The sequence below is a fragment of the Lupinus angustifolius genome, chromosome LG01 (assembly GCF_001865875.1).
Source record: "Lupinus angustifolius cultivar Tanjil chromosome LG01, LupAngTanjil_v1.0, whole genome shotgun sequence".
Taxonomy (NCBI): Eukaryota; Viridiplantae; Streptophyta; class Magnoliopsida; order Fabales; family Fabaceae; genus Lupinus; species Lupinus angustifolius.
The window spans coordinates 32,857,890-32,929,978 of NC_032009.1; the positions used below are offsets into that span (position 1 = coordinate 32,857,890).

General features: G+C 31.3%; 5 protein-coding genes across 8 annotated transcripts; all 5 read left to right on the top strand.

Moving 5' to 3' along the window:
- LOC109361113 (eukaryotic translation initiation factor 4B2-like) lies at positions 2,364-8,742 on the top strand. 2 transcript variants are annotated; one of them, XM_019606442.1, is made up of 4 exons: positions 2,364-3,195; positions 3,286-3,841; positions 7,603-8,028; positions 8,368-8,742. In XM_019606442.1, the coding sequence occupies exons 1-4, from the start codon at positions 2,571-2,573 to the stop codon at positions 8,390-8,392; spliced, it is 1,632 nt and encodes a 543-aa protein (XP_019461987.1). In that variant the 5' UTR covers positions 2,364-2,570; the 3' UTR covers positions 8,393-8,742. The 2 variants fall into 2 exon arrangements, with proteins under 2 accessions (XP_019461987.1, XP_019461980.1); XM_019606435.1 differs by having other exon boundaries at positions 2,364-3,841.
- Positions 10,416-13,391, top strand: LOC109361126 (GDSL esterase/lipase At3g26430). Its single transcript, XM_019606453.1, has 5 exons — positions 10,416-10,802; positions 11,177-11,386; positions 11,789-11,958; positions 12,569-12,839; positions 13,106-13,391. The coding sequence occupies exons 1-5, from the start codon at positions 10,526-10,528 to the stop codon at positions 13,378-13,380; spliced, it is 1,203 nt and encodes a 400-aa protein (XP_019461998.1). The 5' UTR covers positions 10,416-10,525; the 3' UTR covers positions 13,381-13,391.
- On the top strand, positions 16,182-21,250 carry LOC109361134. The gene is made up of 15 exons (XM_019606464.1): positions 16,182-16,486; positions 17,601-17,706; positions 17,824-17,932; positions 18,053-18,190; positions 18,608-18,712; positions 19,062-19,145; positions 19,225-19,340; positions 19,459-19,560; positions 19,653-19,766; positions 19,860-19,916; positions 19,992-20,058; positions 20,169-20,222; positions 20,326-20,400; positions 20,814-20,849; positions 21,007-21,250. Exons 2-15 carry the CDS (start codon positions 17,684-17,686, stop codon positions 21,121-21,123), a joined length of 1,197 nt encoding a protein of 398 aa, XP_019462009.1. The 5' UTR covers positions 16,182-16,486; positions 17,601-17,683; the 3' UTR covers positions 21,124-21,250.
- LOC109361143 lies at positions 25,284-30,662 on the top strand. 3 transcript variants are annotated; one of them, XM_019606477.1, is made up of 15 exons: positions 25,284-25,457; positions 25,586-25,680; positions 25,801-25,912; positions 25,985-26,083; positions 26,688-26,792; positions 27,094-27,177; positions 27,258-27,373; positions 27,483-27,584; positions 27,663-27,776; positions 27,874-27,930; positions 28,010-28,076; positions 28,182-28,235; positions 28,495-28,569; positions 30,148-30,195; positions 30,475-30,662. In XM_019606477.1, the coding sequence occupies exons 2-15, from the start codon at positions 25,661-25,663 to the stop codon at positions 30,589-30,591; spliced, it is 1,170 nt and encodes a 389-aa protein (XP_019462022.1). In that variant the 5' UTR covers positions 25,284-25,457; positions 25,586-25,660; the 3' UTR covers positions 30,592-30,662. The 3 variants fall into 3 exon arrangements, with proteins under 3 accessions (XP_019462022.1, XP_019462039.1, XP_019462030.1); XM_019606494.1 differs by having other exon boundaries at positions 25,589-25,680; XM_019606485.1 differs by having other exon boundaries at positions 25,439-25,477; positions 25,589-25,680.
- Positions 50,920-53,605, top strand: LOC109361160 (homeobox-leucine zipper protein ATHB-6-like). Its single transcript, XM_019606506.1, has 3 exons — positions 50,920-51,475; positions 51,799-52,178; positions 52,896-53,605. Exons 1-3 carry the CDS (start codon positions 51,415-51,417, stop codon positions 53,412-53,414), a joined length of 960 nt encoding a protein of 319 aa, XP_019462051.1. The 5' UTR covers positions 50,920-51,414; the 3' UTR covers positions 53,415-53,605.

A 72,089-nucleotide genomic window follows, 5' to 3' on the forward strand; every position in this document is an offset into this window, starting at 1 on the left:
TGTTGAAGATGTCTACATGTTCCAGCCTTTTCAAGTTCTTGTCATTATGTAGTTTATAATTTCACTTTTATGGTTATATTGTATTTGATATGCTCAGATTATAATTATGCAATAGTTTTGTAATTGGTGAAGATTGATACTAAACTGTTATGAAGGTTACACAAAAGTATATTCTAGACTATTATGCAATAGATTGATGTTAAATTGTTATGCAATAGATTGATGCTAAACTGTTAAGAACACTAGTCATACCAAGACCTAAAAGTATTGCTAGATTGGAGTATTAGATTAGGTGAATTAGTTTAATTAATGTCACGAAACACCAGTACTCTCAAAAGCAATGCTTTTTAAGCTATGAAATTGTTTGTTTCCATTTCATATAGTTAGTGGTGGTCACGTTAACTTGTGCACCAAAACCTTTTTGTTGGAGACTTGGAGTTAAATATCACAAGTTTTTGTTCCTTTTCTCACCTATTATTCCTTATAAAATGTACACCATGATATTCACCCTAAGCCACTGGAATAAAGCTATCAGTTGCAGCTAAAGTACTTATAAGAAATCCATTAATCTCAAAAACATTAATGCCACAACTTTAGGAGGACAAATTGGAATGCTACTAGTTGTGTCTGGTCTGGTCTCATGCTACTAATGGTCCAATATATTTGTTCTGCATCTAAAATTGTAGACAAAGTATGTTCTATTTATATAGTACATTTGATTTTGGTGCATATTTGACAATAAGTAATGATTGCAGCCATTGATTAAGAAATAAGTGTTTGATGTTTTATGTATTACATAATTTAAATCCTACAAATAACATGTATACATCTATTCTGGACATGTGCACAAAAGATATTATATTTTTAGATCAAATGAAATGCTTTTTATGCCACCCAAAAAAGTTCCCTGTAAAAAAAATGAATCATAGAGCATCCTATGTCGTATTTACACTTGATATATAGTTGAGAAGTTTAGAGAATAAAATGGAGGAAAAGTGAAGCAAAATCCTAACTCATTCCATCTTGTTCTTAATCCACTGACAACCCAAAAATGTTAAAATCAATCTCTTCAATGCTCCAATTCTTCGTATCAATTTCATTCTCAATTGAAACAGACATGACCTTGCTGTGTCTTCGCATCCACTAAGTCCAGATATATTGAAGTCCAGATATATAATAAGTTCTGCAAATAATTATAAGCAAATGAAATATAAACATGAAATTTGGATTATGTTTTGAGAAGAATTAAGAAAAAGTTGATGAGAGGAGGATAATTGGGGAAATAAGTAAGGAAAATGAATAATGATGAAAAAAGGAAACCTTCAAAAGCTTGACGAAAGAGGAAAGGTGAGATTGATGAGGACTGCTTGAATGAATGAGAAAAATGAATGAATGAGAAACTTCAAAACCTTCAAAATGAATAAGTGAAATGTTTGAATGAATGAGAAAATTTTCTTCTTTGAAGTTCAGAACTTCAGAACGTGAGTGACAGGGAATGGTGAAAATGAAGAGGTGACATGGAAATCCTTGTGTTTCTGGCGAGAGAAAATAATGATTTTTCATAAAAATAAAATATTAAAAAATATGAAATAAAATAAATAATATTAAAATAGTGTGACACGTGTAATCGTGCAATTGGTATGAGGAGGGGAGTTATCTCCTCATACCAGGAGAAATATTATTCTCTTATTATAATTAGGTTGATATAGAGACATAAAAACTTTTAGTATAGATGATTTATATTTTTTTAACACATCTAATTTCCACATTTTCAATTAAATAAATATGATGACCATGTCCTATAATAATTGTTGGAATGGCAACTAGTTGGGTAGGCACATATAATTAAATGAGTTTAATTTTAATTATATATATTATAATAATTAATATATAAAAATGATTATAAAAAAATAAATACATTAATAACTTTATGTTTATAATTTAAACACTAATATTTATTATAAAATAATGGTAATGTATGTAATATATACTTTTATAATAATATAAACAATATAAAATATTTAATTAAAAAATAAAATTATAAATAAGTAGATAGTTATGAGACTTATTGTGTGTTACTATGAATATTTTTATAGATACCTATAAGACATATTTTATGTCATTCCTAATCTCATCATATCAAAGTAATCCTCACATTCCTTGATTCATCATAAAAACTAATAAAATCTCTTCAATCCTCTAAATCATTAATGTGAGAGAAAATTACTTTGTTAGGAAGGATTAATGAGAGGATGAGAAGATATAACAATTACTATGTTTCTCTATTCCCGAGGGCCAAGAAAGTCACGCGCGCGTGACGCTAATTCCCCTCCAAAAACAGCTTCACCCATTCACACCCTGACGAGTGGATCAATGTTCCTCTTTTTTCCCACAAACTGAAAAAAACAACACAATCTCTCACCTCTCTATCTTCTTCTCACGCTCTCGGAGCTCCGGCTCCATTACCCGATCCAAAACTTCACATCTTTCAAAACAATTAAACAAATAAATAATAAACTCTCGTTTTCGTTTTATTACTAGATCGTGTGAGAAACTGAAAGAATAAGAAAATGTCGAAACCATGGGGTAATATCGGAGCCTGGGCCGCAGACTCGGAACGTGCCGAAGCTGAAGAACGTGAAGCCGAAGCTGTAGTGGAAACCGCCGCATCAAAAAACTTCCCGAGCCTGAAGGAAGCTGTGAACGCTAAACAACCTAAAAAGAAGAAGATGACGTTATCTGAGTTCAGCAATTTCGCTGCCGGTGGTGGTGGTGGTTCGTCGGAGTACCGTGGCTTGACGACGGATGAGATGCTCCGCCTTCCAACTGGTCCTAAGGAGCGTTCTGCGGAGGAAATGCAGTTCAGCCGCGGTGGATTTTCGTCTTACGGTCGCTCCGGTGGACCTTCGAGAGATAGAGATGATAATCGCGATGGTTCTTGGGGCGGAGGGAGAAGATCTTATGGTGGATTTGATGAGGAGCCACGCAGAGGGAATAGTTCTAGGGTTTCGGAATTGGATCAGCCTTCGAGAGCTGACGAGGTTGATAATTGGGCGTCTGTGAAGAAATCTCTGCCGTCGTTCGATTCCGGGAGGCAAAATCGGTATGGTTCGCTCGGTGGTGGTGGCGGTGACCGCGATGGCGGTTTTGGTGGTGGTTCTAGAGGTGATGGCGGTTTTGGTGGTGGCTCTAGAGGTGATGGCGGTTTTGGCGGTGGCTCTAGAGGAGATGGCGGTTTTGGCGGTGGCTCTAGAGGAGATGACGGCTTTGGTGGTGGCTCTAGAGGTGATGGCGGTTTTGGCGGTGGTTCTAGAGGTGATGGCGGTTTTGGCGGTGGTTTTAGGGCTGATGGTGTGGATAACTGGGCGGCTGGGAAGAAGCCGGTTCCTGCTAGATCTTCCAACTCCGGATCTTCCAACTTTGGTTCTGGTTTTCGTGATTCCGGCATGGAGCCTGATCGCTGGGCGAGGGGTACACCACTGCCGCAGCGTGAGGAGCGGGAGCGCCCGAGGTTGGTATTAGATCCACGTAAAAGTGGCGTTGGTTCTGTGAATGAAGCTCCGGTGAAGACGAACAAGTCAAATCCATTTGGTGCGGCGAGGCCCAGGGAGGAGGTCTTGGCTGAGAAGGGATTGGATTGGAAGAAGCTGGATTCAGAGCTTGAGGCGAAGAAGCCGACGAGTCGCCCCACGAGTTCACACTCCAGCAGGCCTTCTAGTGCTCAATCTAGTCGTTCCGAGGGTCCAGGATTTCAGGGTGCAGAGGGTGTGGTGAAATCCAGACCCAAGGTCAATCCTTTTGGGGATGCCAAACCTAGGGAGGTTTTGCTCCGTGTTGAGAGGTTTGTGCTGCATTTTAATTTTTATGTGTTGGTTGGTGATTTTGATTGCTGTGATTTTCTGGTATTGTTTTTGCACTTTAGATTCTCATGTTCACAATCTCTAATTGATAATGGGCTATAAGTTCCTTATTAGGACAGCTTGAGTCGATAATGTTCATAATATAGTACAGCTTCAGTAGTTGGAAGTAAATTACCGTAAGTCCCTCTTATCCTCATTGTACAAACAAGAAACTTATATGTTCCTTTCATGTGGTATTATTGTAGTGTGGTGAGGTGATTCTGTGGCGACATTCATAGCTTAGGCAAATTGTTTGGTGTGGTAGATAGTTATGATTTATAGAAGAGTCTATATGGGTGCTAATTTTGGGGATTGGGTTACATCTTGATGTGACGGTGATATCTTATTTGGAATTGAAAATACTTTTGGTATAATTTTGGGGACTGACATATTTCCATTTTATAGTATAGTTTTTTGTTTATTATTGAACACCATAGCATTGTTTGATCCATGAATTTAATCCCACCTAGTTTGAAAAGGCTTTGTTGTTATAGTAGTAATATAGTTTTCCTTTCGTTGTTTCTCCCCCACTCCCTAGTCTCAAGCAAGTTGTTATGTGGTGGAATTGAACAAGTGGTAATGGGAGTTCACATTTAACTGATAAGGTGTAGCTTTTTAAAGACATTAATGTTCTAAGATTTTAATGTGAATAAGAGATGAGCATGAATTCGTTGTTGCCACTAGGGATGTTTCATTTTCTATTGGGGAATGTATCTTGGAAGATAATCTCTCTACGCCTTTAATTAGCGAAGTAAATAGCTTTTATATATTCTATCCCAGATTCCCAGGATCAAAAGCTAATCATGGATGTGATCATTGATGAAAAATAAGGAATATTTTAGTGAAATAGATTACTACAACAATGAAGGTTCTAATTGTGGGGCTATTAGCACTAGTTGCTTATTCCTAGTTAGTATATAGGTTATATAGTGAGGTCAAACATACTATAATTATATATTCACAGTACCATGTGTGTGTACTTGGGTTGTCTGTACATGACACTATAAAAGATGATAATTTTATATACAAAGTTGGAATAAAAATGGTTTTTGTGTTTATCTTGTCTTTTGAAAGTGTTGGAGCCAATTATTTTTTGAACCGAATAATGGAATAGCCAGGAATCGTCAGTGTGTTTTATTTAACCCACGGGGAGTATTTTCATTTTGTGTAAATTCATCAGCACAATCTACACAGCGATAGCTTCCAGTTTAGGGGTAATGCAAACTTCAGAATTTTCTAAGGTATTGCGTTGATAGATGTACACCCAAGTGGTAATGACTTAAAATATCTCTTGTTTTGGACAAAAGAAATTTTTTAATTCGAAATGTCTTTTAGTTTTTTATTCACAGGTCAAACTCCAATTGGGAAAAGAAGAGGTAAAACCATGTAGTAAATAGTGAAACTAACTGTGAAGATAAAGACATGTAACTCTATAGTTAAGATTTAACGTCTTAGAAGTTCAGCCTGTCTTGTTAAGTGAGGTGGATCCAAATATTAAGATTTACCAGATTAGAAGTTCAGTCTTTCTTGTTCAGATTACAATGATGTTTAAAAAACTAGTAATTCATTTATGACATGTTAAAAGTTTTAACAAATTCCAGTCCATAATGATCTATTTAATAAAAAAATGACCCAACCGATCCATTTCTCATTTGTTATGGATGGGTATCCGACTCATTCATTTAAAAGTATATTTTATTTTAAAAACATATTTCTAGAGATGTTATTGATTATTGACTTGTTATAGGTAATTTTAAGTTATTTATAATTGAATATCCTTGTTAGGATACTAAATGGACAGGGGAGGTATTAGAGGATTGCTTACTTTCTAGGGAAGTTTTATTTTTACTTTGAAAGGAATACTATGTGTAAAACGAGATAAACTTTTACATGTGAATACTTTTCCAAGCATTTTCTTTGTTTGCTAGTGATGATTGAGTGAAGAAAGAGGATGCTTTCCATATTGCACGATCCACTACCTGGTGGTACAAGGTGGATTGAGGGTTTTAGGTTAGGGTGCAGATTGGAGTTTTCCCCCAATACCTTGAAACCATGGAGGTAGAAGACAGTCAATTGAAAATGATGAGGTAGAAGGAATGTAAAATTTCCTCTCGAACTGAATTAACATCTTCAATAGTAGCTAACAGAACTGTTATTGGTTGATCTACAAGAGACTATCCAACAAGTAGAAGATTATAAGGATAAGGAATTGTTCATACTTTAGCAGATTTTACCTATGAAAATTTTCAGCCAGAAAATGTAGACCCTGTTTGGCTCTGTTTTTCTTTGAAGTTATTTTTAAGTCACTTTTATAAAATATTCAGAAACAGATTCGGGGCACAATTTTTTTACAGAAAAAGCTCTCTGCTACTGGGCATAGGGCTGCATGCATCTTCCCTCCCCAGACTCCTTACCATGTGAGAGTATCGTGCACTAGGTCTTCCCTTTTATATTTTGTTCTTAAAACAGTTTAACCCTAAAATGTCCCCTGATTACAAAAATGCAATTAACTGAATGAGAAAATGATGATTTATTTGGATGAAGTAGATGTTTTTTTAAATCAGTAAGACATGAGATCCAATAACAAACATAAGAATAGTACAAAGGGATAGGAGGATAAGAGGTCCTTCTAGAATAAAAGAAAAAAAAATCAAGCATCAGAGAACACACAAGGTTAACCAATCCGTCAACATTTATTTATCTGAAACCCTTTAACCAATCCATCAGCATATCTCCTTTCTTATCCCCTAAACCTATAATTCCGGTATGGTATTAGAGCTGTATCATCCACCTTTAGTGGAATCTAATGTTTTGTTGAGTTCTATGGAAATCTGTTCTATAATCTTTCTTCTGTTGGTCTGTATTTTTAAACTCAGATGGCTAGTTGTGACCATCGTCATGTTCAAATTTGTCTTGTTTTATTCAGATTTGTCTTGTTTCCCCTTCTTTCATCGGTTTTGCCTCAGTATGTCACTCTGATGTGTTGGAATTGTTTGGTTGTTTATCTCCCTCTGTTTGGCCTTGGCATTTGCTGCTTGTGCTTCTTTTTTGTCTGTTATGCTGTTCTGCCTTCACCTTCCCTGTTTGACTTTGGACTGCTATGTTGTTTGAGGCTCTGGAATAGTTTTGCTGTGTGTATTAGCTGTTGCTGTCATGGATTGTGGACGCTAGGAAATTTGTGTTTTTAACAGAGCTGCTGAGTATAAAATTAGAGTACTTGTAGGAGATATCTATCTAGGACATATTGCCATGGTTTTGATGTTTGTCTTGTGGTTTGCTATTTGCAAGTTTGTAACTAATTTAAGTCTTAGTAAGCAGTAAGCTTAAGGTGGATTGCTAGAGTATTAGGTTGTATCAAGTATCAGCACTTGATTATTAGTGTAAATAGTAGAATTGAATTATTATGTTATTGTATTACTTCTATCTTTCAATACTCACTATATTGTCAGTTCTCTTTTTTCTTCTTCCTTATATAAACCGTATAATTTCAACAGGTGGATTGCTAAAGTTCTTGCCAATAGTTTGGCATTAATCAAGACTTGTTGCCATAAATATAATCTGTCCTTGTTTATTTTATCCGCCTTGCTTTATGTGCAAAATTGCTGCGCAATTTGGTCTAATTGATTACATAATGCTATATTTGTGACTTGCTGATATTTCAAATATACACATCATCTTGTTGACTTCAGAAGGAATATTTCAGGCCTGAGACTGAGGAGGAAAAATTGTTACATGAAGAAATTGATCAATTGAAGAAGGAACTTGAGAAAGAGTATACAACAAATTCAAATAAGGAATCTGTGGGTGGGGCTGGTGTAGACCACACTAGTGCAATCTTACTAAAGAAAGAAAGGGAGCTGGAACTTCTTATCCATGACTTGGATGACAAAGTTCGCTTTGGTCAGAAAGCCGTTGATAGGCCAGATTCCTCAGCAGGAAAGAGTGCTGGTTTTCCTGATAGGCCGCCTTCTCAATCTGGCTTGTTTGAGGATACTAGAAGTGTGGAGTTTAATGACAGACCTCGATCCCGTGGCACAGGAGATACGTCGATGCGACCTAGTGATGATAGAAGACCATATCAAGGTAGCAGGGAAAGAGGATGGTTTTCGGGTAGCAGAGACTTGAACAGGTAAGAATATACGATCGCATCGTTTTCCTTCTTTTTTTTTCTTTTTCCATTTCCTTTTCCTTCTTTGTCTTGCCACTCCTAGTTAAAATTTGCGAATTCTATCTGCGTGGGATGTTACTCAATCATGTTTTGTGGTAGTTGGCTAATTACCCCCTTAACATTCAAAATACAACTACTGCTTGATTACTTCTTAAATCTTACGGCATCGAATTGACGTGGCTTTGAATCCAATTTTGTTTCATTTACCTTTCTATTATTTATTCATATGTACACTTCTAACATAACATTTTTGGGTCTGAAAAGTGTTTGAGAATGCTGATATTTATTTACTGTTTACAGTTCAAGGTCAAGAGACAGATGGTGAACACTGAGTAACAGTTTTGTGTGGATTACGAGTTATCTTTAACATTAGATGACCAGAACATAATATTATTTTGATCCCCTATTCGTCTTTTCTAATCTTTTTGTTCAGTTTTACTCCAGGAATTGGAGAAACAAACATTGAGTACTTGGCACTAAAACTTTTGCCTTATCTATTGTTACATCTTGAAACATTGTAAAGTTGTTTTCCCCTTCTGGTAATTTTTTGGGTGTCTGGTTGAAATGCCAAGAGCCTGTAATTTTATTAGGAGTAAAATTTACTTGAAGATTATGGAACTTGCTAGTTAATGTGAAATTGTGTTTGATACTATACTATATTTTCCCCTTTGTGCATCCTACTACTGCACTGTATCTGCATGTTTGATGTTTTGACATTAGTAGCACTAAGCTGCTTAGAGTGAAGGGTGTGCGATATTTTAGATATCACATGAACATTGATGTTCTCAGCATAATCTGAATTAAAATTCATATTGAACTTTGACTACATACATGGCCTGATCTGAGTTAAACCATTAAGGATTAAAAAAAGTCCATAGGTTTTTCTATTTTGATATTTGAGAAACAATTTCCCATTCTTATAATAGCAGAAGCCAACTAGTAACATTTGGAAATCAAATTTTATTCTTCACAAGGTAGTTGTGATTGATCCAAATATGTCATGACTAGTCCAGTCTTAGCGGTTTAATCCTTGTCATGATTGTTATTTTTTAGTGACAGATAATAAAATAATTCAAAAAATGGTGGAGTTGATATTAATTTGAATAAATTACATAAACTGTTAGATTAGGTGACATAATTGGAACAATATTGTGCTTATCACACATTCACATGTAATATAATGACAAAATTACCCTCTGTTCGTTATACATTTTAATTTAAAATGATTAATTATCAAATGCAAATCATCTTCCCTCATCCTTTCTTATTTGGATTCTCTCTCCATAGATATGCATCTAGCCTCACGTATGTAGTTACCTCAGCCTCGTTTCAGCAAATATAAAACTCCCATTAAAATGCTTTATAATTATTGATTCATATATTAGAGGTAATCTCAGTAGCACCAAAGCTTTGATATCTTTCATTTTTATGAAAATGTTGTGTTGTGCTTTTTAAGGTGTTTGATATTACAACTACTCCAAAAAACTTTATCAAATCACTAAATACTCCCTTGTTACCATTCCCACTTTCACTTTCATATGTTGCACCATGTAGTTCTCATCACTGATGACCACTTCATAAATTACAATGCTATGTTTCTCAATCATGTAGTTCATTCTATCTACTGTCTACACATTGAAAAACATAAGAGCAAACTAAAATATAAAATAGTGTTTATATTTGTTATAGTGGAATGAAATATAATAACCCTGATAAACAACTTTACAATGGTCAAACATGACAGCTTTTAAAAACAACACAAATCTAAAATAGGGAAAGCATGGAATATATGCTCCCTAAACCCTGTACACAATAACCGAGTGGCCCCCTAAACTCTGTGCATGAAAACCATAAATCAATTTTAGTGGTCCCTAAACAAATATGAAAAGAAGACCTAAAACAAATAAAATTTTTAAGATGGGGACTCTTGAATAATTATCTAATATGTTTATGATCTTTTATATTTCAAAAACCAAATTATTTTACTGGCTATCTCAAAGTTGAGTGAATTTTTATTTTCTTAAAATGTGAGTTTTGTTTGAAGAATATTATTTCAAATATATTTTGAGATAGAAATATTATTTTAAAATATTTATAATATTGAAAATCCGTATAAGCAGAGTGTAATAATATATTTTTATGAGTGTTTATTTTTTCTACATAAACTTATGTAGAAAGTCAACAAACTTGAAAAAGATACCATTTCAATAAAAAAATACCTCAAAACTGATTACCAAAAGTATGAGCCTATTATACCAACTTTTCATTATTTTACTTAATGATGAGATATGCATATTAATTTTTTTAATTGATTACAAGTATTATACCTTATCTAACACCTACTCCTAAATTTATGTAAGAAAACTAAAGATTAAATGTAGAAAGTCAACTCATGGCACAAAGAGACTAGTTCATATTGAACTTCACATGTCTCACTCCATCATAATTCATACAAGCTATGAAGACAACAACACAAATATGGAGACAACTTGTGTCATGGGTTGTGATATCAACAACACTATTTCTTGTTTTTGTGATGCCAACAAGTTCTATTAAGATGCATGCAAGTGCAAAAGAGTGTAGTTTTCAAGCCATATTCAACTTTGGTGACTCTAATTCTGACACTGGTGGTCTCTCTGCAGTTTTTGGACAAGCTCCTTACCCTAATGGAATCACTTTTTTCCATGCTCCTGCTGGTAGATACAGTGATGGTAGACTCATCATTGATTTCATAGGTACCCATTTTGCATAGATCAAGTATAAGATCAATTAGATATGTTTTGATTTCTTGTTTTCAAGAAAGTGGAGAATATTAGAAGGCATTTCTAGATTGTTTTCATGTTCCAACTAGTGGTCCTAATTGAATATGTTTTTCTGTTTTGTTTTTGTATATACAACTATAAAATATAGGAGAATATACCAAATGAGTTTAATATAATTATTATATCCATATTTTTTTTTATACTATCGGTATATTATTATCACCATTTATGTGTATTAGTAATAATAATAATATGTATATATATATAACTGTTAATAAATAATAATTAATACATGATGATGAGTGTCCTCTTCATAAAGTTGATGATTTGAAATTTTATTTTAACAGCTAATAGCTTGGGATTGCCATATCTGAGTGCTTACTTGGACTCAATGGGGTCAAATTTCAGTCATGGAGCCAATTTTGCAACAGCTGGATCAACTATTAGACCTCCAAATAGAACCAAGTCTGAGAGTGGTTATAGTCCTATCTCCCTCGATGTTCAATCTGTCGAATTCTCTGATTTCAAAATTAGATCCGAACTCATCAGAAAAAGAGGTACACATTTTCATATCCTATGTACATTTATTTATCATTTTTAAAGGAAGACTCCTAGGTAAAACTTGGTAAATGAAAACTCGGTAAATGACTCAGTCAACATATATAAATGAGCTTATGCAACATAATATAAGCCCAAATAAATTTGGTATCATTTTGACATGGTTTGATCAAAAAACTTGATTGACCTATAAGTTGATTCGTCTGAATCATAAGATCCTTTCAATTATGAATAATAGATAATTAACATTTGGCTTTTCTCTTTATACTATGTATCATGTATCCCAAAGGCTTAAGCTCTTATATGAAAATATATAAATGTTTTTTATTTTCTTTATTGAATTATTGATTTGGAATAAATTAAGAAATGCTAAATGATTGGTTAATTCAAATATGCCACAGGAGGGGTGTTTGAGGGCTTGTTTCCCAAGAATATATACTTTTCTGAGGCTCTATACACTTATGACATTGGTCAAAATGATCTCACTTACGGCTACAAATTAAACACGACAACAGAACAAGTCAAGGCTTATATACCCGATGTAGTGAGCCAATTCTCCAATGCCATAAGGGTGAGTTATCTTATGTCTTAAAGATTAATTTGAATCTGAGTTTGTCTCTAAAACATTAACTAAAAGTCTATCCACAATTAATTTGATAAAGTGTATCAAGATGGTAATTCACTAAATGATCTAAAGATTAATAACTCTCATTTACTTTAGGTCTGTACGTAAATTGAATTATGATTCTGAAGCATTCATTTTCTCTTTTTTACCCTTCAAAACTCAACTCGCAAACATATTCTTAGGGTTAGTTTGAGAGTTGAATTTTAGAGGGGAATGAATGGCTGAAAAGCTTGGGGCCATGAAATACATTTATGAGATGACTCTCAAGCCTTTAATTTCCCTTCAAAATCCAACTCCCAAACAAACCCTTAGAGTTTGTTTACGAGTTGAGTTTTGAAGGGAAATGGAAGACTTCATAATTATCTCACAAATGTATTTTATGGCTTCGAATCCTTCCATTTTTCTTCATTTTCCTCCAAAATCTAACTCGCAAACATATACTCTAATATAATAGGATAAAATCAGACCTATTACCTTAACTCCTTACTTTGCAACACTCTTTTACTTGTACATATGTATATGAAATGATGATAACTATAGTATTAGGATGAAGCAGAATGTGTATAGGGAAGGTGGAAGGTCATTTTGGATTCACAACACAGGTCCATTGGGATGTCTACCATATGTGCTTGATGGCTTTCCTGAGCTTGCAGCTCAAGCAGACAAGTTTGGTTGTTCAATACCATTAAATGAGGTGTCACAATATTACAACCTTAAATTGAAAGAAACAATTGTCCATTTAAGGAAAGAGATGCCAGAGGCCACAATCACCTATGTTGATATCTACACAGTGAAGTATACCCTAATCACCCATGCCCATGAATATGGTAAGCAATAAGAATCATCCACCAGTAATGCTATATTCTTTTACTAGTTTTTTTTATAAGTTATCATACCCACAAAAGAGTGACATATGTCACTTGTAAACCAATCATTAATAAATAAAATATTATTTTGTGATATATGTCACCTTTTGTAGCTAGAAAGATTAGTACAAGAACGTATCATTTTTTTCATTTACTATTGTTACTTTTGTAATCTGAAAAAAATACTTGAAAATCTCTAATGAACTAAAAGTATTTCTGGATTGAAGGTTTTGAAGAAGGGGTGATAGCATGTTGTGGTCATGGTGGGAAATACAATTTCGATAATGTAGCAAGATGTGGTGCAACAAAGTTGATAAATGGTAAAAAGGTTATAATTGCAAATTCATGCAAAGATCCAAGGGTGAGGATTATTTGGGATGGTATCCATTACACTGAAGCTGCTAATCATTGGATTTTCCAACAAATAGTTAATGGTTCCTATTCAGATCCCCCTATCCCTTTAAATATGGCTTGTAATTCTCATAATACCAGCCATGACTAGTAATTATTTTTCCTCTATTGAAAATAGGAGACTCAAATTCATTTTTGAGTTAAAGGTGCTATTAATTAGGTGAATTTTAAACTTGTTTATTAAAATGTTTCATGAATTAAGTTGAAGAGACATATTTATGATTAATATGTATGTCAGTTTTTCTAGATGAGAAATTGTTGGCTATTTCTATATATGAACTAATAGAAATAGGAGCACAAGTTCATTATGTTACAATAAACATCCTTCATTTTTTGTTTGCACAATTAGTATTGTTTTAGAGTGTAATATCTATATACTGTTAGTGTAAATATTTGAATACAATTAGTAATCATTCACCATACATTTGAATTATTTCTTTAAATAGTCAATGATGATAATATAAATAGTGGATGATGCAGTAGCATACTATAAAACTCACGTGCATATATTTTGTTGTTGTTTATAACTTGATATGTTGTCTGCATGATCATTAGCTATAATATAATTGATTGATTGTGTGCATAATTAGTAGCTTAACCTCCTCCTATTATGCTGAAGAGGCAATGGGGATGAATTCTTAGCTTGACTCTGTAAATCTTGATGAACAATGTTAGTAACACACAATCACGACTTTGCTTCTATACACTTTCCGGTTTGAATATTTGTGTGATTAAAAAATTACTTTTAAATTTAATGCAGCCTAAATATAGTTGCAATGCCCTCTAATATGATTGTGTGGCCACCTACAATTATAATATGTATTGTAACTGTATAACATGTTGAAGTCAGCAATTTGAAATAATGGTGGTTTAGTTTATATGATCGATCACCTCCAACAAAAGATGCTCCTCTGATTGTTTTTAAGCTATTCTAACATCTGACCTGAATATGTAGCAGCTAAACAAAGAGTACAAGGTTGGATGAGAATATGTTGTCCCAAAGTATATTCCAAAGCTTATTTTTAACCAATCACGATGAAGTAAAAATAGATAAAATCATAAATATTTAATTTTTTTAACTGACATGACATAATATGATTGATTTGAGACAAATTTTGAGACATATTTTAAAACCGCATATCCTTGTATAAGGAGCATGAAAGTTAAGTAAATAGATTCATTACCACACAGAAGAGGTATAAGTTTCATGAAAGGTAATTAAATAGATGCACTTCCAAATGATAAGAAAATGGAAAGAATTGAAATTATGAAATTAAGAAGAAATTGGGAGAATAAATATATTAGGGAAAAAGATTTAAGGAACAAAATAATAAAGTTATTAAAAATTTGAGTCTTACTTATTATAAATACTAACATGTTAACATATTAATATTTATATTTGTCTATAAAAAAATATTCCTCATAGATATAGCTCCTAAAGATCCTTTTGTTATAGTTCAATTCAATTGATTTTAATGTTAGTGTCATGTAAACTATGCAGTGTCAGTCTTATTAACTGCCAAATGAATATTTATAACATAAGAATAAAAAATAATGTAAAAACATACAAGTCTGCAGGTTGTATTGAAAATATAACTTAACAACTAATAATTAAAATATAAAGATGGGACGGTACTCCCTTTCTCACTCATACCGACACACTTGTGCACTCTATATAAAGATTAGATCATTTTAATTTGAACGAAAATAATAGGAGAATGCTGTGTTTGTAGGAACTTGAGTATACTTGTCAAAACGGACAATACCCATATATGTGTCGGCATAACTTTATTTTTTTTTACAGGCAAAACATATAAATTTGTTCATTTGTCTGGTTTGTTTTGTTTGCTTCACTTGCTAAATCCGTAAGCATTTCCTTTGAGCAATACTAGCATCCCATACATATAATTAAGGAAAAAAAAATTTAAATAAATAATGATACAATATGATTTTTAATCTCTACAAAAATTGTAATATAATATAATTTGTTAACCTTGTATAAAATGTCAAAAATTTTGTTAATTTTTTTATCCTCAACTACTTTATTTAATTTTATTTTATTTATTATGTGTTTTTTTAATTATTCAATAATGCCTACGAACTGTCTGCAAGCTCGTTAATCCATTTTAAAACGTACACTCCATTGAATTTTATCCATCAAAATAATACATGCATACCCACACCCGCTTAAATTTTTGCAAGTATTTACAAGCATGGACGACCTGTTTTGTTTTGTTATCTATGTGCTTGAGGGCAACCTAAAAAATGTGGATGCCCAATTGATAGCTTATAAATATCTTAATCTATCAATATATATAAAACAATCTAATGTTCCTGATTTTTTTATTCTTGTATTTTTCTAAAACCTTCAGTGACATTTATTAACTTTTTATATTTTATTATTGAATATTTAATTCTCTTGAAATTTAAGGAATAGACTATCGATTTAAAAGTTTGGTACCATCCTCTTCTGTTTTGGACGTTTGGCACAAGAGAGGAGGGAGCCTTAGAATAAAAGGCATAGAAAATAGTTCGCAAAGTTGTTGAATTGTCACCTAAATTAATTGCACCTAAATTCCTGCCTTGACAATTCATACCTATCATATCTTACTTTTCAAACCCAATTTAAAAATAAAAAGAACATAGTTCAACACTAATTCCATTCAAATTCAAACATTTTCTATAAGGTTTTAGATTTTTTTAATATAATGTAATATTTATGAACTATCAATATAAACAAAACATTTATATATAGTTAGTACATTATCTACAATTCATTTATTTACTTTTATTAAAGAATCGATGGTGATTAAAAAGAAATGATAGATGATAAACAAATAATATATAAAATTTAGAAGTGTATACATTTTTTATTTATCTGAGTATATCACTATATCATATCAACCTATAATTTCTCCTTACTCAGAGATAGTGCTCCATAGCCAAAACAAAAATCCTCATCATTCTTAAGTTAGATTCACTATTATTAATTAAAGTAGTGTTTTGTATACGCCAGTTAATTCCTGGTTTTTTCGTTGTCTTTAACGTTGTTGTTATTGTTCCTCCTTGGAAAACTCAATCACCACCCTCCAATTAAGATTTCAGTTGCCCCAATTGTTCTTGTCAGCGTTACCACAAAAAAAGTTACTATTTTTAGCAGATCTGAATTCACCCCATTAGGGATTATAATAATCCAGGTTTGCTTCATTTTTTCCTCTTCTTTTCTACTGTTTCAGTAACTATCACTGAAAAAACCAATTTTTTTTGGTATTTTTTGGCCCCTGAATCAATGGAAGTGTTTAAAGTTATGATCTTTTCCTTCTTTGTTAAATATGCTCTGCAATATCTAGTCTTTGGTTTTTTTTTCTTTGGATTCAGTTACTGTAAATACTGAATCCAGTGGTAAATTTCTCCAAGCAACAAAGATTGTAATCTATGAAGATTGAATCTGAGCTGGTTTTGCTTGTGTTATTGTGACAAAATTTAAGGAATCTGAGTGTTTTTGTTTTGTGTGAATCCTACATGGTGGTTGCTGTAATTAAGAGAAAGTGCCACAATGTTATGTGAGTGTGGAGTTAGTTACTACATTTGTTTGTGTTAAGTTACTTGGGTAGGTTATTAAGGGGGAAAGCTCATGCTTTTCTAGCTTATGGTTTCATTTGTTTCAACAATTGGGTTGTGGAAGTTGAATTCCTTTGTAGTAGAAGTGGTTGAGTGGACTAAGCTGAGTTGAAATTATGGGTTTAGGTAGAAAAAGGAGGGGATAACTATGGTTGTTAATAGGTATTGGATTGATATGATGTGTTTGATAGATACAAATCACTTTACTAATTTATACAAATTACAACTAATCTAGTCAACAACTAGTCCACTAGCACTTGACCTACTAGTGCAGTAGTACAACTAGTAGAATAATAATAGTTGTAATTCTTTTTTTTTATACTACCAAGGGTATCTCTTTAGGAACTAATCCCTTTCGTGATGTGTGGTTGTCCCTTCCAACAAGTGTCACTCACAAAATCGAACCTTTGACCTTTTGGTCATCCTAGGATCTGGCGGAGCCTTACAATACTAGACCAACACCTTGTTAGTAATAATAGCTCTATTTCAGTTAGCCTTGTGATACTTCAATGGGGGTCTTTGTGGGTTATTGAAATCCAAAGTTGAATCTTTTTTCTAATAACATGGTGTATTTTCACCTTTTGTCCTTTGGGACCATTATTTGGTTCCATTTGTTAACATGTTTAGTTATTTTCCCCTTCAGCAGGGTCTGTTATCATTTGACAAGCACCTTTTGTTTCTTACTCGTAGAGGATGCATGCAACATACTAATTGGTGAAGAATAACTCCTGCGTATAATTTTGTGAGTGTACAATCAGGAAAGCTTGGACATAATGGGGATCGGTACTACTCGCAGGTCGAATCTTCGGAGACAGTTAACTTTGTTATTCTGATTTGTTTTTAAGAACTTCTGTATATCCTAGTTAATGTCCGAAACTTCTTTCTCGTGATGCTTGCTTCTTGTTGGTTGCAGTTCTACTAGTAGAAAACCAAGTGAAAGTATGAGGCTTATGGTGACAACTTTTGTTGGAATAGTTTTCGGCTTCTTCATAGGAATATCATTTCCATCATTGTCTGCAAAGGTGTGGATTTTGAGTAGCTTCCTCTTTTCGGGCATACCTCATGATAGAGTGAATTATGACTGATGAGTTGATGTTATTGGACTTAATGATGGAACTCTAACAATGCTTAACAATTTGCAGTTGAATCTCCCACCTGGACTGCTTCCCACCATTGATGTTTCTTACATTGAAGGCAAATATACCGGTGCCACTATGAGGTCTTTTTTGAAGAGTAATAACAAAGAATCAGCACAAAACCAGTTATTAAATGATACGAAGGTACACATTTCATCTTGTCAGCCTTATGAAGGATATTAAAAGTTAATGGGTTTAAAATGATTCAATAAAGTTAATTAATCTATAACTTCTTTTATTGAGAAGGAAAATATTTAGTTGAATTATATAGTTGGAACATGGTCCATAAACTCATCGAAGATTCATGTACCTTATGTGTTGAATGAGGAATGAAAACATTATTGTCAATTAAAGTTAATTGATAATTTTAAATCTCTAAGGTTTTGAGAATCATGCATTAAAGGGTTATAGCAGATAGAATCTCCTGATCAAGTTGAATGAAAACTCGGGTTCTCTATGATTATGCACATAGCCGACACCACCTACTTGAATTAAGGCTTGGTTGTTGTTGTTTGGCTTCTCAAAGTTTGAATCACTGCATATTTGTATGATTCTCTGCAGATTTGGGTTCCATCAAATCCAAGAGGTGCCGAAAGATTACCTCCAGCAATTGTTGAATCCGAATCAGACTTTTATTTGCGTAGATTGTGGGGTAAGCCCAGTGAGGTGTGTATCCTGAAACTGTTTATGCTTAGAAGTAAATCTTTCCCCCCCTCCTTTTTCCGACCCAAATGACGCATTTTAAACAATTTACATCAAATAGTACCCAAGAGTACCAGAACCTGGTACGTACCCGGTATGGGTACGTCACATTCTTTGAAGTACCCATGCAATATATCCCTAAATTCTAGATGGGATATTATTTTTGGCATTTTTCTTCTAGCTTTATTTTCTGCTTCTTTTATTAGCCTAATCCTTAAATTCCTGGACTAGAGATGCCTTGTCTTTACTGTGGACTTGTAGCAGGTTAACTATATTCTATATGGAGAACATTTGACTAAGTTGTCACTTGCAGGACTTAACCTCTAAGCCAAAGTACCTTGTGACCTTCACCGTTGGCTATGATCAGAAAAAAAATGTCGATGCAGCTGTGAAAAAGGTCACCACTTACTTTTCTTATTATCTCGCTGCATAGGCATGTATATGTGTCCTTTACTTAGATTTGTTACTCGAAACAGTTTTCAGAGAACTTCACGATACTTCTGTTTCACTATGATGGCCGAACAACAGAATGGGATGAGCTTGAGTGGTCGAAGCGGGCTATTCATGTGAGTGCTCGCAAACAGACCAAATGGTAAGAATCCATTGTTCGATCATAAGATTGGGATGATAAATTTTCATTGTTACTAAAACTAGTACTGTTCAGCTATTTCAATTATGTTATCATAGCATTTGATTATTTTCCCTCCTAGGTGGTATGCGAAGCGGTTTCTGCATCCTGACATTGTGGCACCATATGATTACATTTTTATATGGGATGAAGACCTCGGTGTAGAGCATTTTAATGCGGAGGAGTGAGTATTTCATATGACATGTGTGTGTGTCTAAAGATTTAGTTTTGGTTTCACTCATGAAGTATGATACGCTTCTCAAATTCCAATTTCAGATACTTAAGACTGGTGAAGAAGCATGGGTTGGAGATTTCACAGCCTGGTTTGGAACCTAATGCCGGGTTGACATGGCAAATGACAAAGAGAAGAGGTGATCGTGAAGTTCATAAGTAAGAATGATGAGAATCCCATGTCAGTTTTCTTCTGGTAATTGTTATGCAAGAGAATGCGCATTGACTGTTTGTCTCTTTGATTTGTATTAGAGAAACAGAGGAGAAACCAGGATGGTGCAGTGACCCTCATTTGCCTCCTTGTGCAGCGTAAGTATCGGTAGAAGTATTAGCATTGTATTATCTTCCCCTGTCAAGACGTTTCTAATTGTGTCACGCATGCAGTTTTGTAGAGATTATGGCTCCGGTGTTTTCACGAGAAGCATGGCGCTGTGTTTGGCATATGATTCAGGTTAAAAGTTCACTCTTACTCTATTTTCCCTCCTTCAATTAGCTAGTTCCAAGTTTGTTTATCGCGGTCTCTTACAAATAATTATGATTGTACCATTCTGGGTCTTTCAGAATGACTTAGTCCATGGGTGGGGTCTCGATTTCGCTCTTAGAAAATGTGTCGAGGTGAGTCCATTATCTCATTGCCTCAATTCATCTAATTTCTAGAAATATAAGAAATTGCAATAGTGGTATGCAAATGAACTTTAAACTCCATGCTTTATGATAGCCTGCACATGAGAAGATTGGAGTTGTTGATTCTCAGTGGATTATTCATCAAAGTGTTCCCTCACTAGGGAAACAGGTAATTTATTTTTCATGATTGTTCTTGTTATAATTATAATCACAAATGAATGCCTTATTGAGAAAGTCGGGATAGCACCTATTGAGGAAAAGATACTATATTATCGCTTTAGGCGATTTGGCCATATGAGAAGATCATCAGAAGCCGCAGAAAAACAAGAGTGGATGGAGGATATCCTAGTAGTTAGAGGTCAAGGGAGACCAAGAAAAACTACGAATAAAACCATTAAAAAGTCTTTAAATTTAAATGACATTTCCGAGGACATGGTTTATGACAGAATACAATGATATTGTTCATTCCATTTGACCAATTACAGCTAGTGGTCAAAGACTTCCTTGTTGTATTGTTGTTAGGATTACTATATCCACTCATTGTAGCTTTAAGATGCTGATTTATTTTCCTTTGCTTGATAGGGAGAATCACAAGATGGAAAAGCGCCATGGGAAGGGGTATGTTATGCATGTTCCATGCAGTTTACCATGTTTGTTTAGTATCTCTAGTTGTTTATTTACATTATAACTTCCTTTAATTAATTGAAAAGTTGTAATGTAATGTGTGTTGTTACTTTCTGAAGCTTGATTAAAAAATGTGTGTTGATGGTGGCAGGTGAGAGAGAGGTGTAAAAAGGAGTGGACAATGTTCCAGAGTCGGTTGGCCAATGCAGAACACGCTTATTTCAAGACTGTATCAGCTACTGATATGTTTAATTCAACTACTGCTTAGAAGACAAAAAAAAAAGTTGGTGCTCGGGATGCTTGAAATATATTATCGTATGGAGTGTTATATTGTCTAATATTAGAAAGAATGAAGGAGAGAAACTAATGCTATATAGTAGGCTTAAGTTTCTTGTTATAACTTGTACCGATTAGAAGTACCAATTAGAAGCACCCCACGGGTCTTAGCTCGCCTATGAGTATGGTAGATGTTGTAATACTTATTCTCTATTAATATATTGGATATTGGTAGACCGAGAGACATAAATATAATTGATGGAACTCTATTAACAAATTCTCATGTCTTTTCCCTTATATTTATTTCTTGCAATTCTATTGTATTATTTGTGACCAACGATGTGCAAAGGGTCACTTTTGATAAGTTGGCTTTCTGCATTGTCACGATTGAATTAGTTATACTAGTTCCTCATATTATGGTTTTTTGTTAATAATAGTTAAAGTTATAATACTAACTTTAGAGTCGAAGATAAGGAGTAAGGACTAAGCTGGAATTCAATATATAATTCCAGTGATGAGAGTGAGAAATTAATGTAGGCAAATAATACCTGCCGTGTTACTCGTGTATTTGATTACAGTGTTCTTTTTTGATCATTTACTTATAGAAAATAGAAATGAAATGATGTGTTCAATCCAATTGGAGGTGACAATGAAGCACTTAGTTGAAATGTTATGCGGATGATGGTAATTAGTATTATTATATAGTGATCGGTGTTAAAGTGACATGCAAATTTGTGTGAAAAATATATACTGCTTGAAGTATGGGTCAGTTGGATGTGAATCGAATATGTGCATTTTAACTTTTCTATGTTATTGTTTGTAGCTACGTTTAAGTCATGAATAAAAAATAACAAATTTTGTCTTAAATCATGTAAGTCTAAATAATATATAGAAGTATGAGTCTGACCTATTTAAAAGTTGATAATAAAATATGTGAAAATAAGTTATATTGTTTAGCTACTAAAATTATAATCTATTTTTTGTTTTTAGAAATATTTCTATAAAAAAATTAAATGACATATATCATAATTTTAGTAGTTAAAGTAAATAATTTATTTTATTATGTGAATATATATTTGATTATCTTAAAAGTTTAGTATATTAGTATATTTAAAAACTTTTAATGTTATAATGCATTTAAATAGGTCATCAAACTTTCCTTTAAATAGGCTAAAGGTCACTTTAAATAAGTTTATCTATCACTAACAATTAAATTATATTTTATGTACATTTTCTCTATTAAATTTTCATATATAATAATATTAAAATGGTATAATGTAAATGTTACTATATAATATAACAACTTGGTAAACTAAATTTGTTTATTAAAAGTGTGAATTTTGAATACAAAAAAATCTAATTTAATATGTTATAATGAGGTAATAGACAATGTTTCCATCCCTATTTATCACATGTACAGTTCTGGTTTAATCTCTAGACTCCACTTTGCATTGTCACTGTCACCTCTAACTTCTCTTTCGGGTTGAATTTTATCAAATCAATTCATTTAATTTGGACTTTAATTTGATGCCTAGTCAACCATATTCCTTAGTCTATGTTATCTCCTATTCATATTTTTACTTTTCTATTCAATAAAATTGTGATTGAGTAGCGTGGTGTATGAGGAGTATGATAAACTATTTGAATGCCCATGGTTTTCTAGATGTGATCATATTAACAAAACTGTTTTTCAAATGTGAAAAAATGTATGCATGACAGTTCAGAATTTTATATATTTCTTTATATCATATAATATTTATATTTAATTATCATTGATTCTTTAAAAAATAATATAAATAAATTATGAATGATGTAATGACAACATATAAATCTTTATAAATATTATTACACTTTTTTCAAATTGGTTCTAGTGGTACAAAAATTTGATTTTGATTTATAAATGTATGGAATTTTGTTGTTGCAAATGCATGTGGCTAGATCAAAAATTACCAGCTGACACATGTGAGGCTTACAATGTAAAGAAACGTTTTCCTTGATAGACTTTAATGGGATGGAGGATAGATCCCAAATCAAATAGCAACGAGACTTATCAAGTGGTTTTGGTGCACTTTTTTTTGTATTGATTGATATTTTTGCATTTATTAGCCTTGTGGTGGCAATTGATAAATCAAGTTTCAGAAAAAAAAAACTAAAAGTTTTTCTTCTAATAAAAAATATATGTGATTAACCTCCTTTATTCATTTTTCTTTTAGAATTATAAAGTATGTTAGGAAAGAGAAATGAAAAAGATGGATTCGGCTTTTGTGAAACTTATAATCCGGATAAAGTTTCAATGGAATTAAATTAATAATTCAAAATCCTTTAGAATGAAATTATTTTTTTTGGGTACATTCAATTATGAATTATTAATTCAATTATAAACCAATTGTATACTGGTGGTGGTAAACACCAGAGTAGAGAAGGTGATATCACTTGTTGGCCAATAAAATGAAAATCCCAACAAGTGAAGAAATAAAAGTGGTGGTTTTAAGTCATCAATAAATTTATAAGTAAGTTTATTAGTTTATTAAACTAATACATTATTTAGTATTGTTCCGTAAATGAACTTATTTAATATGCTACTAATTTATAATCTTATTTTTTATTACATGACAAAACATAAAAGTATCTTAAAGCTTATAAACTAAGGACTTATTATTGTATAACTTATCAACCAATGTTATGCAATTATTTAAATTCGAGTAAGTAATTTATCCAGTTTAACCTTTCAGTTCCTAACCTATTAATAATAAGCTAAATTATGAATTTCTAGTTAACTTATAAACTGTATATTCTAAATATGATGATTTATATATTGTCAGTATATCATTCACTATTTATTTGTATTATTTTTTTGAAGAGTTAATATAATTAAATATAAATAGATAAATAATGTAATAATAATATATAAAACTCATATATTATTGTATATTTTATTGAGTCATCAATCTCTTTTTATAACATTTCCTTTGAGATTTATGTGAAAAGTCCACTAATCAACGCACATAATATGTATGGGTCTTAATATTTTAAAACTGAATTGAACACAAACAAGAAGGAAAAGAATCTAAATTGGAGATTGAAGCAGAGAGACATCCAAGTCGTGGTTCAATTGGTTCAACAAGTTAAATTTATTAGCACCAAAAACACAAGTTAAACTTGTTATTGGAGAATAATTAAATAAAAAAAACATTGGTGACGGTTTAACTGAATCAACGGCCCATTTTATGCGATTTGAAGACCACTGTTCTCAAGTTATGTTATGTCTCAATTTTTGTATCACTGATGAGATATCTTTTTAAACTTACACAAATCACTTGTACTTATATATATATTACACTTATTCATTCTAGGATGACAGTTTGTGTAGGTTAAAAAAATGAGTATTTTGTGTAATTTTACTAAAACTTAAGGAGTATTGTCAGTATAATTTACTCAAAAATAACAATGTTTAATTTTTTAATTGATAAAACACACTTTCATTGATAACACACATAATTGGATATAATTTTTTTGTTTCCGACAGATATCCTCGCACTGGAGGCAATCATGTCCGAGTCGGGAACATCCACATGTATATGGGGCTAACTCTCTCAGTGAATATTTTTTCTATCCACAAGACTTGAACCCGATACATTGTTTAAAGTGAATCAAACATGTATTACTTGAACCAACACCCATTAATATAATTTGATATAATTTGTGACAACATATACCGGTTAGAGAACTAATGTTTCAATTTCATTATTTTATTTTCTCTTTCCTTCTATTTCAATCTTCCTCAGTATTTCTTGTATTACAATGAAAGTGCCCTTGGTTTTTTAAATGTGGACCAACTTAGTTGTAGAAATCTCGTGTACTTTGCGTATTATATTTTGTTAAAGGGACCACATAAGTTACTTGAGGAGGTTATTATGGGAAAAAGCACATGCACTTCTACACAAATCATCTCCACTAAAATAATTTTATCTCTCTATTCCTAACCAATCAAATATCAAATATTACAACGTGTAATATTGTTAACTTCAAAAAATAATTTAAAATTTATTGATACAAATTTTTTAAAGTCGTATCGATGATATTGAATCGAGCATAGGAAAATGACATAGAAGATCTAAGTTCATTCATTATCTTTCACTCTTTGGATTTTCAATTATGGCTGCTTTCTTAATTTGGTCCCATGATAACAACTACTTACAACATACACAAAGTGAAATTTTCAAGTGTTCTTCTTTCCATTATTATCATTTTATACAAGAGATCATAGGAGCAGAAAAACTAAGTTGACTTGTGAATCCACGAGATAAATATATTTGGTGTAACCGTGTAAGTATTTTGTTCCAAAAGTATAATCTTTTTCTCCAATACCATGTTGGGTTTCTTTTTCCTTTATCCTTTAACTTATATGGTTCTGTATATTAAGCGGTTTAGTTCTGTATTTTTTGTACCTTCAGCAGGACTTGCATCCTTTAAACAAAGGGTTTCTTTGTTTCTTATATGGAGAAAACTATCAGAAGAGATTGAATATAATGGGAACCGCTACTCGCAGGTTTATAGTGAAGAAATGGCAACTATGTTATTCTGTTTGTTCTTAAGAGATTTTTATATATGATATATTTGAAGTCATAAACACTCTTCAAGTTACTCTTGCATTTTTTGTTGGTTGCAGAATTAGTAATAGAAGACCAAGTGAAAGTATGAAGGTTATTGTGATTTTTGTTGTTGGAGGTGTCTTTGGCTTAATCATAGGAATATCACTCCCAACAATGTCAATAACAAAGGTAAATAATATTTTCTCTGTTTTTGTTGAATGTACTTAATAGTGGAACCTAACTGTGTTCAACAATTTGCAGCTGAATCTCCAATCTAACCTCACTTGCATTGAAAACAAAGATACAGGCAATGATAACATCAGCTCATTACAGGAGCAGTTATCGAACGATACATCCAAGGTATGCGTATCGTATCATGTTGTCATTCTTATCAAAGGAAGTTGAAAGTTGTTGGGTTTATAGTGATTATAAAACAGTTGATAACTCTATGCCTTCTTTGATTAACAAAAAATTTAATTGAATTATATAGTTGGAACCTGGAACTAGGCTCATAAACTCACCAAAGATTCTTGCACCTTATTTATTGAAAGGAGGATGGTGCAGAAGACAGTAAGGTTAAGTTGGTAAAGGGAATGAAGAAATTCTTGTCAAATAATAAATTTACATTTTACATCCTAAGGTTTTGAACTTCATGCTTTAAAGCCTTATGAACAGAACAGTGGGTGTTTCATAATTGATCAAGTGATTATTGAAATGTAAGGAAGAAAGTAAAATACTAATAAAACTTGTTGTTTTTACTTTTTATACAAGAGTGAAAAATGAAAATAATCTATGGCAACATGAGAATCAGAGGGGTTATTGCCTCTACTATAAGCTTCTTTTTCATTAATCAATTAAAATATATTATTATTAAGGATTTCTAGTATACGATATTTGGAATATGGCATGTTAAACTCTGTATGATGATCAGAGAATTACTCCTTATTTTCATGATTCTATGCAGATTTGGGTTCCAACAAATCCAAGAGGCGCACAAAGATTACCTCCTGGGATTGTTAATGCGCAATCGGATTTTTATTTACGGAGACTTTGGGGTATTCCAAGTGAGGTGTGTATCCTAAAACAGTCTATGTGCTCAATGTAGCTGTACTCTTCAAATGTCATAAATAATGCTGTTAAATTCAGATTAAGGTCCATTAAGCCTTATGCTATTGTTCATACAACTTGTAAAACAAGTCTTAAATTTGTTTGAGGAGATTGTTCGATTCCTTCTACGAGGAAAACATGCTATAATGATGACTGTAAACTTAGCTTTTTATAAGTGTATATTTTCCTTCTAGCTATATTTTCTGCATTTTCTGTGGTAGGTTCCCTATATGCAGAGAATTTGATTAAGTTGGCTCTTGCAGGATTTAACCACTAAGCCAAAGTACCTTGTGGCCTTCACTGTAGGGTATCAGCAGAGAATGAATATTGATGCAAATGTCAAAAAGGTTCTCCCTTACTTTCTCATCTCTTTCTCTCCCTGCATAGGCTTGTGTATGTGTTATTAAACTAGATGTTACTTTAACAGTTTTCTGAGAACTTCACAATCCTTCTATTTCATTACGATGACCGAACAACCGAATGGGATGAGTTTGAGTGGTCGAAAAAGGCTATTCATGTGAGTGCTCACAAACAAACCAAATGGTAAAAAACCTATACTTTCTCATAACTTTTGGATGACAAATTTTTAATGTGACATTTGCAGTTAATGTTGTTCACCAAACTAAAAATGGTATGTTATTTCCCTTCCCAGGTGGTACGCGAAACGGTTTCTGCATCCAGACATTGTGGCACCATATGACTATATCTTTTTATGGGATGAAGATCTAGGTGTTGAGAATTTTAATGCAGAGGAGTGAGTATTAGATTTGTTACATATTTTGTTTTTGTTTTATTAAGGAAGTTTCATAATCCTTTCTAATTTTAACCGCAGATACTTAAAAATGGTAAGGAAACATGGGTTGGAAATTTCACAGCCTGGTTTAGAATCTGTAAAAAAGCTGTGTTGGAATATGACAAAGAGAAGAGATAATAGTGAAGTGCATAAGTAAGAATGATAAGAACTCTGCATCAGTTTTCTTTCTTGTGCTGCAAGTTATGTAATTTGTGTGTGTTAACAGTTTATTTCTCCTATTTTCGATTAGAGAAACACAGGAGAAACCAGGAAAGTGTAAGTACCCTACTTTGCCTCCTTGTGCAGCGTAAGTATCTATAGAACTATCACTAATTGTTGTATAATTTTCTCCTATATTGTTGTATCTAATTGTGTTTTGCATGCAGATTTGTTGAGATTATGGCTCCAGTGTTTTCGCGGGATGCATGGCGCTGTGTTTGGCATATGATTCAGGTTCAATTGTTACTCATTCTTTTCCCATTGTTTTAAATAAAACATCATGGACTAGTAGTTGTTGGCATCTTCCAATAAATTATGATTGTAACATACTTGTTGCAGAATGAATTTGTCCATGGCTGGGGTCTTGATTTTGCTTTTAGAAGATGTGTTGAGGTGATTTCATTTCATCTAATTTCACCGCTATCTGGTTTTCTGAAAGGGTTTGTTTGCAAGTTGAATTTTGAAGGGAATTGAATTGAAATGACAGGCTTCAAAGCAATGAAAGACTCTAAAGTCTTCCATTTTCCTTCATTCTCCTCTAAAACTCAACCCGCAAACGGACTGTAAGAGACATATACTCCGAAGTTAAACAAATATATATAATCAGTGATATGCTATGGAAAATTAATTCAATATCCTCTCTATATGATAGCCTGCCCATGAGAAAATAGGAGTTGTTGATACTCAGTGGGTGGTTCACCAAGGTATTCCGTCACTAGGGAATCAGGTAATTTGTATTTCATGATTGTTTATGTTAGAATGGTAGGAGCCATGAATAAGAGAAATCTTTAAAAGGCTATTCATGTGAGTGCTCACAAACAAACCAAATGGTAAAAAACCTATACTTTCTCATAACTTTTGGATGACAAATTTTTAATGTGACATTTGCAGTTAATGTTGTTCACCAAACTAAAAATGGTATGTTATTTCCCTTCCCAGGTGGTACGCGAAACGGTTTCTGCATCCAGACATTGTGGCACCATATGACTATATCTTTTTATGGGATGAAGATCTAGGTGTTGAGAATTTTAATGCAGAGGAGTGAGTATTAGATTTGTTACATATTTTGTTTTTGTTTTATTAAGGAAGTTTCATAATCCTTTCTAATTTTAACCGCAGATACTTAAAAATGGTAAGGAAACATGGGTTGGAAATTTCACAGCCTGGTTTAGAATCTGTAAAAAAGCTGTGTTGGAATATGACAAAGAGAAGAGATAATAGTGAAGTGCATAAGTAAGAATGATAAGAACTCTGCATCAGTTTTCTTTCTTGTGCTGCAAGTTATGTAATTTGTGTGTGTTAACAGTTTATTTCTCCTATTTTCGATTAGAGAAACACAGGAGAAACCAGGAAAGTGTAAGTACCCTACTTTGCCTCCTTGTGCAGCGTAAGTATCTATAGAACTATCACTAATTGTTGTATAATTTTCTCCTATATTGTTGTATCTAATTGTGTTTTGCATGCAGATTTGTTGAGATTATGGCTCCAGTGTTTTCGCGGGATGCATGGCGCTGTGTTTGGCATATGATTCAGGTTCAATTGTTACTCATTCTTTTCCCATTGTTTTAAATAAAACATCATGGACTAGTAGTTGTTGGCATCTTCCAATAAATTATGATTGTAACATACTTGTTGCAGAATGAATTTGTCCATGGCTGGGGTCTTGATTTTGCTTTTAGAAGATGTGTTGAGGTGATTTCATTTCATCTAATTTCACCGCTATCTGGTTTTCTGAAAGGGTTTGTTTGCAAGTTGAATTTTGAAGGGAATTGAATTGAAATGACAGGCTTCAAAGCAATGAAAGACTCTAAAGTCTTCCATTTTCCTTCATTCTCCTCTAAAACTCAACCCGCAAACGGACTGTAAGAGACATATACTCCGAAGTTAAACAAATATATATAATCAGTGATATGCTATGGAAAATTAATTCAATATCCTCTCTATATGATAGCCTGCCCATGAGAAAATAGGAGTTGTTGATACTCAGTGGGTGGTTCACCAAGGTATTCCGTCACTAGGGAATCAGGTAATTTGTATTTCATGATTGTTTATGTTAGAATGGTAGGAGCCATGAATAAGAGAAATCTTTTTGATGAACAAGAAGGAATGAGAAATGTTATTGAATTGAATTTTACAAAGTTATATTGAATCATCTATATAAAGGGAAGAAAACACTAATTACTCTAACCAACTTAACTAACCAACTAACAAAAAGCTCAACTGTTTTAACAGTTTCTGCTATACTCAATGCTTATAATTTCACTCAAATGCACCATTTAATATTTCTTTTCCTTATCTTTTATAGGGAATAGCACAAACTGAAGGGAATCAAACAAAAACAGCAGCACGAGCAGTATGTTATTTATTAGTATTGTTACCTTAATTGATTCAGTAGATATGTTACACAACAACAACCAAGCCCCACTAGGTAGGGTCGGGATCGAAAACACCATAATACTCTATTATAAATCACATTCATCAAATCTCCAAATCTTTTTATAATTATTTCGTCTATAGTTTTTCTTGGTCTCTCTTCCTCTAGAATATATTATATTGAAATTTGTTATTTATCGACTTTGATTCTGAAATATATATAATATAGATGTTGATGTTTGGATGGTGTTTGTGACAGGTAAAGGAGAGGTGTGGCATGGAGTGGAGAATGTTTCAAAGTAGGTTGACGAATGCAGAAAAGGGGTATTACAGATCCAAGGGAATTGATTTTTCTAATTTGGTAATTCATAATTAGGTGACAACAACAGAAGTTTAATGATTTTTCATTCATATTTTCCCTGCTACAATTGTTTTTATTTTATTTTCACATGATTCTTTTTGTATATGATTGTTTCAAAGTTTGTAAAACTAGTCACTTCAAATATAATTTGAAGTCCTAGATAGAGGACAAGCATAAAATGTGAGAGATATTTCCAAAATATTTGAAAAGCGTATATACATATTTCGATTTCATGATATATAAAACAAGATGACAATTAGTTTAGTAGTTGTGTTTATTGACAATAAAGTTGAGGTTGCGTGTTCGATCCTGCTTGGATGATATATAAAACATTGCAACCGCATGGAATCAAACTTGGAACCTGGTCTATGTCAAGCATTGCCGCTGCCACTGGGCTATAACGCTTCTTCAGGTTAAAATGAACAATTTTAATATATACACACACTCATGAACTAGTGCAGAATCCCAAAAGCTTTTCTTTTTGCCAAGTTGTATGAACTTCTCTCTACAAATAGCAGCATCCGAATTTTGATCTCTAAGAAATCATAGGAAACATAAATTTTGTAAACTACTATTGAAAAATATGTTTGGTGTGTTTGTGCAAAACACATCAAGGTTTTCCACTATCCTAAATGGGATTCGCTGTTCATCTCATTTGCACCCAATATACTTAAATTGGTGGGGGCGAATCGAATCTAAAGGTTAGTGTGTCGACACACACTTTGGAGGTTTCTACATGCATATGTTTAACTATTTCTTTGTTCAAGTGTTGCAACATATTCTCATCAATCAAATTTTCTCACAATCTTTAGGTTCGATTTTGTATTAATTGTTGCATCACTTAAAAAATGAGTAAAGATGAAAAAACCAATATTTTATTGGAATGAAGATATCTATATCACATGAAGAGTATACTTACCTATAAGCATAATTTCTACCTCAAATCAAGTCTATGATAAAGGTACACTTCCTCATACTTATTTTGTTGTGGAAAATATAAAGTTTTAGATCTTGACATTAATATATTTATGTATGCATATAAATTAGGACAAGTTTACATGTGGTATTAAAGCCAATTTTTAAGAACTCATGTTTTTCCATTTGAAAATATATATATATATATATATATATATATGTTTTATAATGAATATGGGTATGATATTTATTACTTTCTATTGATTATTCATCCATAAATGATGTTTCTTTAATTGTTTTTGGGCATTTGAATTCTGAAAGTTGAAGTATAAAGATTATACGTTGCATGATTTATGATAGATGAATAAAGTTGTTGTTATATTGTTAAAATGGAAATTCATCATGTACATGTTCATAATATGAATATTTGTGATTGTCATTGAAAGACATTTTAATTACCAAGAGCAAGCATCATTTGGTATGTGTTTATAGACATTAATGCTTTCATTATGTTTCAAAACATAAAGGTAATGTTCAGAAATTTTCAAATACATTTTGTTTGCCAAAAGTTTGCATCAATGGATCCGTGGTTGTCTCTGTTGAGATGTTAACGATGTAGTAGCCTGGCATGGGTCTGAATCCTAATTGATGCAATTTTAAATTCACACTGTCGTTTCGTCGACTATAAGTACAGCATTTTCGCGACTATTGTTATCATTTTGTGAATCGTTATCTTGGTTACAGTATGTGGCATAACAACATTAAGCATTTGTTTTTTTTATAGAAAAATACAAATAAAAATAAGAAGACCTGATAACAATTTGTTTTGAACTTGTGACCTTGTAGCTGAAAGGAAACAACCTTGCCACCGAGCTGCAATTTGGCTGTTGTAATTTATCTCCATAAAGTTTCTTGTTTTTTGCATCAAAATTGAAATCAATTAGCACAGTTATAAAATTATTCAATACTCAAAGTAAACTGATTAAAAACAAAAGTTGCTAAAGTGACATCTTTTTTTATAGTATTCATAATAAATGTTGAATGTTATATGTATGTATCCATACGATTATCAATTGGTCTTTTAAAAGAATATACATATACTAGTTGGATAACTTATAATGAAGATCATGCTTCCACAAGTGGATGAATCTTCAACCTTGGTGGAGGTGAAGTTTCTTGGAGTTTAAAGAAACAAACTTGTATAGCCGACTCCACTATGGCTGCCGAATTTATTATTCTGGCTGCAAGTAGTAAAGATGCTCAATGACTGAGAAACTTATTGCAGGGGATACTTATTTGGTGAAAGCCAATGACACAAGTATTTATACATTGTGATAGTCAGTCTATGCTTTCAAAAGCGTATAGCCAAATGTATAATGGAAAATCCAAATATATTGATTTAAGATGTAGCTATATAAAGGAATTAATTGTAAATGGAGTAATCTCCATAGTGTTCGTAAGAACTGAAAGAATCTTGCAAATCCTTTGACGAAAGGTCTGACAAAAGATATGGTGTTGAAAAACATCATTGGGCATGAGACTCAAGTCAATGTCTAATTGATCACCAACAGTGTTAACTGAACTCACACTTGAGTAGCATCAAGTCTTGAGTTCAATGAAGGAAACACTATTAGAGTGATTGCAAGTACTTGACTATAGACATATCCCAGCGATAAAAGTACTTGGACCATAAGCACAAAGTTGTAAGGTTGAGTTTTACTCTTAATGGGCATATAGCAAGAATTTGTTAGAATGCTTATTATGAGTGCATTTTTGATATAATCCACCTATATGAGAATGAAGTTGGGCCGCTTCATAGAGTTAAAAGACTTGACTCTTAAATTCTCATGAAAAGGGTACGTGACACAAGACCTTATTGTTGGAGAAATTCCTTCTCAATCCGTAATCCATAGAGTGAATGCGGAAGTCCTTATGACCATGGCTTTGTTCCCACAACCGAATGTGTATGCCCATACATACACCCAAATGGAACATCCATGGTCCAGACCGAAGAAACCCCAAATGAGTTCATGGTGAAGAAGAAGAACATACCTTGTTGAGCCATTTCCGAAATCTCGAAGGTATGAGGGTGAGATGATCTTCCAGATGATAGAGCGCCGAATTGTTTTCCTTTAGTTCTCTCTAGAGGGGAATGAGAGAATACTTTTGGTTATGAGGAGAAACCTCATCCTTATACCTAATGAGCTTTATGGATGGGTGGATAGTGTTATCCTATCCTGGATAACACTATTCTCATCCTACCTTATTCTCCTCCACCTTTACACTTGAAAACCTGTTGCTCTACAAATGGGGACCATAACCCATAAAAGTAACCCCGTAGTGGTTACTACTTTAGTTGCAATAATTCTGATTCAGTCCCTTCATCAAATCAGAAATTGCCTGAAGGTATCTACACTTATTATTATTTCATGACACATATGCCATTTAGCCACCAAATTAATTACTTAAGATCATTTTATATTTTGGCTAATTACATAATGGCCATAACACAATTATAGAATTATATTTGTGACCCATAAATTGTCAGAAATTCCAACACTTATCAAATGTATCATATTTATAATTCTTTCACTACTCAAGTGTGTAATGAATAGTTTGTTCAAAGCTTGTCTACCAATTTTATTCGGAGTAAGTGGAACTCATAACTTACTAAGTAATGGTTCAAATTGTAAGATACCATTATCTGAAACCATGATATTACTAGAATTATGAGATTTCTTATATTTTGAAAATGGTGGGGGATTGTGAGAGATATTTCCAAGATATCTGAATTCACAGAAAGCGTATATAGATATTTCGATTTCATGATATATGAAACATGATGATAATTGATTTAGTGGTTGTGTTTAGTGGCATTGAAGTTGAGGTTGTGTGTTAAATCCTGCTTGGATGGTTTTGTTCATGTTTTAATATATATACACTCGTGAATTAGTGCACAATCCCAAAAGTTTTTCTTTTTGCCAAGTGGTATGAACTTCTCTATAAATAGAGACACTTGAAGACATAATAATAACATCCGAATTTTGATCTCTAAGAAATCATCCTGCATTTCTCTAACGCGTGAGAGAAGTGTATGAAACATAAATTTTGTAAACTACTATTGAAGGATACGTTTGGTGTATTTGTGCAAAACATATGAAGGTTTTCCAAAGTATCATGAAGGAGATTCACTGTTCATTCCACTTGCATCCAATATACTTAAATTTGTGGGGGCGAATCAAACCTAAAGGTTAGTATGTCAACACATGCTTTGGAGATTTCTAAATGCATATCTGTAACCATTTCTTTGTTCAAGTGTTGCAACATATTCTCATCAATCAAGTTTTTTTTAGTGTAAAGATTTATACATAATCATTGTGTCATCTACTATTCATTTTATTGGTAACTTTTTTGATGAATTAATAATAATTAAATATGAATTACAAATGATACAATGATAATACATAAAACTCTTATTCAAAATCGTATAGAAAATAGGCAGCAATGATTATTGATTTTTTATTTATTTAATTTTGGTGATTTCTACGCACACAAAATTGAACTTTGGTAACAAGTAAACCTGATTCCTTGAGTCGTAAATCCCCTTTCATTTAAAGTGGAAAACTTAGGCATTGAAAACACATCAGAAAAATATAATTACTTATCTTTCCATTTATTCTCTCAATAATTTCTTATCTCTTCAGATTTTTGAAACATGATATATGACTTGTTCTCCACTTAAAAAATACAGTTAACATCGCAACAACATCTTTTAACATCTATATATAGTAACTAACATCTCAACTAACAATCAATCATAAATTTATAAATTCCAAATACACGAAGGGGTGTCTGGAACAATTAAAACACGCCATAAGTGAGGCTTCGATGCATTTATTTACGACCAAAATAATAAAATACATGATCAATGTATATGTTATTGTATATATGAGAAGTGGGTCAGTATTCAAGTTGGTATCACCTTAAAAGTGGAACTAAAAAAATCAAGAGATGAGTTTTCATAAAAAAAAACTATTTTTCTATAAATCTCATCCCAAAATCTTTTACCCACTTAAAGGATATACTAAAATAACTATATATATGATACCTATGCAAATGAAACCTCAAATATATAATAATATAATATAATGGATATAAATAGACTTAGTTATCCCTCATTGACTTGAATAATTAATATTGCATTCTATTATTGTGCTCTATCTTAATAAAAGCATCAGCTTCTTGGTCCACGCTTGCAAAAGCATGATGATCACCATTCCTAGCACGTTGGTAACGTTGCAAAGTGCTCTCACCCTCTTGCTTTGAATACCTTTCTTTTACTTCTTCAGCCATGGTTTCATCGTAGTTTGTTATGTATGACACATGAACCTTCTTATGATGATGGTGCCTTTGATTTAAAGGCTCTACTTTGGGTTCTTGAACTTGGTACTCGCTGTAAGAGTTGGTGAACCAATATGCCATTTTCTAACTCTTTGAATGTGCTTGAGGTTGTGTTACAAGTTTTATCTTAATTTCAGCTTATTTATAGTTTTCTTGATGCAACTGTGATTACTAGATAGGTTATAAATAATTTTATTCCATGACTAATAATGATAAGACTGAATCTGATGCTTCTCAGAAAAATAAAAGAAGTGGAAGGAGATATTTGTTTGGTACAACCGATGTATCACAACATATAAGAAACTAATTCATTTCGAAGTAAGTGATTAATCATTCTAATAATGTCATTTTCAAAAATCGAATATTTAGTCTTTAGTTTAACATGATATCTGAAAAAATAGTGAAATCTTACCACACTAAACTAACGTCTTATTGTTAAGCATTAGGAGATATTTGTGCTAGCAAGATGTATAGCATCTAATAGTACAAGAAATTTACTAGTTGTTCAAGTATGCCAACACCACTACTATCTGATCAACTTTAATTTGTTCAAACATAGCACGTTCGATTCGCTTCACTTTTACAAATTGGTGATAGACTAATGGCTTCATCAAAATCAGCTCAATATTCTATATCGATCGATCCCATCAAATTATATGGAAAATCATTCCTAGAATTTTATTTCAGTGGCACAGTTTAACATTAGAAAAGTGATTATATTCCTGAAAGTTTATCTCACTGTTTGTAATGCAGATCATTTATTAAGTCAAAGAACTTACAAAACTTAGATTATTTTTTTTCAACAAGGTAGGAGAAATTATAATTTTTAAAAGCAAAGTGTTAAAGGGAGGAATCTATATATTTAAAAAATTGAAGATACATGTTATCCAGGAAAATTTCCTTATGTGGAAAAAAGTAGTAAAAAATGGTCTATAATGAATGACTCATTCCAATTTCTGAGAGACATTAGTCTATAAGGATTTGTTTGGAAATTCAAAACTAATTTCCCTCCTCTGTATGATATAAAATGGGTACTTGCGGAAGCGGCAAGTGGATAAAGAAAATAGAGAAGAGTAGAAGAATAATACCAAGAATTTTAACATGGAAAAACCTCCTCAATGTGAGAAGGAAACAACCACGGGACCTAGTCCAGAAAATATCTCAACTGTAGAAAGTAGAATTACAATATTTGACTTTCTCTTACAAAGAGGATAACACTTAATCTCACTAAAAAAGGATGGAAATACAAACTCTCTAGTATCTCACTAGGAATACAAATCTCACCCTATCTGGATATAAACTCTCTCACTTTCTCTCTATGATGTTTTTCTCACTTGCTTGTTGTGTCTCTTTCTCACAAGTCCCCTATATATATAGTGAAGGGGAGGAAGGCTCCATCATAAAGACATAATGGATGATTAAATTGTTGTCATACTTTTCAAGACACTTTGAAAAGTACTACTCCAATTCTAAGTTAGACTTCATAATTCTCAAGAGTCAAGGAATAATTCCAAGACTTTGGAATAGCCATCATTGGATTATTCAATGGTTCATCTACCAAGATTCATTGGTATTACTTCCACGTCATTTATGAAGGATTCCCAACAAATCTCCCCCTTCCTGAATTAATTGATAGGTATCACCAGCCCGCACCTCTGCAACAGTCTGTTAGCTTTTTGAGTGAAACTGTCTTGGTCATCATGTCGGATCAGTTATCATCTGTATGAATTTTCTCTAGCTCCAACTCACCATCCTCCAAAGCATTTCGTATCCAATGATAACGATAATCAATATGCTTTGTCCGAGAATGAAATGTATGATTCTTAGCTAGGTGAATTGCACTTTGGTTATCACAATGCAAAACATATCTATCTTGAACATGACCCAACTCATGCAAGATGTTTTTCATATATTTTATCTCCCTGTCAGCTTCAGATGATACAATATATTCTGCTTCAGTTGTTGATAATGCAACACATCTTTGTAACTTGGATTGCCAAGATACAGTTTCCCCTACAAAAGTAGTTAGATAAGTTGATGCGTTTTCTGGAATCTACATCTCCAGCCATGTCAGCATTTGTGTATTCAACTAACATAGGATCTTCATTACCAAAGCATAAACATCTTTTGGTAGTTCCCCTCAGATATCTCAATATCTACTTTATTACATTCCAATGCTCTTTGCCGGGATTGGACAAGAACCGACTCACAACTCCAACTGCATGGGCAATATCTGGTCTTGTACAAATCATAGCATACATCAGGTTTCCTACCACAGAGGAATAAGACATTCTGCTCATTTCTTTCCTTTCATCATCAGTAGTAGGACATTGCATTGTTGTTAACTTGAAATGTCCAGTAAGTGGAACACTAACAGGCTTTGCCTTGTCCATGTTGAATCTCTTGAGAACTTTCTCAATATACTTCTCCCATGATAGCCATAACAACTTCTTGGAACGATCTCTGATTATCCTTATTCCAAGGATCTGCTTGGCAGGACCCAAGTCTTTCAAAGCAAAAGACTTGCTTAAAGCATTCTTCAAACCAACAATCTTGGTCTTGTCATGTCCAATGATTAACATATCATCAACATATAAGTGGAGAATAATAAAGTTTCCATCTACATACCTTTTAATAAATACACAATGATCACCAGTTGTATTCTTGAAACTGTATTTGGTCATAAAGGATTCAAACTTCTTGTACCACTATCTCGGGGCTTGTTTCATACCATATAAACTCTTATTCAGACGACACACTAAGTGCTCCTTGCTTGGTTCTTCATAACCTTCTGGTTGCTCCATATAGATTTCTTATTTGATGTCTCCATGTAAGAAATTTGTTTTGATATCAAGTTGTTCAACTTCTAAGTCTAGGCTAGTTGCTAGACCCAATGCTACTCTTATGGAGGAGTACTTCACAACTAGTGAGAATATCTCATCAAAATCAACTCCCGCATCCTTTCACAACAATCCAAGCTTTGTATCTTGGTCTTGAGCTTCCTTCTTCAACTTTAAGCTTATAAACCCATTTGTTTTTCAAGGCTTTTCTTCCTTTGGGCAACTCCACCAGATCATAAGTGTGGTTCTCATGTAAGGAGGTCATCTCATCTTCCATGACTTTAATCCACCCTTCTTTATCAGATGTATGCATAGCTTATGAGAAGTCTTCAAGTTCACCATTATCTGTCAATGTGATATAATATTCTTCAGGATGCTTTGAAGAAGGTATTCTGCCTCTTCCGGAGTGCCTCAGTCCAACTTGCAGCGGATGCTCTACTAGCTCGGGTTCTTGATGCATTTGTGTGTCTACCACCACTTCATCATGATCTGGCTCTTCATTAATCTGGTCAAGTTCCGTGTGAGCAAGATCTGCATGTTGGTCTATCTTTTCTGGATCTATCTGATGATCAGGATCTGTTTGTTGAGGATCTCTCCCCCTGAATCAATGCGAACTTTGGACTTGCAGTGGTTTTTCTTCTAAACATCTTTGATAATATGATCCTCAAAGAACACAACATCTCTGCCTCTCACAATTTTCTTGTTTATTGGATCCCATAGTTTATACCCAAATTCATCTTTTGGAGACCCAAGGTAAATGCACTCGTTGGTCTTAGCATCCAACTTCTTTATCTCATCTTTTGGAATGTGAACGAAGGCTCTGCATCCGAATACTCTCAGGTGGTTGAAGGATGCCTTCTTATTGTACCATACTTCTTCTGGAATTTCTTCGTTCAGGGGTCTTGAAGGTGTTCGATTTATGAGATCCACTACAGCCTTCACTGATTCACCCCAGAAACACTTGGGGAGATTGACATCTTGTAACATGCATCTGATCTTCTCTTCAATTGTGCGGTTCATCCTCTCAGCTACTCTATTCAACTGAGGAGTCTTTGGTGGTGTCTTATCTAGTCTGATACCAAAAGTCTTGCAATAGACTTCAAATGGACCACGGTACTCTCCACCATTGTCTGCTTTCAGACACCTTAACTTCTTCCTAGTCTCACGTTCTACTAGCGCATGGAACTCTTCGAATGCTGATAGTACTTGATCTTTGCTTTTCAACAAGTACACCCATACTCTTCTCGAGTGATCATTTATGAATGTGACAAAGTAGTAGGCTCCTCCGAGAGATCTTTCAGATGGTGCACAAACATCTGAATGCACCAATTCAAGTACTTCATCTCTCCGTGAGGGATTGTCTGTTCTCTGAAAATTGATTCTATGTTGTTTATCATAAAGACAATCAATATGGGAATCTAAAATTTGACCGTTTATACCTGGAAGGTGGTATTTTGTGAGAATCTGAAGTGCATTCTCACTCATGTGCCCCTATCGCCTATGCCAAAGGTCTTTGGAGTCGGTAGCAACATTTGCTTTTCCAAAACAAATTCCTCTTTGCATAATGTACAAAGATCCTTCCTTTGAGCCTCTAGCAATAACGAGGTTGCTTTTTGCTAGTTTCCACTTTCCAGCACCAAAGTTGCTTACAAAACCAGCATCATCCAACTTACCCGTTGAGATAAGGTTAAGACGCATATCTGGGACATGTCTCACCTCCTTTAGTATAAGCTTTCCTTTTGTGTCTGTTAGCAGCACAATATCACCAATTCCCACAATTTTGCTAGTAACATGATTTCCCATTTTCATAGTACCTTAATCACCTTTCTTGTAGTTTGAGAAGAAACCTTCATGTGGACTTAAATGGAAAGAAGCGCCAGAGTCAACAATCCAAGCACAACCACCATATGCGATATTTAGGTAATTGTCTTCTCCAATAAGGAGAACATCATCATCTGCGATGACGGCTGTGGAGACTTATGACCATTTCTCCTTGGATCAACTAAATCTTCATGAACATTTCCAGCTTTCTGGTGTCTCTTTAAGGACATGCATTCAGATCTTTTATGTCCTTCTTTACTACAATAATAGCAGGTTATTGACCTCATTCGAGATTAAGGGCGACCTCTGAATTTGCTTTTGCTTCTTCCACAAGATTCATTCCTCCCATGAGTTTCACTTCTTCCACGTCGCTCTAAAATATTTGCTTCAGAGTGGAAGGATGTACTCTTTTCTTTCCTTCTGGATTCTTCATTCAATAGACCGTCTGAAACAGTGTCCATTGAGACCTTCCCATCAGGGATTGAGTTGCTGAGTGTGACAACCAATGTATCCTAGCTTTCAGGTAACGAACTCAGTAGCAGAAGTGCTAATAACTCATCATCTATCTTCATATATATCTTTGGCAATTGATTGACAGAACCCTTGAATGAATTCAAGTGTTCTATCATGCTCTGACCATCTTTGTAGGCGAGTTTCACCAGCCTTCTAACAAGAGATGCTTTATTTCTATGAGTTTTCTTTTGAATCATAGATTCAAGTTTCGACCATAACTCATAAGCATTTGTGTATATGGACACATGCTCAAATAAACTGCTATCAATATACTTCTGAATCATTGCAATAACTTTTCGATTCGAAACCTCCCAATCTCTGTCACCATTATCTTCTGGCTTGTCTTTGCAAGAAATAGGCTCATGCATATCCTTGCAGTATAAATGATCCTCCATCATGGGCTTCCAATAGAAATAGTTGTCAGTTATTAACTTGAACATATCTCCATCAAATGAGATATTAGCGGCTCCTTCCATCTTGGACTACACATGCTAAGCTCCCCGAATGAACATGGGAGCTTTGATACCACTGTTGGGAAATTCAAAACCAATTTTCCTCCTCTATGTGATGCAAAATGGACACTTGTGGAAGCGGCACGTGGATAAAGAAAATAGAGAAGAGTAGAAGAATAACACTAAGAATTTTAACGTGGAAAAACCTCCTCAATGTGAGAAGGAAACAACCACGGGACCTAGTCTAGAAAATATCTCCACTATAGAAAGTAGGATTACAATATTTAACTCTCTCTTACAAAGAGGATAACACTCAATCTCACTCAAAAAGAATGGAAATACAAACTCTCTAGTATCTTACTATGAATACAAATCTCACACTATCTGGATATAAACTCTTTCACTTGCTCTTAAGATGTTTTTCTCACTTGCTTGTTGTGTCTCTTCCTCACAAGTCCCTATATATATATAGTGAAGGGGAGGAAGGCTCCATCATAAAGACATAGTGGATGATTAATTATTGTCATACTTTTTAAGACACTTTGAAAAGGGCTACTCTAACTTTCTAAGTTAGACTTCATAATCTCAAGACTCAAGGAGTAGCCCCAAGACCTTGGAATAGCCATCATTGAATTATTGAATGGTTCATCTATCAAAATTCATTGGTACTTCCACGTCAATTAGGAAGGATTCCTAACAAGATTGTCATTTAGTTGTTTTTTCCTACGATTAAATTAGTCCTAATTGACTAGTTTTGAAACCTTATAACTTAATAGTGTGGGAAGACACTCATGAGTTTGTAGCTTTTATTCATTAGTTATATTATACTTAATATTGCATGAAATAAGTTACACTAACATCTCTGAGTTTAATGAAATTATATAAATAATTCCTACTTTTTTGTAGCTACACAAATCACTCATGCCGTGAAGATGAGCATTATCTTTTAAATAAGAAAATGAGTAATGAGTTCAATTTTAAGTTAAACTTTAAGGGGCGAAAGTGTAATTTATTTTTAATTAATTATACATTAGTTAGAATAAACTAATTATTTATAATTTTCTTATAAATTCTTATTATGAAATCACTATTCTCTTTTGTGTCTTTAAACATTATCTTCTAAAATTATTAGTACATTTTATAATGAACCAAGATAAAATCTTTAAATTTTACTATGTTTTTACTTCCCTTTCCACTTCTATCAATGTTTACTTCCATATGCCAATTTGCATTAGTTCACTGTATGGAAAATGGGCATGTGGGTGGGCTTTCATATATTATGCAATAACGACTAAGTAAATAGCTAACTTAATCTTACAGCAAAAAGAAAAATAGGTGTGTTATGAGGTGATTCAAGTAAAAATAGTTATAAAAATTATTATAATAATAAATTTGGGTCTTACAACCAATCATGAATTTAATATTATTTTTATATAATGGCCAATTTCATTAATTGTTAAAGTTTAAGAAGTAATTAGGAAGAAAAAATAGTTCATAATACATATTTAAAAATACATAATGTATATGGTGTTTTTATAGACTTTTCCACAAATTAATACTATTAGCATTATTATGACTGATTTTGGACATGAAGTCAGCTAGCATGTTGTCATCTCTCCACATATGATGAAATTATACATTTCATTCCTTCTCAAGAATATTCAAATGTTCTTCAAAATTTGAGCTACCCTCCCAATGCAAACTTCCAAGTCTTTGAAGACAATATCTATTACCTCCACGCAATTACTTTTCAAGATAACCTTTCTTAACCTCAAGCTCAAATCTAGTCTCAAACCAAATTCCAAAGTGTGAAGCTCTGCTAAAATGGAAATATCAGTTCCAAAGCTTGTTGAAAATCTAGGAAGCCAGTCGCCTTCATAATCACGCCTCTGCCACCCATCAACTTGTCCAACACAGAATAGCTACCATCAACATTAATCTTCACAACTCCATTCTCCGGTCTGGACCACTGGACACTAGGTTGGGGTTCACATCTAGAGCAAGTATCCATATGACACCAAGGAATTGTCATGGGGATAGAGTTATTCAACCACCTCTAAGTCCACCAGATACATCCAAAAACTAACCTCTCATGAGTAGTCCTTGCATTAGCGAAGAATCAGGAGATAAAAGAATTATTATCACAAAATTCATTGTTATTGAACCCCAAGCGTTTTCAAAGGGGCATTATTTTTTCACAATCTCTAAATAAATGAAGGAGGTCTTCCACCTCATGATGACACCAAGGACGGATAAGAGTACCCACTAAACTCCTAGATAAATGAAGCAAGTTAGTTGGTAGAGAATGATGAGTAGAGAGCCAATATATAGATTTAATCTCTCCACTTTCTAGCTGTAAGTGAAACCTTTATCTAACTCTAAGTTCCTCCATAACTTTCACAATACTCTTCTATATCGGAGAAGCTGACAATTTCTTAGGAGCAAACAACATCCAACATTCTCCAATATATTTATTCTTCAGCTTAAATAGAATGTGTGGTTAGACTCTATAATATAGAAATAAGATATACAATTACTTGTTTTCAAGAAAACTTTGTAGAGTCCTTAAAACAATGATGCTATCTTGAAAAAAAAGCGTTATAGATTTATTATCCACTACAATGCATTCTTGATAATCTTTTAGTTGATTCTAAAGCACAATTCTCAAATTTGAGATGGTGAAGAGTCATAACCGCTTCTTAGAGCACTCACAGTGGTAACAAAAAAATAATTCTTAACGAAATAAGTACGTTCTTCGTCCAAGTTCACCACTGGAGAGGAGTCGTTTTTGTTCTTATTTCACAACGATAAATTAAATAAGCATTTTTCTTAAAGTTGTGAGTCAACATTAAAAAATGGAAAAAATTGTTACAAGAGAAATATAAATGTGGAGTAGATTTGTATAGTCCATTTAAGAACGAAAATAGAGTTGCACTATTGGAAGTAATTTTGGCTTGAGTTATTTAAACTGTTGGAAGGTGTAAACAAATATAAGATATTCAGTGGAGTCCATTTAAGAACGAAAAATGTGTTGCACCACTGTGGATCGTCTTGTGTAAAGGCTCAAATTTATTCAATTATTCAATTCAAATTTCCTAACTATGTAAACTCAACCTTACAATTTACATAGACACTGTATATGTTTTGTCGTTCTTCTTGCTTGTTCTTGTCCATTTTTCTTATCATTGTTTTAAATTTTTAATTATAAGGGCAATGAGTACAAAAGTTGGGTAGGAAAAAAGAGTGGGTTATAATAAAGATGCTGAAACGTTTTCTAGTTTTCTGCAGATTCTGGCTTGGGTTGGGCTCCTGGACCTTTTAGTACTGGAGTAGGATGAGAAATAATTTATTATATTTTATATTTGTTTAATTTAAAAATCAATAAATATTTTAATCAATTGATTTTTATGTGCCACATGTCAAGAGAACTACCAGAGAGATGACATGACCTAGGTGCATATATAGCATGTGAGAATTTGTTGAAGCAAAGCATCCTGTCTAGCATCATTTGAAACCTCAAATGGTCATACCAGTTTTTAGTTTTATTTCTAACATTTTTTATAACATGAAAAAAATCACCCAAATTAGAAAAATGTAGCACTGACATGGAGGGTCAAATGCATCCAGCCTTATCTCCATAGAAAGAGGTTCTGCAACTTGAATTCGTGACTAATAAGTCACAAGACAAACATCTTATCATTGAATTCGTGACTAATAAGTCACAAGACAAACATCTTATCATTGTGTCAAGATTCATTATCTTCTTAGATTAACAATATTTTTTTGGTTCATTCTTTGGTACTACCAAGTATTCTTCATCTTCTTGATATAATCAAACTAGAACATTTTATGGAATGGGAGATAATTTAAAATATTGTCCTACAAAATGATTCTTCTCCTAGAAATTGGATATATTGAGAATTCTTTTTACCTCTCTCCCTGCTATCCTAAATGGTGTCCTACAACAATGATATTGAACAAAAAATAGAAAAATAATAATAAGCATTTAATTTTCTAACTCACATATGATTTCATTGATATGGTCCCTCAGTGCTTCCTTCTCTCTCATTTCTTCTTCTGTTCTTCTTAAGTTTCTTCTATGTTCTTTGCTATCTGCCTTGATAGCCATACTTCTTTCTAAGCAGACATCATTACTCAGTAAATTCACATGATCCACTTTATTTCTTTCTGCTATTGCATGATGGCTTTAATACAATATCAAATATTTGTCCATAATTAGTGGAGTGTTAACAGGTAAGAAACATGTGAAATTTTGGTATATTTGGTATAATGTATATGAGCTCTAGCTAAGTAATGGATTGAATATGAGTTGTAGCTAAGTAATGGATTGAATGTAAGAGGGTGTAGGAATGGTATAGAATGGCATATAAAGTAGAAAGGGAAGGGAATACATGGAACAAAACAAAATTATATTTGTTTGGATGATTAATGAGGAAAACTAAGGGAATGGTTATTGGTAAAGAATGAGTTTGAAAATGAAATATAACATTCACATACATAAAGGATTTTCATTGAAGAAAAGAAAAAATAGGTACTTTAGACTTAGTACTTACTTTCATGATATACAAATATCCATACTCAACAGTTAATTATACATTCTCCACTTCACACCTCTGTCATATAGGGTAGAGGCATTGGACTTGTTTCTTCTTGTATAAAGAAAGACGACCTTGTGCACAAGGCTCTCACCTAATAAGGTTTAAGGAGGGTAAATGTACACAATTTAGAAATTGTTTCCAGAATTTGAACTGATGACCTCATAAACATTAAGTACCAATCTTACCATTGCACCAATCTCAAACTCTTTTGTTTCTTCTTTCTATGTGAAATTTTTTGTTTGCAGTAAGGAATTGGCAAATGCTTAGTTGGAGATCCACCATTTTAATTATGCTTTGAAAACATCCTTTCTTGTAAAACTTCCTTGCTTTCTTTTAGTTTAGTTTATTAGTAATAAACTACTAGGATAAGTGCTCTGACTCTTACACATTGAATCTTGATGTTTAAATTATACTGCTGATATGTGTCTTTTGCATTTTATATTGAGTTAAATTACCTCCCAATTTTTAGTAATAATCTCATTTGGTGGAGATGTTATTTTATCTATCATCAGACAGTTGTGAGGAATGTATCTATAGAAAAGTTTATATTTGAACCACAAATACTCATCTAGAACTCTTCCTTCTCCCTACTTCCTATATTTTTTCCTGTATTTGTTTTTGTATTTTACCATGAACTTAAGGTCTTGTCTTATAGTAATAATTTAAAGCTTAATGAGTTTAATGTTATAATCTTATGTGACAAGGAGATAGAGTTTAGATTTATAGCAGTATATTTCTCTTCCAGCCAAAAAACAAAGGAAAATGATATTTTTGCCTTAGAGGTCATGATTTGATTATCTATGTAAACCAGGTTCATTCAAATTGAACAGTTTATTTCTCTCCTTTAGTTTCAGTTGTTTGTAAATAAAAAAGAAGGCATGAAACTCCTCTCTAATAATGGAGAGACAAGTACTCTTAAAAAGTAAAGAAAAATTAAAGTATATTATTGGGAATAAGCGAACAATCAAATAGTAAAGAATACAGAGACAAGAGAATAACATTTAGTAACGAGTTTCGACCAATTGTGCATACGTCCCCGGGAGCGTTGAGCGGCTACCACTATATATTACTAGAGAATTAGGATTAGTGTTTGACTATTCTTCTCCTTGTTATATTAGGTTTACATAACATAAACTCTTTACCTCAACCCGTTTACTATAGGCCTCTACCTCAACCCCTTTACATCAGTCCAAACTCATAACTTGTATTGTTGTTATCTAAAAATATGAGTTATTACACAACATATATTAACATTTGTGTCATTTTTATTTACAGTAAGATTACACTTTTATCCTTCTAACTAATAGAAAAAAGAACATTTCTCTTTGGAGTAGTGGAGAAATATTGTTCCAAAATGAAGCCCTATCAAGATTCTGTTTCCCCTTAACTTTTTAGATTTTTTGTTATTCTTTGATAGCACTCACAACTCACACATGTTAGAAAAGAGAACAAAAAAGAAAGGTACCTACCACTAAGGGGTTATGTGCTGTCAGAAAAACCTCTCACCTAATGAAATCTCTTTTTCATCTGTTACTTTCTTCTTTGTATTTCTCTCATTTTTCTTCTTCGTTGGACTCTATTCATAGCAACTAGTAGGACCATGAAGGTACCAAAACAAAAAGACCTCTCTCTTTCTTACTCTCTAAAGCTTTGGAACTAATCAAAATACACTAGTGAAAGCCATGTGATTCAGTGATTGGATTGGTGGGAATTTATATTTTTGCTAATGTGGTGTTAGCTTTTGACCCTTTTGCTTGTTGGCCCCCTAAAATTCAGATTCATGCACTATCAAACTAAAAGTTTCACTCTCCTTTGAAAATACATTCAGGTATGCATGGAGTCTATTCCAAACCCTTTGTCTCTCCTTGTTAAACTTATGCACCCTTCTATAGGTTCTTGTTTATGTGGTTGGTCTAGGGAGGCATTAGTACTTGTACAAGTTTATTCAAATTCATGTGTCCTAGTTGTATGTTTACCATTAAAACATAAGTCTAGTGTAAGGAATCATTGGATCCCCATATATACCAAAAAGTCAAAGATTCGATTCATGTGAGCAATATTTATTAAAAAGAATACACATACTACCGAAAAGAATTAGTTCTTTATCCATAAAAAGGTGAAGGGATAAAGTTGAGACTCATGGTCAAGAGAATTCGGTAGGATTATTATATTTTCTCTATCAATGAGACTGGATTTTGCTTACTAAATTAGTTTTAAGAAGTATTAACTCTTGTTGTAGGTATGAAAAGGCTTTTCTAGAATAGTCAAAATCCACTTCTATGACTGAACTAATTAGAATGTGGAAATTGTGTATTCATCCATAAAAGCTGTAGGGTATTGGAGTTGTCTTGATTCATAGAATTGATTATGAACAGCAATTGCTTAATGTTGCTAACATAAAGTGATTGGTTTAATCCATGTGTAGGTTGGCCCTTATGGAAGGTGTAATTTGGTGTGGCCCTCTTTTTGTTTCTTCTTGATCCTATTGTATGGGTACTTATATATACATAAGGTTATCTCCATTTTTTACATTTTTTAATGAAATTGCTTGTCATTTGTCAATGTGTTAAAAGGGTTTGTATGAAATTGTTGGCTGCAATTATTAGGTAGTTGAAAGTGAAATCTTAATATAATCTATGTTATTTACATTTTAGGGTTGATTTACAAGCTTATCTAGGGGGTGATTAATAACCAAATTGGGAAGCTAACTTGCTTTTGAGAAGGTGGATTCGTGGCAAAAATGATTAGTGTTGGGAAACGAACAAGGCCTTATAAGAATATGCTTTTATGTTAGTCAACGACAGTAATAAATGTGTCCTAGCCGTTATGTCATATGATCATGCAAACTTAGAATAGGATTCACGTTCAATTCAGCCCACATGGGCTCATGACAAGTCATTGTATTTAGTTATTTACAAACAAACAAAAATAAGAATTCTTATATCATTCATATTTAATTATTATTAAATTGTAAATATAAATAATATAAGTAAATGATGTATATATTAATACTGACAATATATAAATATTACATCAAAGAAAATTGATGTATCATCTTAATAACTAAGAAAAGAACAATAATAAGGTATTGATTTAACAGTATAAAATATATATATCCTAAGAATAACTAAAATATCAAGGATTGGATTTCTAGGAAGAACAACCAACATCTTTAAATTTAATTAAATCAACCGAACTGTTCACTGGTTAATCTTTAACAACATTCACTGTTGGATGCAGTTTAACTTTTAACTTACCAAATTAATCTGTTTGCAAAATTCCTCTACCTCCACATGTTAATAACCCGATGAACTTGTCAGATTCATAATAGTTCCTCTTTCCGTGTGGTTATCTATTTTATGGTCCACATCACACGTGTTTTTTCAACAACAAAAATGGGTCCATTTCACATAAAGCAGACAAAATTTCTTTTCATTTTTGTTTTTTCAATGGTAGTGGGGTCTGCTAAGTAACGTTGTGATGTCCATACTTTTCTGCTCAGATATTTCTTTAATCACTGGATTTAATGTTATGTTCGATGAAATATTTGCATTATCATTCTAAGTGCGTGTGGGTATTAAAATATACTGTACACAAAAACTTGTATTGTATACAAATATGAATGGTTATGGCTCCAATTATTGTGTAAATCATTAGCATGTAACGTAGCTGCATTAGTCGATATAGAGAACTTTATCCCCATTTTGGTTTTGCCAATCATGTAGGATATGGGTATGTGTTAGATGATTTAAAAATAAAGATAGAAATTATGAATGTTATTAGCTGGGTGCCTAATGAAATTGTTTTTCTAAACGTTCCTATATTCACTGCTTTGAAAAGGGCTGGAATTGCCAACAAAATGAAACAATTAAATGGAATAACAGATTCTTGTTCCTTTTTAATAATACTCTATGAGACATTCAAGCACTATCTCTCCTCATGTGGTGTTCTTAGATGTATCCGTTCTCTAAATCAATGATATGTCTAAAATGCAATTATATTATATTTTGATGAAAATTATGTATTAATAATTTAATTAACCTTATGTTGATCAATGTCATCTCTATTTAGTGTGCATAACTAATTAAATAAAGATAGAAACAATACTAAGAAGTACTTTTCTAACAAGTCATCAACTAATTAGTTGTCCTAAAATTAACCTAACCACAAATCGAAGGAGTCTGGCTAATGGAGAGGGCAATGCATATGTATGATTATGACACATGACAATAACAATAATCTAATGGTTCATATTTTTATTTTTTTATCAATTAAAAATTTTAAAAAAATACTCTCTCTCACGTTCACAATACTGAAGAATCTAGTACTAGAGAGGAATCTTGTTCAAATCGAAGAGTCTATGTCTTAATGGGATTCAACTTGTATGTTGAAGACTTGAAGCCCTTTACTCAATTGTAGATTGCCATACACAAGAGCAGACTTCAACTCGCACTGGTTCAAAAGCAATCGTGTTATTACCATATAAAAAATGAACCGGTGAGTGAGATTCCATTAATCGAGAGACATATACTCTTCAAAAGCAAAGAAAAATAAAGTGTAATGATATTGTCCTTTTTATTTATAATAAAATTATACTTTTATTATTGAATCTAAAACAAAAACGAGAACTTATCTCAAATAAAATAATGGAGAGGATCTTATTCCAACTCTCTATCATTGTTACAACAAACACAACCGTAGTAGCAATCACTTAACCCCAGTCACATTTTAGCCCACCTTGGTTTATTTAAACACACACAAACTAAGCTAGCTTCTGAACCTTTTTTTCTTTTTCTTCTCCCAATCCCATTCCATGACCTTTCTCTTTCTCTTCTGTTTTTCTTCATAAACCTTTAAAAATTGACTGTGTAATGATGTAGATAGAGAACAAAAGAGAGAGAGAGAGACTATAGTGCAGTGAGAAAGTTATTGATTTGTTATAGGATTTGCTTAATCTTGCTTTGTTTTGTTGTGTTAGTTGGAATTGTTTGATGGGTGAAGAGGGAGAGGAAGTGGTAAGAGAGAAAAGGGAATACATGGTAGTTAATATTGAAAATACGTGGTTGTTTTATTGTACTAGCTCCCAACACTACTATGTAAATTGGTGCTGTTTAAGACACCATAATTCTTGTTCAATGGTTCCATTTAAGTGAGAACAAAAAAATCTAAATACAACCCCTTTGTTATGCTCTCTCACCTTTTCTTCAGATCTTAAAATATATTAACATAAAATTAAGGGATCAAATTTAAAAACCTTGATCTATAATTAGTGCACACATGAAGAGACTTGGAAGCTCAGATTCTTTGGGTGCACTCATTACAATTTGTCCACAAACAGGTTAATTGAAACTCCACTTATTAACTTCATTCTTGTTTTAATATTCAGACAGATCCATTATCCGTGTTGTCGCGACTCGATTTTTCGTTGGAAACTGGCTCTTGATCACAAGAAAGCCATGTCTGATTCTTTCAAAGTTTCTTTCTTTCTTTACTCCAATTTGTTATGTCTGATTCTATACATGATTTTTTTAATCTCTATTGCATTACAATGTAACTATGTTTTTTTTTCCATTATGGGTATTGCGTTTCTACAACGTTTGTTTAGAGACAATCACCACTGTTTACACTAACTATGATGTTGTCTGATTTGCATTGATTTAGAGGAACACAATCCGAGGAACAATAACCATGTCTATGGAAGAGAGTTTCAATCCATGTTGGAGGGACTTGATGAGGAAGGTTATAGTATTGAAGAGACAGGGCATCACTCTGAGAAGAAAAGAAGATTAAGCGTGGATCAAGTTAAGGCTTTGGAGAAGAAATTTGAGGTTGAGAACAAACTTGAACCAGAGAGAAAGGTGAAGCTTGCCCAAGAACTTGGGTTGCAGCCTAGACAAGTTGCAGTTTGGTTCCAAAATCGTCGTGCTAGATATAAAACCAAGGTTTTGGAAAGGGATTACTGTGTTCTCAAAGCCAATTATGATGCACTTAAACTTAACTATGATACCCTCCGAAAGGACAATAGTGCCTTACTCAAAGAGGTACAGCATCAAATCCACTTCACCTCTTCACTCAATTATGAATTTATGATTTGTGTCAAGTGAATTCATATGTGGAGTGAGCAAATACGAGTATAAAATATTAAAATTTAATGAATTAAGTTTACTACATATATACTTCTTTGCTAGTTTTAGAGACAAATTCCAGATGTTGAACCTGACCCTATAACAAGCAAATAAGAATATGAAACATTAAATTTTAGTGGATTAAGTTCATACTTTTAGTCATTGTTTTAAATTGCGGTCGTAAGTCGCAATCGTGTTTACTGTGATTGTGGTCACTGCGATTGCGGGCTGCTGCCATATGAATTGTGGCAGTTGCGGTGTAATTATTTTGTAAATAAAAAAATAATTTTGATATCGACGTGTTCCAATGTGGTTGCGTTATGACCTAATGCTGTCCAAATATGGTCAGATGCACAGTATAGTACAGTTGCAGCGGTCACTCCAACCATGGTTTTAAACACTTGTGTTTGATATTATGTTTGATCAGTTTTTACATTATGATTACTAGATTTTATTTTATTAAAACTGGTATCCTATTACCTGTTACACGGAATTCACATGTAACTATGGTTAAGTTTACAAGATAAACATTGGTTTTAGGGACAAATTCAAAGTACTTCTAATTTATGAACCCTTTTGGAGACAGAGTATTAACAAAACTTTGGATCTAAAATTTAGATTTTGTCTTGTTAGATTAAGGAATTGAAATCAAGGGCGGAAGAAGAGAACACTAAAAGCGATGCTACAGTGAAAGAAGAGATGATAACACTGCAACAAGACTCTTCAGAAGACTTGAAACATGACTGTTTCAACAAGAAAAACAATGAAGGGGTAGGAGCTGATTCACTATTCCCTACAGAGTTCAACAGAGACGGTGCTTCAGATAGCGACTTTAGCGCAACTTTGAACGAAGAACAAAACAACAACAGCCCCATTTACAACCCAGCAATTTCATCACCTGGGGTGCTTCAAAATCATAACTTTTTAATGTCTCCTTCACTCAAGTTCAATAATTGTTCATCATCGTCTTCACCTTCTTCTATGAATTGCTTCCAGTTTCAGAAGGGTAATTCTTATCAGGAACAGTATGTGAAGATGGAAGAACACGATTTCTTCAGTGCAGATGAGGCCTGCAATTTCTTCTCAGATGAACAAGCACCAACACTGCAGTGGGATTGTTCTGAGGAATGGAGTCAAGCGAATAAACAGTGAAGGAAAAAAACCAATTTCAAGTTCTAAGAGTTCTATTTAAGAAAAGGGAATAGGTAAAATAAAGTTGACATTTTGAACAGTACATAGATGTTTGTAAAAATGGAAGTGGAGCAACATGGGATGGTGAAAAAATGAAAGGAGTGAGAAGCTGAGAGAGGGAGGAGCATATCGTCATTCCATAATTTGTCTCAGATATTCATGTCATTAGTCAAAAAAATACTTAATAATTACATTTTAACTTAAATATATTTATTTTAATTAATCACAAACTTATCACAGATGGAATATCATATTATATCACAGTACATGTGCACCCCTCGGGTTGAAATGTGGCATAACTTGGGTTCAAAATCATGATTAATAAATTGATGCTCTCCTGGTCCCCCACACTAGGGATGGCAAAAAACATATACCCGTAGGTACTCGTAGGTAAAACTCGTACGGACACGGGTACGAATCATAAATGGGTACCGCGAGTATTATAAACGGGTTTTTAACAATACATGTAGTACATACGGATGGGTACGGGTATTATGGTACTCGTGTTTGCAAGTACCCGTTATTTATATGATTATTAATATATTGTATTTAATTTACATTGCTTATATATTTTACTGAGTTTGGTAGTAAAATACCCTACAAAAATATTATTACATGTGTAGAAACAGACATGTTTTACAAAGAAAATATATATTTTTTGTTAAGAAAATGAGAACAAAAAATCACACAAATAGAAAACATCAATAAATTTAGCATTTTTGTTAAATATTCAATCAAAAAGGTACAAGAATAATTAAGTTTCATCTCATTTGAAACATAATAGAAGTAAAAAATTAAAAATTCATTTATAATATAGAAAACTCACGGATACTTAGAAATATCCACGAATACCTGCACATGAATACCCATACGGATACGGACGGATATGAGTAATGTTTTCCTATTTTAAAATGGGTAGCTACTACCCGTGTTTCTCGTGCCTGTTGTCATACCTACCCCACACCAGAGAGACTAGTACCCGAGTATAAGAGAGAAATAATTCTTTAATTTTTTTATGAAAAATAATTTTAAATTAGAACTATCAGATTTTATTTTATGGGACCTGTAATCATCTTTATTAAGTAGTGTATCCTTCTATGCTTTAGAGAATATGATTTCCTCTCATGGTTCACTAGTCTAAGTGGCTTCTTCCTCTTCTGATAAGAATAAGGATCATCTTTATTAATAGAAGATTAAATGTCACATAATAACATATAAAAGATAAAATGTAATAATACTTTTATCATTTTATTTATTATGAAATTATATTTTTGTTATTGACAATATAAATATAAGGAAAACAATCATTTAGTTCTCTAGAAAAAATGATTGTTCTTCTCCTAAACACCACGGCATAGTGTGAGTAAAACATAGATTTGCTATGATATTTAAGGATAACATATAAAATATGATCCTGCACAGTAATACTATTTCACATGAGTAGCACTTTGACAAGCACAAATAATTAGTATTTAGTACTTTCTAAAACAACTAGTAACAATATTTTCACCTCCAAATTTGGATTATTCAAAATTGGGAAATAATTAGACAATTAAGTCTAAGTAAAATTAGTATATTATAAAGTGTAATATCTATATATTATTAATGTAAAAATTTATATATAATTAATATATTATTTATCATTTATTTGTATTATTTCTTTAAAAAATTAATATAAAAAATTAATGATAAATTAACACCTATAAAACTCTTACATTTATTATTCTCCCTAACATGTTGATGTGATGGTGAGATCCCTGAAAACATTGTTTTTCCTTGCCCTTTCAGAATTCCAAAATACCAATTCGGTAAAACTGATTGATGAAACACTTGCTTTCATGTGATCACAATTCTAGTAGGCTGTCATCGTAATGTGTATGTTTTGATTGTTTCCTGTCAGCGTTAGAGTAGGTTGTGGAAAACGTGTATTCGTAATTTCTCCTAATCCTTGTTGTCTCATTGGGCTTTACAAAACTGCAAACAAATACCTTAGATAAAAATAAAATTAATATTCAATAAATAAGTTATTGTTTTGTATGATGAAATGTATTCTTTACTTTCTATGTAATGACCAAATTAATTTTGGAGTACATGATTATATCTCCAAAAAATGTTATCATGACTTCAAACATTTGATTATTAAAATTATCTAGGGATCTAGTAAGCTTTTCATTATGAGAGAAATGTCTTGTTTTAAAAAAAATTAAGTTCGTTACTTCTTAAAAGTAAAAATGTAATTTTTTTAAGTTAAAATTTCAGTTTCCGTAGGGCATTGTACCCAAAAAACAATTCCTTACGTTCACATTCTCAAGATGAGGAAAAATATTATATGTAAAAAAATATTTTCCAAACTTCCATGTAATTTTCTAATTTAGAGGTTTCCCTTGTTAGGTTAAGTAAAAATTTAATTTGGTTAAAATATTAAAGTAGTTTTAAAAAAAATGTTTCAGCTTTTTATTAACAGCCATTCTTAACTTAAAATAAAGCAATACAAAATTGCAAACACACAATAATAAATAATTATAATGAACTTTTATTGAAGTATTTATTTCACTAAGTGACCAGATTAAAATTAAGAGATAAAAGTATGAGGGGTGTTTTTTTAATGTGGGTATACAAAATACGAATAAATAACAAGTTTTTGTGATAATAATATTTATTTAATATATTTGAATGTGATATATATTTAATTTTTAAATGAAAATATGATTAACATGCCTTACAACATTGGAAAAACTTTATGAATGATAAAAAAATCTCTTAAAACATGGGTAATGATATTATAAATCTCAATAAATATAAGTATAATTCTTTTAACTTTTTTGTACTACTGATGATATTCTTTACTCTTTTGAATAAGAAATTAATCTCTTTTAGGGTTCGTAATTATTTCTCTCATTATTAATATATTGTTTCTATAGTTGAACTCTCATTTTAAAGATTTAATAAAGTTTTACACCATTAAACCCGTCCTTTTAAATAATTCTTTTAACTAATAAAGTGTGAAATTAGTAATATAACATGTGGGCCCAATATTGATATATATTTCAAAAGTTTTTAATATCACTTTTATTTAAATAAATAAAAAAGAAAGTGGTATGGTCCCCTACGTCACATGTGGGTCCTAACAGCTCCAAGCTTGGATTCAAATATTGGTAGAGACGTGTGAATATGTGATGTAGGTCCCATGATGGAAAGAACATGTCAATGTCAAAGAGTCACCGTCACGTAAAAATTGCAACAAAGCTAGTTGCTGCACGACAGAGTACGTGTACAGTATTCCTTCTTTGGACGCACCATTGTGGACATCTTAACTCATGAATAGCATTTGAAATGGCAAACAATTTTCTATTTGATATTACCATATTATTTTATAATTTATTATATATAATACTTAGAGAAATAATGAATGGAGTGGTCATAATTCATGTTCAAATTTGGTAAATTTAATGAGAAAAATATTTTATATATTATGAATGTATCATTCACTATTTATATTTTATTTTTTAAATAAAAAAAATAATATTAATAAATGATAAATAATTGTATATAAATATTAATGTTCGGGCACGTCATATTTTATTCACACAGCAAAATCAAATCCTGTAGGTTTTTGGGCTTTAATTGCATCTTCCACATTTTATTCACTAACTGGGAGTCACTCTAGTAGTTTAAGGTTTTTATTATATTTCAAAAAGATCAAAATGTATTAATTGTTTGTTTTTATAAGTGACACTTGTTGTGAGACAATTGTGAAATAAAAAATGATTAGTTCTTTATTCAACATGTAAAAAAATTCTTATAATAATACAAAAGAATCTTCTATATGCAATTTACAAACCTTAATTAAAGATTAATATCCTCTTCGGTAGTACAAGAGAAAGAAGTACCTAAAAAAATGGAAAAAATTATGTGATGTGATACTTTTATTAACTGTGGTGACATTTTACCTTAAATGTAAAAGCAAAATTAATAATTTGATTTTTTAGTAGTGGGGATGATTTTTTTCCTTCGTATCATTATCACTATATGAATGCCGGAGCCATGTAATATTTTAAAATTATTACATACATATCATCTTTCGGGGTAACTAAATTCGAATAAGCTGCCAGACACTACTTAATTAATGTTATGATGATATGTAGAAATACGTGACCAATTCAAGTTATAAATTCTAATACCAATACAACAACAAAAACAATTTCCTATACGCAATTTTAAAGGTTTTAATTAGTTTTCTACATATACTAATTAAAAATCATTCATAAAATTATGTATGGCATAACTATTATAAAAATCAGTTCATATTCATTTCGTTAAAATTTTATTAAAAATGTTCATCTGGATTAAAGAATATACAATTCAGCAGAGAAAAATAACTCAGATATACCATAAAGTAATATACGACTTTGAATAATATAACTTACTATTTGTCAATGCATGCTGCACGAAAAATGTCTTTTTTTAAGACAACCCACAAAGCCAATTTACACGTATTGAGATATTGCATTTTTCACGAGATAATAATGTATCTCCTCATATAAGAATAAGAAGATAAGTTATATTATTCAGCTATAAAATTATGATATATGTTTTATGTATTTATTTTTACAAAAATATTTCTAAAATTAAATAACACAATACACATGTCATACTTTTATTGGTTAAATGAGATATTTTATTCTGTTGTTTAGATGGTTGATTTCTGTTCTTTTTCTTGATCTTCAATCCTAACCAAACATGTGCATTATTCCTCACATGTCAGGCAAGTTCTATGACCAAAACCTTATTCTCTCTCAACATATTTTTTAAAATATTAACTCTAAAAAAAATTCAACCTTTCTCTTGTATTTTTTTTTCTATAATAGATGGTGACAACTACTGGTATGAAATAAAAATGCAGTAAACTATGAGAGAAAATCTGCTGACAAAGCATGAAATCTTGTATTTAATTCTCATCCCAAAGTGAAACTATTTTATGAATATAAATTATGTAATGTATGTTTAATAACTATTTTTTCCAGACATATATCATGTCGAAATAAAATAAAATAGTATTTCCCATCTGAGGACTGTTATTTATTTGGTAGGAACTTAATTAACTATATTGACTGACCGATTACAATGCTACCAACACTTTAGCCTAATCAAAATAAGATTTATATTCCTTAAGTAACTTAATATGAAACTTTATTAAATCTTACAAATAAATAAAAAAGGTGGTAAAAGCGGGGATGTAAAATGACACTGGTATGAGAATACTGGAAGAAAAAGATTAATTAACAATGTTAGAGTAGGCAGCTAAATAAAAAGTGGACTCTTTTTTTGTTTATATCTTATTTATATGTATATATCCGAATTACTTATAACTTATTTACTTTCTTGAGTAAATTTGATACACCTTTATAAATTGAATAAGATTAAGGTACCAAACTGATATAAGATTAGATGGTGTTTACAATTTAAACAAAATTAATCAATGTTTATTTCCGGCCGGTGAAAATAGGTTAGATAATTCTGGGGGGTTAATTAGCCTAAGCTTATTTTTGGCTTACATATATCGATAGGCCTATTTGATGTGGCAAATAAGTGAAACTTGAGCTTATTAAATTACCTGTTTAATTTTTTAAACAAAAAAAAATGACCTATTTAATTTTATAAAAAAAATGTATATACTGAAAGTTTAATAGTTTTATACATTGTCAGTCAGTCATTCATCATTCATTTTTAATTATCATTAATCATTCAAAAAAATAATACAAATGGATAATTAATGATACACTATATATAAATTTCTACACTAGATATTACATTTTGAGATAGCCTATTCATCCGAATCCTTATATTTTCCCCACCTCATTTCAGTCTTAACCTCCACATTATCTAATCACATACAAAGTTTTCACATATAAAAAGGTGTTTCGAGGATAAGGATCATTTGTCCTATAATTTTTTTGTCTTCGTGTTTTGAACCAATCAAATTTCACGAAATAATAGTAAAATATTACTTTCTATTTTTATAATTTTTCTTTTTAAATGAATGTGGTTTTCTTATTGGCTTGAGACACCAAATGAGACATGAATGATGATATGTGATCATCCTGTTTTCAGATCCCCACATTATCGAATGACATAGAAGATGTTGTTCGAATAAAATGTTAGTCAAGTGGTATAAGATTTCGTTAGATTCTCAAGATAACAAAAGAAGTCAAGAGTTTAATTCCTAATAGTGACTCTTTGGAAGGAGAAGCTACATATCTTAAAATGGGATTAATTTCTTATCCATAAAATGTGAGTGAATATTTTTTATAATATAAAAAAACATATAAAAGTGTCCAGATATATATGTGTCCGTTTTTTCCTTTTCTCTTTACAGGGTCTTCTCCAGGCCGCACTTGCATGGGCCCATTGGATCCCATCAAGTAAAATGTTATTTTGAGCAGAGATGAACATTAGAGTTTAGTACGAATATTATTTAATTTTTAATTTAAATTTTATCTATGAACACCTTATTTTTCAACCTAATTTATATACTAGAGGAAATGAAATATTATATTAATATTTTAAAATATACGAAATCTTATTGCCATTTTAAAATATATAAAATATCACGAGCATCTTTAAAATATACTAAATATTATCAATATCTTAAAAATGTTCCAAATCCTATCAACATTTTTAAAATATAGTTTATCCATGAGATATTCCTTATTCCAAAATCATGTTTTCAGCTATATATAGATTTACCTTGTCCTAAATAGAGGCACGTCAGAAAATACTAAAGAACATAGTTTTCTACTTACACAAACATCAAGGTCAACTTAATTCTCTTTCTAAAAAGTTGCACGACCATCCACCACTAAAGAAAATAATAAAAGTTGTGTAATAATCTATGTTTGACATTACACTCGTTCATAGACTTCTACCCTATCAGCGGACGTTGGTTCAAGTGGCACATGTTTGATTCCCCTTAAGCAAGAACTCGGGTTCGAGTCTTGTGGATGGAAAAAATGCTCGTTGGGAGAGTTAGCCCCACTTACCTGTGGATGTTCCCGGCTCGGACATGATTGCCTCTAGTGCGAGGATACATGTGGGAAACCAAAAAAAAATAGACTTCATCAGTGCTTGTGTCTTTAAGAATGTGTCAAACCCTTAAATTTTATCTTTATAAATATTAGATAACTACATTGACACATCTTGAGTTTTAATGAAATTACACAAAACATTCGTTATTTTTTATACCTACATAAATCTCCTCTGATTTTTATACTTTCATTACATTGACCACCCCTGCATGAGAAATAAGTGTAATTTTTTAAATAAAAAATATGATAAATAGAATTAAGTTAAACAAAACATCGTATATTATGATGAAAAATTCAAATAATATATAAATCAATGTATCTTTTTTATTTTTTATTACAAAATGCATCAACAATTCTAAAGAGATATTGATTAAATTGGTCTTATACTGTATCGTAAAGAACGAAAAATAATAAAGAGATTAGAATCATATATTATTTGGACTTGTCTCCACGATATACCATATTTTGTTTAACTTAATTACATTTATCACATTTTTTTGTTTAAAATATTGCACTTATTTCTCATGCAGGGTGTCCGTGTAATGAAAGTATAAAAATTAGGGGGTTTGTGTATATGTAGAAAATTGAGTGGTGATTTATATAATTTTGTTAAAACTCAGGGGGTGTCAGTGTAATTTACCATAAATATTAGTTATTTTTCACCTTCTTTTATCTTATACATTTATTTATTAATTGGAAATTTTTACTTAATACTCTACATCATCATTTATAATAGTATCTATTTTATTTCATTTGATACTATTTATTTTATTTTATTTCCTTTTAAATAATAATAAAAATAACAAATGAATATAAACAATAAAATAACATAAAATTCCTTATAAATAATTAAATATTTTAAATATTACTTGTGTTTTTAAATCTATATCATGTATTACCAATAATTAATATAAAGATCTCTTAATAATAGAACATCAAATAAAATACTTTGCAATAATGAACCAAAGAACTAATAAAATTATTTGTACTTATATTAACAATGAATGACTAACTTTCTTTTAATAAATTATGGATGGGGAAGAGTCGTGAAGATTTATTTCTTTTATTTAAATCATGTTTTGAACAATTGTGATACACCACTTTTATTTTTTTTAAATTCTTTTCTATTAAAAATAAAATTGTTATTAGGATGGAAGAACAATGATGAGGATTATTTCATTAGAATTCTTGATCTTTCATATAAAAATAAAAAATGAAAACTAATAATTATATTAAGGATGAATAAATGATTATGCATGTGTATTCACTTCTCTTCTCTAACTCTTCTTGATGATTGTGATGTATCACTTATTATATTCTTTAAAGCAAGTACACCAAACCAATCAAAGGAGTTTTCTACCGAGAATTACATAAGTTTTATTTCTCTATTAACTAATCAAAAGAATTTTTTACCAAGAACGTCTTAATTTTCTATTGTAAGGGTTATGAGTGAGCAAGATCTGATCAAGTCTGTAGACTCGTCTCAATCTAAAGACTTGGGGACAAGTCTGACCCGTCCAAATAAATAAAGAAGGACATACCCGATTAAAAGAAACAAACTAGTCATCAAAAAAGGACGTATTTGGGTCTATATCCAGGTCATCCGACCCGTCCCTTATAGTTATATATCAAGAATAGTTATATATCAAGACGAGCATGCAACCATAAATGTTGATTGATAGAAGACCATTAAATTTTTAGTTTTTGTATACTTTTTGTGACTCCAATTTAAGTTTTATTTTCACTTAATAGCTAGTTATTGTATACATTTTTGTGTGAACTTTTGAGTATTGACATGTTGTTGTCATTTAAGTTCTCATGTGTTTTTTATAATTTATAAGAATACTTCATTTTATGTTAACATTTGACAGTTTAAATTGTTCTAAAATTTTCAACGTCTTCTATAATTTTCAGCCATGTGATTGTTGTTGATGTGATGGTGAGATCCCTGAAAACATTGTTTTTCCTTGCCCTTTCAGAATTCCAAAATACCAATTCGGTAAAACTGATTGATGAAACACTTGCTTTCATGTGATCACAATTCTAGTAGGCTGTCATCGTAATGTGTATGTTTTGATTGTTTCCTGTCAGCGTTAGAGTAGGTTGTGGAAAACGTGTATTCGTAATTTCTCCTAATCCTTGTTGTCTCATTGGGCTTTACAAAACTGCAAACAAATACCTTAGATAAAAATAAAATTAATATTCAATAAATAAGTTATTGTTTTGTATGATGAAATGTATTCTTTACTTTCTATGTAATGACCAAATTAATTTTGGAGTACATGATTATATCTCCAAAAAATGTTATCATGACTTCAAACATTTGATTATTAAAATTATCTAGGGATCTAGTAAGCTTTTCATTATGAGAGAAATGTCTTGTTTTAAAAAAAATTAAGTTCGTTACTTCTTAAAAGTAAAAATGTAATTTTTTTAAGTTAAAATTTCAGTTTCCGTAGGGCATTGTACCCAAAAAACAATTCCTTACGTTCACATTCTCAAGATGAGGAAAAATATTATATGTAAAAAAATATTTTCCAAACTTCCATGTAATTTTCTAATTTAGAGGTTTCCCTTGTTAGGTTAAGTAAAAATTTAATTTGGTTAAAATATTAAAGTAGTTTTAAAAAAAATGTTTCAGCTTTTTATTAACAGCCATTCTTAACTTAAAATAAAGCAATACAAAATTGCAAACACACAATAATAAATAATTATAATGAACTTTTATTGAAGTATTTATTTCACTAAGTGACCAGATTAAAATTAAGAGATAAAAGTATGAGGGGTGTTTTTTTAATGTGGGTATACAAAATACGAATAAATAACAAGTTTTTGTGATAATAATATTTATTTAATATATTTGAATGTGATATATATTTAATTTTTAAATGAAAATATGATTAACATGCCTTACAACATTGGAAAAACTTTATGAATGATAAAAAAATCTCTTAAAACATGGGTAATGATATTATAAATCTCAATAAATATAAGTATAATTCTTTTAACTTTTTTGTACTACTGATGATATTCTTTACTCTTTTGAATAAGAAATTAATCTCTTTTAGGGTTCGTAATTATTTCTCTCATTATTAATATATTGTTTCTATAGTTGAACTCTCATTTTAAAGATTTAATAAAGTTTTACACCATTAAACCCGTCCTTTTAAATAATTCTTTTAACTAATAAAGTGTGAAATTAGTAATATAACATGTGGGCCCAATATTGATATATATTTCAAAAGTTTTTAATATCACTTTTATTTAAATAAATAAAAAAGAAAGTGGTATGGTCCCCTACGTCACATGTGGGTCCTAACAGCTCCAAGCTTGGATTCAAATATTGGTAGAGACGTGTGAATATGTGATGTAGGTCCCATGATGGAAAGAACATGTCAATGTCAAAGAGTCACCGTCACGTAAAAATTGCAACAAAGCTAGTTGCTGCACGACAGAGTACGTGTACAGTATTCCTTCTTTGGACGCACCATTGTGGACATCTTAACTCATGAATAGCATTTGAAATGGCAAACAATTTTCTATTTGATATTACCATATTATTTTATAATTTATTATATATAATACTTAGAGAAATAATGAATGGAGTGGTCATAATTCATGTTCAAATTTGGTAAATTTAATGAGAAAAATATTTTATATATTATGAATGTATCATTCACTATTTATATTTTATTTTTTAAATAAAAAAAATAATATTAATAAATGATAAATAATTGTATATAAATATTAATGTTCGGGCACGTCATATTTTATTCACACAGCAAAATCAAATCCTGTAGGTTTTTGGGCTTTAATTGCATCTTCCACATTTTATTCACTAACTGGGAGTCACTCTAGTAGTTTAAGGTTTTTATTATATTTCAAAAAGATCAAAATGTATTAATTGTTTGTTTTTATAAGTGACACTTGTTGTGAGACAATTGTGAAATAAAAAATGATTAGTTCTTTATTCAACATGTAAAAAAATTCTTATAATAATACAAAAGAATCTTCTATATGCAATTTACAAACCTTAATTAAAGATTAATATCCTCTTCGGTAGTACAAGAGAAAGAAGTACCTAAAAAAATGGAAAAAATTATGTGATGTGATACTTTTATTAACTGTGGTGACATTTTACCTTAAATGTAAAAGCAAAATTAATAATTTGATTTTTTAGTAGTGGGGATGATTTTTTTCCTTCGTATCATTATCACTATATGAATGCCGGAGCCATGTAATATTTTAAAATTATTACATACATATCATCTTTCGGGGTAACTAAATTCGAATAAGCTGCCAGACACTACTTAATTAATGTTATGATGATATGTAGAAATACGTGACCAATTCAAGTTATAAATTCTAATACCAATACAACAACAAAAACAATTTCCTATACGCAATTTTAAAGGTTTTAATTAGTTTTCTACATATACTAATTAAAAATCATTCATAAAATTATGTATGGCATAACTATTATAAAAATCAGTTCATATTCATTTCGTTAAAATTTTATTAAAAATGTTCATCTGGATTAAAGAATATACAATTCAGCAGAGAAAAATAACTCAGATATACCATAAAGTAATATACGACTTTGAATAATATAACTTACTATTTGTCAATGCATGCTGCACGAAAAATGTCTTTTTTTAAGACAACCCACAAAGCCAATTTACACGTATTGAGATATTGCATTTTTCACGAGATAATAATGTATCTCCTCATATAAGAATAAGAAGATAAGTTATATTATTCAGCTATAAAATTATGATATATGTTTTATGTATTTATTTTTACAAAAATATTTCTAAAATTAAATAACACAATACACATGTCATACTTTTATTGGTTAAATGAGATATTTTATTCTGTTGTTTAGATGGTTGATTTCTGTTCTTTTTCTTGATCTTCAATCCTAACCAAACATGTGCATTATTCCTCACATGTCAGGCAAGTTCTATGACCAAAACCTTATTCTCTCTCAACATATTTTTTAAAATATTAACTCTAAAAAAAATTCAACCTTTCTCTTGTATTTTTTTTTCTATAATAGATGGTGACAACTACTGGTATGAAATAAAAATGCAGTAAACTATGAGAGAAAATCTGCTGACAAAGCATGAAATCTTGTATTTAATTCTCATCCCAAAGTGAAACTATTTTATGAATATAAATTATGTAATGTATGTTTAATAACTATTTTTTCCAGACATATATCATGTCGAAATAAAATAAAATAGTATTTCCCATCTGAGGACTGTTATTTATTTGGTAGGAACTTAATTAACTATATTGACTGACCGATTACAATGCTACCAACACTTTAGCCTAATCAAAATAAGATTTATATTCCTTAAGTAACTTAATATGAAACTTTATTAAATCTTACAAATAAATAAAAAAGGTGGTAAAAGCGGGGATGTAAAATGACACTGGTATGAGAATACTGGAAGAAAAAGATTAATTAACAATGTTAGAGTAGGCAGCTAAATAAAAAGTGGACTCTTTTTTTGTTTATATCTTATTTATATGTATATATCCGAATTACTTATAACTTATTTACTTTCTTGAGTAAATTTGATACACCTTTATAAATTGAATAAGATTAAGGTACCAAACTGATATAAGATTAGATGGTGTTTACAATTTAAACAAAATTAATCAATGTTTATTTCCGGCCGGTGAAAATAGGTTAGATAATTCTGGGGGGTTAATTAGCCTAAGCTTATTTTTGGCTTACATATATCGATAGGCCTATTTGATGTGGCAAATAAGTGAAACTTGAGCTTATTAAATTACCTGTTTAATTTTTTAAACAAAAAAAAATGACCTATTTAATTTTATAAAAAAAATGTATATACTGAAAGTTTAATAGTTTTATACATTGTCAGTCAGTCATTCATCATTCATTTTTAATTATCATTAATCATTCAAAAAAATAATACAAATGGATAATTAATGATACACTATATATAAATTTCTACACTAGATATTACATTTTGAGATAGCCTATTCATCCGAATCCTTATATTTTCCCCACCTCATTTCAGTCTTAACCTCCACATTATCTAATCACATACAAAGTTTTCACATATAAAAAGGTGTTTCGAGGATAAGGATCATTTGTCCTATAATTTTTTTGTCTTCGTGTTTTGAACCAATCAAATTTCACGAAATAATAGTAAAATATTACTTTCTATTTTTATAATTTTTCTTTTTAAATGAATGTGGTTTTCTTATTGGCTTGAGACACCAAATGAGACATGAATGATGATATGTGATCATCCTGTTTTCAGATCCCCACATTATCGAATGACATAGAAGATGTTGTTCGAATAAAATGTTAGTCAAGTGGTATAAGATTTCGTTAGATTCTCAAGATAACAAAAGAAGTCAAGAGTTTAATTCCTAATAGTGACTCTTTGGAAGGAGAAGCTACATATCTTAAAATGGGATTAATTTCTTATCCATAAAATGTGAGTGAATATTTTTTATAATATAAAAAAACATATAAAAGTGTCCAGATATATATGTGTCCGTTTTTTCCTTTTCTCTTTACAGGGTCTTCTCCAGGCCGCACTTGCATGGGCCCATTGGATCCCATCAAGTAAAATGTTATTTTGAGCAGAGATGAACATTAGAGTTTAGTACGAATATTATTTAATTTTTAATTTAAATTTTATCTATGAACACCTTATTTTTCAACCTAATTTATATACTAGAGGAAATGAAATATTATATTAATATTTTAAAATATACGAAATCTTATTGCCATTTTAAAATATATAAAATATCACGAGCATCTTTAAAATATACTAAATATTATCAATATCTTAAAAATGTTCCAAATCCTATCAACATTTTTAAAATATAGTTTATCCATGAGATATTCCTTATTCCAAAATCATGTTTTCAGCTATATATAGATTTACCTTGTCCTAAATAGAGGCACGTCAGAAAATACTAAAGAACATAGTTTTCTACTTACACAAACATCAAGGTCAACTTAATTCTCTTTCTAAAAAGTTGCACGACCATCCACCACTAAAGAAAATAATAAAAGTTGTGTAATAATCTATGTTTGACATTACACTCGTTCATAGACTTCTACCCTATCAGCGGACGTTGGTTCAAGTGGCACATGTTTGATTCCCCTTAAGCAAGAACTCGGGTTCGAGTCTTGTGGATGGAAAAAATGCTCGTTGGGAGAGTTAGCCCCACTTACCTGTGGATGTTCCCGGCTCGGACATGATTGCCTCTAGTGCGAGGATACATGTGGGAAACCAAAAAAAAATAGACTTCATCAGTGCTTGTGTCTTTAAGAATGTGTCAAACCCTTAAATTTTATCTTTATAAATATTAGATAACTACATTGACACATCTTGAGTTTTAATGAAATTACACAAAACATTCGTTATTTTTTATACCTACATAAATCTCCTCTGATTTTTATACTTTCATTACATTGACCACCCCTGCATGAGAAATAAGTGTAATTTTTTAAATAAAAAATATGATAAATAGAATTAAGTTAAACAAAACATCGTATATTATGATGAAAAATTCAAATAATATATAAATCAATGTATCTTTTTTATTTTTTATTACAAAATGCATCAACAATTCTAAAGAGATATTGATTAAATTGGTCTTATACTGTATCGTAAAGAACGAAAAATAATAAAGAGATTAGAATCATATATTATTTGGACTTGTCTCCACGATATACCATATTTTGTTTAACTTAATTACATTTATCACATTTTTTTGTTTAAAATATTGCACTTATTTCTCATGCAGGGTGTCCGTGTAATGAAAGTATAAAAATTAGGGGGTTTGTGTATATGTAGAAAATTGAGTGGTGATTTATATAATTTTGTTAAAACTCAGGGGGTGTCAGTGTAATTTACCATAAATATTAGTTATTTTTCACCTTCTTTTATCTTATACATTTATTTATTAATTGGAAATTTTTACTTAATACTCTACATCATCATTTATAATAGTATCTATTTTATTTCATTTGATACTATTTATTTTATTTTATTTCCTTTTAAATAATAATAAAAATAACAAATGAATATAAACAATAAAATAACATAAAATTCCTTATAAATAATTAAATATTTTAAATATTACTTGTGTTTTTAAATCTATATCATGTATTACCAATAATTAATATAAAGATCTCTTAATAATAGAACATCAAATAAAATACTTTGCAATAATGAACCAAAGAACTAATAAAATTATTTGTACTTATATTAACAATGAATGACTAACTTTCTTTTAATAAATTATGGATGGGGAAGAGTCGTGAAGATTTATTTCTTTTATTTAAATCATGTTTTGAACAATTGTGATACACCACTTTTATTTTTTTTAAATTCTTTTCTATTAAAAATAAAATTGTTATTAGGATGGAAGAACAATGATGAGGATTATTTCATTAGAATTCTTGATCTTTCATATAAAAATAAAAAATGAAAACTAATAATTATATTAAGGATGAATAAATGATTATGCATGTGTATTCACTTCTCTTCTCTAACTCTTCTTGATGATTGTGATGTATCACTTATTATATTCTTTAAAGCAAGTACACCAAACCAATCAAAGGAGTTTTCTACCGAGAATTACATAAGTTTTATTTCTCTATTAACTAATCAAAAGAATTTTTTACCAAGAACGTCTTAATTTTCTATTGTAAGGGTTATGAGTGAGCAAGATCTGATCAAGTCTGTAGACTCGTCTCAATCTAAAGACTTGGGGACAAGTCTGACCCGTCCAAATAAATAAAGAAGGACATACCCGATTAAAAGAAACAAACTAGTCATCAAAAAAGGACGTATTTGGGTCTATATCCAGGTCATCCGACCCGTCCCTTATAGTTATATATCAAGAATAGTTATATATCAAGACGAGCATGCAACCATAAATGTTGATTGATAGAAGACCATTAAATTTTTAGTTTTTGTATACTTTTTGTGACTCCAATTTAAGTTTTATTTTCACTTAATAGCTAGTTATTGTATACATTTTTGTGTGAACTTTTGAGTATTGACATGTTGTTGTCATTTAAGTTCTCATGTGTTTTTTATAATTTATAAGAATACTTCATTTTATGTTAACATTTGACAGTTTAAATTGTTCTAAAATTTTCAACGTCTTCTATAATTTTCAGCCATGTGATTGTGATAGTTTTTAGTTTGAAGGATGCAATTTACAGTTTGTAGTTTATATACTGATGTATGTGGAATGCAGGTTTTAGTTGAGTTTAGATACAGATTGTGACGATTTTGATTGTGCATGCTTAAAGATTTGTGATTTTTTTACGTTTGTCATTTTGTCCTTTTCCAAACCGGACTCGTCTCTATCTTGACCTATTTTATTTTGAACTCGACCCTCACGCATCACATCTTAATTAGAGACGAGTTCGCTTTCAAAAATTGACCCGATTAATATTTAGGAACGGGTGAGGGGCATGCTTAACCCGTCCCAACCTGTCCTATGCTCACCCCCAGTAAGGGATACGAGGGAGAAAGAAAAACTCTTATTAAACACAAAAATATATTTGTCCGTTATTTGGAAGTAAATAAATAATTAAAAGAAATAAAGAAACATGTTTAGGGTATAAATTAAATTAGTCTATTAAATTAGTGACATCATTTTTTTAGTATGGATAATGTGTTAATATCTCTACTAGTTCGTAATTGACTCATTGGTTGAGAACTCTAGTCTAATAACAAACATATTCTGAATTTGGGCATAAACATTGTTTTTTGCATGTTGTTAGAATATAATGTAATGATAATTCCAAATCTTTTGAAAAATATGAAATTTCCCTTCTCTTTCCTCTTAAGTCGCATAGTATAGCCAAAATTTGGTTTGCAACATCACCAATTAATTTGAGTTCAAACAATATTTTTATTCAATTATTATTTATCACTTTATTTTTTATTATTTAGATCATGGAACTTAAATTTTAAAGGCTTTTACCTCCATAATAATTTTGACCAACTCATTTGAGTTTAGTTAATCTTTTCCTTCTAAACATTTTTTCACAGTATTAATAGTGAGATATAATTGATATCTTGAATTGAGAATGACAAACACCTCATCCACCTCTACTCGTGGTGGAACAGGGATCATCTGTCCCTTACTTTTCCTGTCCCGGTGTCCCAGGCCAATCAGCATTTACAAACAAATGAAAAATAATATTACAATTTAATCTTATTTTATAAAAATAATTTATTAAATACACGTGCCTAAATATAAGTGGTTGAGACAGGATTGAGGACACCAATTTGTAATAGATGATTCCCATCCCTCGTGGTGAATCACATGCATTGATGTAATGAATTGACACTTCTGTAATACATGTAGAAAACCCACACTTGTGCCTAGAGCTACCAAATAATGATTATATTCAAAAGTGTGAGTTTGACAAACTTGTATGTGGATGGATTAAACCAATGCCATACACTTTTTCGACTAAAATTTTTCAATATGCAAACTTATCCTTAGTAGAGTGATGTTCCAGTTTGAAGGAGGGTGACATATCATTATTATTGAGCTGATTTAATATAAATTTATCAGTAGTTTACGTTTATCCTTTTTAAAAAATTTAAATTATAATATACATAAGTGTAAATTTTATGCAATTTTGCATATATAGAAGTGCAATTTTTTTTACTATCCAAATAAAACCACACCAAATTTAGGGGAAAACAAATCAAATACCACGTTATCTTAAATATAGTCAACCTATATAAATATTGTAATATTGACCTGAGTATGACTTATTTAAATGTTTGATATGTTCTATAAGACTATATAAAAAAACATATTTTATTATTATGCCTTTAACTAAATTAACATGTTTACTTTTAAATATGGTAACATATTTGTTTTTAAATGGACTAACATGTTTGTTTTTAAATGGACTAACATGCTTGCTTTTAAACAGTTGTATTTAATATCAATAATTATGAAACAAATAAAAATATACAAAGTCTATTTATACAATGTTTGCAACAAATTATAATAAGTTCCTTTTAAATATGCTAGCATGTTTGTTTTTAAATGGACTAACATGCTTGCTTTTAAACAGATGTATTTAATATCAATAATTATGAAACAAATAAAAATATACAAAGTCTATTTATACAATGTGTGCAACAAATCATAATAAGAAAACTTTACCCAACAAAATCATAATAAGAAAACAAATAAAATATATCATAATTATTTTCTAAAAATTAGTGAAGAATTTATTGAATATTTTTATATTCTTTGTATAATATCAAGTTTTATTTCGTTCACGTCCTTATGTCTATTCAATTTAATTATTCTTTGGTTGAACGGAGCAGGCTTAAGGGTCCCTAGCTTTGTTGACATTTGTTTTTTCGAGAAAAAATATGTGTAGAATATGAATTTTATAAATTATTACTTCAAAAAAGTGATTCCAAAATTTAAAATATAAACTCGAATTTTTTTTTGTAAAATCTCACAACGCCCCTAACCCTCATAAAATGTTCTTATT

Bases quoted from the DNA above. Each gene is read 5' to 3' on its own strand.
- LOC109361126 (XM_019606453.1), top strand. From the start codon at position 10,526: ATGAAGACAACAACACAAATATGGAGACAACTTGTGTCATGGGTTGTG. The intron at 10,803-11,176 runs GTACCCATTTTG...TTATTTTAACAG, and splicing joins ACTCATCATTGATTTCATAG to CTAATAGCTTGGGATTGCCA. The intron at 11,387-11,788 runs GTACACATTTTC...AATATGCCACAG, and splicing joins CGAACTCATCAGAAAAAGAG to GAGGGGTGTTTGAGGGCTTG.
- LOC109361143 (XM_019606477.1), top strand. From the start codon at position 25,661: ATGGGAACCGCTACTCGCAG. The intron at 25,681-25,800 runs GTTTATAGTGAA...TGTTGGTTGCAG, and splicing joins ATGGGAACCGCTACTCGCAG to AATTAGTAATAGAAGACCAA. The intron at 27,777-27,873 runs GTAAGAATGATA...ATTTTCGATTAG, and splicing joins GATAATAGTGAAGTGCATAA to AGAAACACAGGAGAAACCAG.
- LOC109361113 (XM_019606435.1), top strand. From the start codon at position 2,571: ATGTCGAAACCATGGGGTAATATCGGAGCCTGGGCCGCAGACTCGGAA. The intron at 3,842-7,602 runs GTTTGTGCTGCA...GGAATATTTCAG, and splicing joins GTTTTGCTCCGTGTTGAGAG to GCCTGAGACTGAGGAGGAAA. The intron at 8,029-8,367 runs GTAAGAATATAC...TACTGTTTACAG, and splicing joins GGTAGCAGAGACTTGAACAG to TTCAAGGTCAAGAGACAGAT.
- LOC109361160 (XM_019606506.1), top strand. From the start codon at position 51,415: ATGAAGAGACTTGGAAGCTCAGATTCTTTGGGTGCACTCATTACAATT. The intron at 51,476-51,798 runs GTTAATTGAAAC...GCATTGATTTAG, and splicing joins TACAATTTGTCCACAAACAG to AGGAACACAATCCGAGGAAC. The intron at 52,179-52,895 runs GTACAGCATCAA...TTGTCTTGTTAG, and splicing joins ATAGTGCCTTACTCAAAGAG to ATTAAGGAATTGAAATCAAG.
- LOC109361134 (XM_019606464.1), top strand. From the start codon at position 17,684: ATGGGGATCGGTACTACTCGCAG. The intron at 18,191-18,607 runs GTACACATTTCA...GATTCTCTGCAG, and splicing joins AGTTATTAAATGATACGAAG to ATTTGGGTTCCATCAAATCC. The intron at 19,561-19,652 runs GTGAGTATTTCA...TTCCAATTTCAG, and splicing joins GAGCATTTTAATGCGGAGGA to ATACTTAAGACTGGTGAAGA.